Below are 72,089 nucleotides of genomic sequence, written 5' to 3' on the forward strand. Positions count from 1 at the left end.
GGGAATACGAGTACAAAAATTGAATTGGGTGACAAAGACCAACCCAGGTGTGCACCTGCATTCTCTCGAAGACAGCTGATAGACACTCCTACTGATGGAGGAAAAAAACACCTTGCGAGATGTACCAGAGACTCTCTGGTCAACAAGGAAATCAGATGCAGGACTTATCCGTACGGCAGGGCCAGTTAATATCACACCGAAATCAGCATTTAGACCACAGAAAAGACAATACCCCTTAAAGAAAGATGCAAAGGCAGGGATAAAACCTATCATAGCAGCATTACTTAAGGGAGGGGTACTAGTGGAATCTCCTGATTCTCCGTGTACACCTTTATTTCCGGTTAAAAAGCCAGTGGAAAATTGCGTATGGTCCAGGATTTGCAAGCTGTGAATGACGCAGTAATACCAAGGGCACCCATAGTGCCAGATCCACACACTCTGTTAAATAACTTAAAACCTCAACAAAAGTATTTCTCTGTGGTAGATATTAGTAACACATTCTTTTCAATACTTATACACCCAGATAGCCAGTATTGGTTTGCATTCACATTTCAGGGAAAAAGATACACATATACGTGACTACCACAGGGATATTGTAAGAGCCTTACGATATTCTCACAGGAAATGCCAAGTAACTTGACAAGGTTTAATCCACCAAAGGGTAGTCAGATTTTACTTTATGTTGATGGCATTTTGTTAGCGGCGCCCACCCTGCAGGATTGTAGGGAAGATATAGTAGCACTTCTATGATTTTTAGCCGCTGAGGGACATAAAGTAAACAAAGACAAACTGCAGCTCTGGAAAAAACAGGTAAAGTACTTAGGATATGTGATATCCAAGAAAGGTAAAACATTAAATGAGGACAAAAAAGTGGCAATCTTGCAGGCACCAAAGCCTACTACCAAGAAGGAAATGATGTCCTTCTTGGGAACGACTAATTTTTGTCGAAGCTGGATTCCAAACTATGCCTTGGAATCTGCACCCTTAACTGACCTTATATATAAGATACCCATGGCAGCACAAGATTTGTTACAATGGACATCAGAAGCAGAATCGGCTTTTTGTAAACTAAAACAATTAATAGCATCCTCTCTAGTTCTGGAATTACCAAATTATCATAAACGTTTTTTCCAGACTGTAGATTGCAAGCAGGGTTATATGACATCAGTACTAACACAACAACATGGGGATAAGCAAAGTCCCATTGCTTACTATTCATCACAGCTGGGCCCAGTGGCACGGTCACTGCCCCACTGTGTCCAGGCAGTTGTTGCAGCTGCAATGGCGGTACAGGCATCAGCTTCAGTAGTTTTGTTCCACCCCCTCACTTTGAGAGTACCCCATGCAGTTGCAATTATCTTGTTGCAAAAAAAGTTGGCATTTCTTTCACCTGCTAGGCATCTCTCCTGCATGACTATATTATTGAGCCAACCTCATATGACAATTGAATGATGCACGACTTTGAACCCTTCTACTCTGCTACCAACCCCTGCAGATGGCACACCGCATTGCTGCCTGCAGGTTATTGAGCAAAAGACACTACCTAAAAAAGATCTCACAGATGTCCCCTTGGATAATGCTGAGGTGACATACTACGTGGATGGCTCATACAAAAGGGGCCCTGCAGGACAGAACCTAGTAAGATATGCAGTAGTCTCTGATACTGAAGTTATAAAAGCAAAATCTTTACCGCACCATTTATCTGCACAGGCAGCAGAATTAATTGCCCTAACACAGGCATGTACTTTAGCAAAGGGTAAATGTGTAAACATTTTTACTGATAGCCAGTACGCTTTCTCCACTGTACATGTGTTTGCACAACAGTGGAAAAACTGGGAAATGATAACATCTACTGGCAAACCTATAAATCATGCACAGTTTATTTTAGATCTTTTAGAATCTATTCAGTTACTTCAGAAGGTGGCCATTTGCAAATGTGCAGCTCACACTAAGCAACAAGATAGGATTTCAAAAGGTAATGCAAGAGCTGATACAGCTGCAAATAAGCAGCTACAAAGGTATTTCTTTTAAATGAAAAATTACAACCCTCTCTAAAATGTTGAATCTGGATATGTTAAAAACAATGCAGACACTTACTACGCAAGCTGAAAAACAGCGATTGATAAAACGAGTAGCAGTCCTCGAAAATGGGCTATACATCTCTAAGGAAGGGAAACCAATACTACCCTCTAATTTGTTTCATTATGCGGCATTGTTGAGCCATGGGCAGTGCCATGTCTCAACAGGGGGGATGATACAGCTGGTGAACCAAGTGTTCACAACGTATGGATTTACAAACTATTCTAAAAAATTTTGTTTAATGTGTCAGATTTGTAACAAACACCATGCACAGGGGGCAATAAAGCCCAAGCAAGGGAGTTTTCCCACACCACCATATCTGTTTCACACTATCTGTATGGATTTCATAGAATTGAGAATAAGAAGTATTGCCTTGTCATTACAGATATGTTTTCCAGATGGGTGGAAGCCTTTCCAACCAAAAATCCAGATGCAGCTACAGTGGCAAAAGTACTTGTTAAGGAAATTATTCCTAGGTTTGGCATTCCAGAGACAATCTATAGTGACAATGGTACGCACTTTGTAAATCAAACCATACAACAGCTGAGTACGTTTTTTGGTATTTCTTTAAAAAATCATTGTGCATATCATCCGCAGTCTGCAGGGCTGGTTGAAAGACATAATGATATACTGAAAAGCAAACTGAGGAAATTGATAGCTGAGACAGGGAAAACCTGGCTGTGCTGTTTACCCCTGGCACTGTTGAACATGAGAACCATCCCTACAGCAAAAGGACTGACTCCTTTCGAAAAGCTGTATGGGAGGGCTTATTATACACCCCAGTGGAAACCTCTCATGTCATCAGACCAGGAAGCTGATTTTACATTAGCTGAAAATATGAAAAAGTTGTTGAGTTCTAAACATCTGTTGCAGTTTAATTTTGTTTCAGGTCAAAAACAAACCAAAACATCAGAAGTGGCAGTGACGCCAGGAGACTGGGTGTGGATTAAAATCGTGAAGTGAAAGAACTGGGCATCACCAAAGTGGAAAGGTCCTTACCAGGTGCTTCTTTCAACACCTACTGCAGTCAAAATAGCAGAGTGAGCTTCGTAGATACTTCTGAAGCATTGCAAGTTGGTGAAGAACTTCAAGCTGGACAAAGACCTTACCTCTCCATCGGGACCCTAAGCACAAAAGTCTGGCTACAAAGGGGGGTCAGATCAATAGGAACTGATCTGTCTCAAACCCAGTGGAGCAATCATAGGTGCTAAGGTCCTATAGGGCAGAGAGTAAGATCACGTGTCCTGGGCGAAGATGACGGAAGCAAGAAAGATCCATATGCATCTGTTTGGAAGAGCCAGAGAAAACAGGAATGTAGAACAACCATTTCCGCAGAAATATTGCATGACTATCCTGTTGACTGTATTGGTAACAATAATCTTTTTATTGTGGCCATTTCTCTTCTCAGCCACACAAGTAGAACAAAGTAAATGTGCAAAGTGGCACCCAAATTTCAATACTTATCAGGCTATTAAGCACGCTTATGCAGACACCCTCAATATCTCCAATTGCTGGGTCTGTGCAGCTATTCCTACTGCACATAGAGAAATACCCTTAATACAGATTCCCTTAAATATGAATCAAACCTGGCATGCACTACTGAAGGATGCAGTGAATGTGACATTGATTAAAAGAGTGACCCTATTTTTACCCAAGGCAAAAAGAGGAACAGTATGCTTTCAAAACTACAGAAAAACAGAAGTTAGAAATAGCACCTGTAATATGACAGTGAAACATCACTGTACCAAGAATTCCTACACCACGCCAAATGAAGGCCAGCAATTACAGGTTGGCAATAGCAATGACTTTACTAAAAGGAAGAAAACGGTTGATGAAAATCAAATTGTGTATAGTAAAATGTTCTGGGCTATGACCCAACAAAAGCCTGGTAACTATAAAATCGGCAACATCTCAGTTGCAATTCCTGACTGCTACTTCGTGTGTGGTGATATATATATATATATATATATATATATATATATATATATATATATATATATATATATATATATAAATGGCTACCAGGCAACTGTTTTCTGGCATATCTGATTCCAGCAATACGACATGTATCGACACTATCCCAGGGGAAAATTCAAAATGTTCGAGAAATCAAGAAACCCGCTAATCCAGTGGGACAAGTTGATGCATCCTGAATATATCACCATGATCTAGCCCATGTGAGTGACAAAGGACTGTCGCACATGGATCTGGGCGATGACGTCATATCTTGGGCGGGCATAATACCAGCATACGGAGCAGTAAAATCGATCTGGGAGATGAAAAAACTATCCAAACTTCTTGAGACACAGCCACGAGGACAGTGGTGTTTCAAAATCGTATGGCTCTCGACTTCACCCTAGCAGCGAAAGGAGGGTTGTGCGCTTTAATCCAAGGAGGAGTGCTGTTCATTTATTCCTGACAACAAACATGAAATAGACAGCCATCTCGAAATAATTCAGCAAGTGTCGGCCATGACCAAACCAGGACCGAATCCATTGACAGACTTTTTCCAAAAATGGTTCGGGGGTTGGGGCAGCATCTTGATGAACATTCTGATTGCCATCTGTGTAGGGGCAGCCTTACTGATGGTGTGTGGATGCTGCTGCATCCCCTGTATAAAAGGACTAATTGAAAATTTCATAAATGCTTCAATTTCAAAGACTTTATATCAGAATGTTGAGTTAGAGGTATTGATTAAAAGCTAAAGAAATACTTTCACAAGCGTGAACTCAATGACTCTCTAACTGCAAATTCTGAGTGGGAAATGGTTAAGGGAAAAAAACTGTTTATGCTTGTTTTAAAAGTCGAATAAGGTATTAAAAGGGGGGAAATGTTAGGAAAATGTATAACTGCAATGCAATATGTAGGCTTAGTGTATTAAAATGTATAACTGCAATATGCAGGTTTAGTGTATTAAGGGTTAAAAGGAGTTAATACATTTATTCTGCTTATTCTGTGTCAAAATATGCAGCTGCTAGAAGCTCTGAAAAGAGAACGATGGATGTCTGTAAATCCACCATGGTCAGCAGAAAGTGTATTGAGGCTAGGACTGCACCTTGAATGTATTATATCAGAACTAGAGAAAGAATTGTGAAAAACTAAGAGAAGCTGAAACAAACTCAAGGCCAGGTTGTTTTTCTCAAAAAACATGTTTTTGCAAGACAGCAATTATTTGACCATGTCAGCAGCAAATCTAATAATAGCATCTTTCTGTGAACTTGTAGAAAACTGTATAAAAACTGTAGGCTGAACTATGGAAAATTAGACAAACCTTGTACCTACAAGCTTTGTCTCCTTGCTGCAAGTAATAAAGGGTGCCTTGGTTGAACCTAACGTGCATTGATCTTTGTGTTTTCCTTTACAGACACACTAAAAATGTTTTAAACAGTAGAAAAACAGCAATGAGACACTAAATAATGTTTTAAATAGCTAAAAACAGCAAGGAGATATTAAAGAATGGTTTAAACAACAAAAATGTTTATTTAAGACACTGCTTGGCAGGAAAACAGAACCAACAGAATATATGCTTTGCAAACAGTAAAAAATGATTTAAGCAACTGATATAAGTATTTTCTAATGGGATATTTGATACATACAGTCAGGACTTTCAGATTTTTTAATTGCATCTAGTTACGGCAGTACTATTAATATACTAGTACCCAAGAAACTATGCTGACTATAACCCATGTAACATCTATGTGGGATCTCTGAACACATTATGCCCTTATGGTCAAATGGATGCATGCAACTTATTTTGATGTGTTGTTATACCTTTATGTAACGTATTGTGCTTTGTTATTATGGCTTTATATGACTTACTGTGCTTTATTGTAATGACATTTAATTCTTGCCCATAAGGTCTCTGCATGTTTTGTACTCCTGTTTGAAAGCCTGTTAGTATTTTTCTCTTTCATCATTTTATCCAGTAAACTTGTACATGAGCTACTAAGACTATAGTATAGTTTATAAAGTTTTCTCTTTATATTGCACCACCATGTGTGCTGGGTCATGGCTCCAAAGGGTCTCAGGACCACCCCACCTTCCCAATTAACAAATCAAATAAAAAGATTAAACAAATGATTGCTTACTTAAATCATCGTTATGTTGCATTGTTGACTATCGGTCCTCCAAAAGGTAAGCTGACAAAAGGACTCTCTATATATAACATTGAGAAGGGCTGACAAAATGAAATATATCATATACAATGATGTTCAGTTCCATAGAATTCAAATACTTGGCATCCTTGCTTGTCTTCTTAATTGTGTTTGACTTCCATCTGATGCTGTCCAGAATAAGATAACTACTTTAAATTTAAATATTGCAGTTGTCTAAGTTATTTCCGAAGACTGCTGCTGTATAATCAAATTTATTGAATTCTTTTCTGCATTTCATCACGTAAAGTACATTTGCTTTTTTATTGTATAGCTGCTACTAGTGTGCATTGAAACTGCATTAAAGTGTGCTCCTCGTTGCTGGGTTATCATTCTTAGAATTACCTTGTTTTTACTTTTTATAACTAGTTATTTAATTTGTTTCTGGTACCTATTCACATTTGGATTACAACAGTTTGATTGCACATTAAGAAGACTGGGACTGCAATTCTAGTAGCAGTAGAAAGGTAACCTGGCCTGTCCAAGTTGGGAAACACACAGGGATGCTTAAAGTGAGATTGTTTCATTGGCCAGAATTCTTTTTAGTTGGATTCTTGGCTCACTTCTACTGAGCTCACAAATACTGGGCTTCCTTGCCTCTGTTCTCAGAGTGTTTAGATTATGTGTGGTGCCATCCAAGCTAAGATAAATACTTTTAATTTAAATATTGTACTTTTGTAAGCTATTTACAAAGACTGCTGCTACTTTTCAATTTATTTAATGCATTTTTTGCATTTCATCACTATAAAGTATATTTGCTTTTCCTTGGTCTAGCAGCTGCTATATAGTCAGATTTATTGCATTCTTTTCTGCATTTCATCACCGTAAAGTGCATTTGCTTTTCTATTGTATAGCTATTACTAGTGTGCTTTGAAACTGCCTTAAAGTGTCTTCCTTATTGCTGGCTTGCCTACCTTAGAATCACCTTGCAAATACTTGGCTGTATGTTGCTTTTTATTTGTTTCTGGTACCTTTTCTCTGTTGACTAACTATAGTGTGCTTTTACGTTAAGAAGACTAATACTGCAGTAGAAAGGTAGCCTAGTCTGAGTGAATTGTGAAATATACAGGGAGGCTTAAAGTGAGATTGTTTAATTGATCAGTGGGTTTTTCAGGGGTGGCTCGTGCTATTGGTCTGCAGGACTGCAGCCTCCCCCAGCTGTAAAAAATGTAAAAAAATGTAAATAAACAAAAAATAAAAGAAAAGCAAACACGAGTCCAGGAACATCGCGCATGCACGGCATTTCCCTGATGAACCAGTCTGGAGCATGTGCGCACATAATCCAGACTGTCTCACCAGCAGTCCAGATTAAGAAGACAGCAGTCAACTCCAGCAGTCTGGATTAAGACGACAACAGTCAATTCCAAATATCCCAGACATCTATGCAGTTGACTCGAAGGGGAAGTGTGTGTAACTGCATAGACTGGAAGTGTGTGTGTGTGTGTGTGTGTGTGTGTGTGTGTGTGTGTGTGTGTGTGTGTGTGTGTGTGTGTGTGTGTGTGTAAAAATGCCCCAGTTGCTACATGCTGGTGGGTAGAGAATACCGGCCCAAGTGGCAAGAGTCTGAATTCTATACCCAGCACCATTTGTAAAAAATGTGAAGATTATTGCCTCATTTCTGTTCCTCATAAAATCTGTGGTTTCTGTATTTTCACTTCTTTGCACAGTCATTAGTGCAGTGGTGCAGTGGTAGCATTGTTGCCTGACAACGGCAGGTTCTCTGATTTGGTTCTTGGCTAGGGTGCCTTCTGTGTAGAGTCTGCATGTCCTCCCTGTGTTTGTGTAGGTTTGCTCTGGTGTCTTCCCATCTTACAAAGACATGTATCTGGAGTGTTTCCCCCTGGGCCTCTGCTGAAAATTGGCTTTTGTTCCAAGTCAGACTTTCCTGCTTAACAAATGTTAAATAAATAAAAATGACAAGCATTTGAATTTCAGACTTCATATTCTTCAGAAAGAACACGGTAACACAAAACCTTTTATTCTAGCAATTTTCTATGTTTATAAGACGGATATTTGAAATTTGTCCCTATTTTTGGGACTGCATTCCCCCATTACTAGCTTTGTCCAGGTGCTTTTTTGCTAAGAGGTTGAGAGCTATGGTGACAACTGAATTCACTGAATATGTTTGAGGGCTTTATTCCCCCATTATTGGCTTTGTTCAGGTGTTTTGTGTTAAGAGGTTGACAGCTATGGTGAGAACAGAATTCACTAAATGGTAGCCATTTAAGTTTCAGTCTTCCTCTCTTTCGCAAAGCAGCTGAATTTTTCATAGTGGTATGTTGCCCTGACTGTTTTTCACAGGGTTCTGGGTTCAAGTCTTGGCAGTGAAATGTATGGTAATAACACTGCATTTTATTCTAGCAACTTTCCAACATTATACAAGCAATGTTTAAAATGTGTCCCTGTTTCTGGGCTTTTGTCCCTCCCAATACATTTTGGCTTTTTCCAGATTTCTTGTGCTGCAAAGTTCAGAGATACAGCTGTGTGTTCAGTAGATTTTACAAGAAGCTGAGAGCTGCCGGGGAGCAAAAGTTTAGTGCTGCTTATGCTGAGGCTATTTGCATTGTTAATAGTGTTCCTTCTTTGACAGGTTCCCAGCGGTATTGTGTGGCAATTTTATATTTTTGCATCACATATTTGGTCTGTTTTTCATAAAATTGTGGTTTTCTGGCAAATTAGTGGCAAATCATTAAAAATTGAAGTTATAAAATAATGGCAGACATTTGAGTTTAAGATTTCATACCCTTCAAAAATTCATACTAATGCAAGACCTACTACAATTATATTATCTTTCTAAGTTTATAACAGCAATATTTAAAAAGTGTCCATATTTTTGGGCCTTTGTCCCACTTTTATGTATGGCTTTATCCAGAATGCAATTCTAACATGATGAGAGAAATCAAAGATGAAATTGTGGCTATTAAAGACAGTTTTGTATCAAAGCTCCATATTAAGTTCAGTGAAAGAAATGAACGTTACACTTTTAAAAGAGATAGAAGAGCATGAAAGGTTGTTGACTGAGCGAAAGAACAAAAAACTGGAGTGCGACATCAATGCATATAGTACTGGCACTGCTTTTTCCATTTTTCTTAAAACTGAAAGAAAACAACTGTTTGGCAGACCTAACAACAAGTGGTCCACTTTTTCTTCAGTCCACCTTAAATTCAATGCACAAGGAACTTTATTTAAGCAAGCGGAGCATATGGGTAATTTTGACAATGTTTGTGGATTCAGCAGTGTCTCAGAAACTGAAGATTCTATGGTTAATGTTGAAGAAACGGCTGCTCCATCTATACCTAAAACTTTTGATAAAGAAAACAGTGACACTGCTATCAAACAGTGTGTTTTTTAAGTTCAGAGAAAGAGCAAAAAACTTGCAAGCAGCAGAAGATGACAAGAAAGAAGGCAAGATTAATGTCCGAATCATCCACAGACAACGAGTAGGTGAGGGTAAGTTTGAAAAGGACATTTTAAATTTATCTGACTGTATTTTAAACAAATTTCATGTTCAACTGTTAAAGTTAGGTTTAAATTTCATTCCCACTAGGCGAGCTGATGTAGTTGAAACCATCATTGATTTAAAGAAATTTACTAGGAAGTTAAATTTAAGATATATTTTGAAAGATGTGAGAAAAAACAACAGCATGTTTTTTAAACCTTCTAACTTTAATCCATCTTTAATTCATACTATTCAGGTGTTTGAAACAACATGTGAGAATGAGATTAGAGCTTTGCTCAATAACAAGAGTCAATATTATTTCACTAACTTGAATGTCAACATGAGAAAAGCTATGAAAGAGTTAGTGATTTCTAGAGACATCAGAATAATGAAAAGTGATAACGGAGGGCTCACTGTCTTGATGAATCAAAAGGATTATATTAATAAAATGGAATCTATGCTCAGTAACGTGAATGAATATAATATTGTTTCGACAAAGGACATACAGAAAAGTTTCAGATATGTTAACAGCTTTTTGTATGAAAATTTGATGTGCAGTAATATGGATTCTGCAATGTGCAATTTTTGTGAAGTAGAACATCCTAGAATAGGAGTGATGTTTGGCTTTCCTAAAAGTTCCTTCAGACCTATTATTTCTGCCCCGAATTATGTCACAGTGGGTATGTCAAAATGATTGATGCAATGTTTAGTCTTATTTTTTGTAAAATGAAGTCATATTTGAGGGATCTTGGGATTTTTTTAGATAGTATTCGTTTTGTGAATGAAGCTCATTTATTCAGTCCAACACAGCACATTATGTTTACTCTAGATGTAGTGTCTTTGTACACAACGACAAGGGGATAGAAGCAAATGAGAGCATTTTTACAGCAATGTAGTAATATATCTAATGGAGAAGTCCGTTTTTATTGTGATTCTATGGAAGGTATTTTAGAAAATTATTTTTTTGTTTTTAATCATAGATTTTACAAGCAAGTTCAAGGAGTTGCGATGGGGTCCCCAGCACCCCCAGTTTTTGCCAACTTAGTTATGGGGTGGTGGGAACACACCATCTTGGACTCCTTGAAAACTGAATTCAAGGTAATTTATTACAAAAGATTTATAGATGATTTAATTTTTATTTTATATGGAGGGGGTTGAGAAATGCAGTTATTTTGTAATAAGTTGAATGAAGTTTCTGACTTCTTGAAGTTTGTTGTGGGATGTTATGGAAATTCCATTAACTTTTTGGATGTAACTTTGACATGGAATGCATTGGGAGAAAACTTTACTAGCAGTATTTTTCGTAAAGAAACTTTCAAGAATAATTATTTACATGCAACTAGTCAACATCCGAAATTCATGCTGAATAATATACCTAAAAACCAATTCATACGAGCTAGCAGGATGACGAGTGTTGATGAGACATTTATTAATGAGCTTGAATTCATCATACAATTGTTTTTGGAGAGGGGGTACAGTGAGAGTTTGTTAAGGGAAGCAGCTGATGACATCTCTAAGCAATGTGCAACCTTGTATCCACCCATTTTGAAAAATAGGCCAACACTCCAAGTTAAGGAAACTGGAAAGTATACTGAAATTTTATGTTTCAGTATGAATATAAGTGTTGACAATATAGGTATACGTAATATTATAAACAATAATTGGAAGATCCTCAAAGGAAATGCTGATTTAATGGCAGCCATTAAGGGGAAACTGAAGTTTGTTTATAGGAATGAACATAGTTTGACAGGAGCATTTGAAAAGGGGAGAGATAGAAGCACATGTAGCATTAAGAAGGGACATATCAACAGGGGTATGCACAAGTGTCATGACTGTTCCATCTGTAGGTTTATTTTAGAAGATCCCTACATTCAGCTTCCTCACATACTTTATACCATAGGGGTCCCTGGTAGTTTTTGTTGCAAAACAAAAGGAGTTGTTTATATTGCAGTGTGTGACAAATGCTCATCATTTTATATTGGTATGACTACTAGAAAATTAAATGTTAGAATGAAGGAGCATATGTATAATATTAGAAAAAAGGACAAAAAACAAATATTTTATAAACATAGTGTTGAATGTATTGGTTTTAAAAAAAATTGTTTTCTATCCTGGAACACTGTGAACTTGACATCGGGGGGGGGGTGATTACAGGAATTTTTTGGCTCAAAGAGAGGCTAGATGGCAAATTAAACTACAGGCGGATCATTTTCCTGGGTTAAATGAAGCCATCAATATTAAATGTTTCTTAAAAGATTGTGAAGCATATGTTTTATAATGTTTGTTATTGTAATGTACTCAATTATGCCTATTCTATAGTGCATAATGATGAATGAAGAGTTTGCTTTTTGTAAAGGGCTCTTTAATTATGTTTTTACACTATGTAATTGATTAATTCACTTTCATTGTGTGCAGTATTTAAATGAATACTTGTTGTAACATTCCTTTTGGTTCTGAAGAAGTTTTTTTACAAAAGCGTTGAATAAAGTGGAAGTTACGCTAGCCCGTAGTTTCGTATTTTCCAAACCTTGAGCAGTTTTGTCCAGATTTCTTGCTCTGAGGTTGAAAGGTATGAGTGTCAGAGCCACCATCGTCAACCAGAGATATATCAAACTGTGACATACTTGTTGCACCTCACTCACCCATGTAGTGACTCTGGATGTGTCCAAGCAAGGCAATGAGCAGTTATGCAGTGTAAGTGTGCAGAGTATTCCTCCATCCAAGGTAGACACAAGTACAACAGTGGCTTTTCATGTATCGTTGATTTTGCAGAATGTTCTGGTTTTCTGTCACATTTTTGTACTTTTGATTTATGCTTCTTATTATTCAGAAAATGCATGCTGTTGCAGTGCCCTGTTGCTCTGTGTTTAAGTAGCAATGCTTTAATGACCATCAGGTAAGCTTGTTGGAGATTGTAAGATGCAAGTAAGCTTTAATAAGCATACTGTTAAAGAATTACCAACATTGAAAGCCTTTTTGTTGTTGCCATGCAGAGAATATTTACATAACTAGATAACGTATAAACCTTAAGTATTGAAATTCATATGATAGTATTTGTAATAAAGGACAGGATTACAGTATTTTCAGAAGCTCATTACATGTGTTGGAGACTTGCAGTCATCTTTGCAGGCTTTACCCATAAACTAAACAGAATGCCAATCTATCATGTGTTGTCCATAACCTGTGCAGTAATCCTTTAAGCAATTTATCTTGAGTTTGTTTCTTGTTTGCTGTTCATTTTTTACTTTGATCATGTCTTCCCCATGAAACAAGTAAATAGTTGTTGTCAGGCAGCAGGTCTTTTTGGATAAGAAACATTTTTACAAGTGGGGGTATCAGCTACTTTCAGCTTGTTACTTGGTACTTTTATAAAGCTGAATATAAACTAGAATTAGAATTGCAGTGCAAGGAGAAGTGGTTTGAGTTCAGTGCTGCTTGTTTTTTTTATACTTGATTTTGACTGGCATTCCAGTAATGTATTTAAAAAGTAATTTATTTTTTCATGCCTCACAACCTTTTTGTTTCCATCTAGATATTAAGTAAGCTGTCTTGTAGCCAATGCATTGAAATATATTTTTCTTCTACACTTCATTTTGTCTTGATTGGACTCTCACAATGATGGATTGGCACCCAGGGCAACATATTTAATTAAAGTTCCAGTTGTTTTGGTTTTGAGCATAGCTCCACCCCTTTCCAGTTGGTCATACCACTTCCCATAGGCCCCACCCATTCAGCTGTCTCCTGCAGCCCCCCTTTAATTTGAAGTCACCAGCCGCCACTGGGCTTTTTAGTTGGTTTAGTCACTTTTCTTTGAGTCTATAAAATTTGCTGCTCATCACGCAGTGGCATTTAGCAGTGCCTTGTATATTTGTTAGCAAATTGAAACGTTCCCTTTAAACTTCCCCTGTAACTTAACCCAGCACACAGTTCATAGGTTCATAGGTATATACTAGGCTAAAGACCGCCATGGCCTTTATAAGCCTAGCCATTTATTTCAACCCAATTATGTCCCTATGTATCATGGCCATTTATTAGGAGGATTGTATGCTGCTTAGGAAGTTTCTACAGCTTAAATGAGGAGTTTGTTAGCTCAGGTATTATTATCTACCTCTGTCTGTCAGAGACATGAAGGCCACACTGGAGATGAAGTTCTGATTTCTCATCAATTGGTCAAGGGTACATTTAAATAGGGTTAAGGATGAACCCTACTTCACACTGTTGGAGAGCCTTTTGCAGAGCCTGGAGATCCCCTGAGACACATATCTGTCTCACCAACATGTCTAATTTATGCCACAAGCAAAATTTAAGTCATTGGATATAGCAGCAGTGATGCTGTTTGTTTTGTGGATGTGCAAAAGGTCCACCAGAACAGGAACCGAGGATGCCTTGTATGACAGGTGTAGAATACCTCTCAATAACCTGCAGTATAGAGGTAGGGCTTTAAGGTGATCTGCATAGAACAAGGTGCTTTTATCCTGGATTCTCCTGCTAAGGAATATTTACGGACATTCCAACTGTTGCATATGTCTGGTCAGGTACATGCTGAAGGGGGCATTATATATAATGATGGATCTGATAATTGTCAAGTAAAGTGGCACCGTGACTTCCTTGGACCTGGTTGCTGTGCTCTTACTTATAAGCTGAGCAACACAGAATGATTTTCTTACTACCTTGGCCACATATTGATCAAGGGTGAGATTACTTTCTATACATGTTTCCAGATCCCTGACTACTGGTTCAACTCTTAGGTGTGTCATATCAATGGAGTAATAAGCCTGGGTGGCAGTTTTCCCAAAAGACACTATAATGCATTTCTTGGCATTGGATTTTAATACGTGACTTTGGCATAAGTCATATGCCTGTGTTAGACCCTCTTGGAAGATGTTTACGCCATGCAGGCATGGGGGAATCTATGATAGCTCAAAATTTGCAGTCATGCATGAATGTGGTGAGCCAAAGGACCTTGACATTAGCCTTTACATCTGAGAAGTAGATACTAAACTGTAATGGTCCCAGCATGCAGCTCTGAGGTACCCCAGCTCGTGACCAATCCTTTAGTGGAGATGGTATCACCAGTCCTAACTTCCTGGGTCCTGTCTATGAGCAAGCTAGCAATCCAGCAAGTAGGGATTTATGCCTAATTTGGTGAGTTTGCCATCTATAACATTATTGTATTGAATGCCTTAGCTAGGTCCAGGTAGGCAATATGCAGCATTTTGCCCTCATCCATTGCCTTAGTGACCTTCTCAAAGAAGTCCACAAGGTTAGGTAGGCTTGATCTTCCCTTGACAAAGCCAAACTGGGTCATGTCCAGAGTCTGAAGATTTCCTATATCTTTGTTGGTCATTTCCATGATAATTTGTTCCGTCTTTGCATACTAGACTAGTCAGACTAATAGGTCTGTAGTTTCTGGGGTCAGTTGAGGGGTCATTCTTGTAAAGTGAGATAACTGTTGCAGTCATCCATTCTTAGGGTACAAAGTCTGTTTTGATGCTATACTTGAAAAGTAACTCAAGTGTTTCAAGCTATTTAGAAGGCATCCTAGGATACTGTCTGGGTCTATTGAGACTGTGTTTTTGGCCTTAGCGAGCACCACAAAAACCTACTCCCTGTCAATAGTTTGGGGTTATGCTAGCAGGTATTTCATGGGGGGAGAAAGGGGAATGGGGGCTGAAGTTTGAGCTAAATTTGTCAGCCAACAAATTTGCTATGCTGGTCTGCTTAGTGAAGGTAGCATCATTGACCCCAAGTTTGGCACTGTGATGTATGCTGTCTTTGAAGTTTCTGACATAAATGTAGAAGGACTTCTTGCTGTCTTTAACCTGTGAGGCTATCTTGACCTCATAATTGGCCTTTTTGAACTTAATTAGTCCTCTTAATTTCCTGTTTAGTTTAATTAGAGAGCTTGTGTCATTATGGAACGTGCTTTTCCTGATTTTAGCCATGGCTTTTTTCTTTTGTTATATACACTATTAAGGTTAGAATTCAAATAGTATGGTTTGTTTTTAGAGTTTATTTTCAACTTACTTCTAGTAGGTACTTTAGTCTCTATGCAGCCAATTCCATATAGGTGCTGTGAACTCGGGATTGGAAGAGGCATTGAATTTTGACAAACTACCGCTTAACAAGATGTAGTTTTCAAAGTACAACTTGCTTACATACTGAGGAGCATTGCTGCATGAATTCAGTCATACATAGCCTAGCTGTAGCTTCTACCCTCATATCACCCAAGTTAGCATACTGTAAACCCCTGCTGTACCACCCCACTGTATTTACCTAAAAAGACCTGATACCATGGATGGGCACTTGCCAGTTTCTTTGTCAGCAGCTTGGTAGATATGGGAATCCTTAGACAATGTCGGAAGTGTTTCATGTTCACTGACAACCAACTAGTCCTTAGAGAAACAAATATAGCATGTTGTTTAAAGTCCCATAGAGCAATGTGGCAGTGCAGGGCTACAATGCCTTCCACACATTTAGGCCAGCTACTGTACACGAAGGATCAAAAGGTGGAGGTGTCTCTATTAACATTAAAAAAAAAAACATTAAGGCTAGTCCACCAGTATGCCCAGTGGTGGCTGGTGACTTCAAATCAATGGGGGGCTACAGGAGACAATGGAATGGGTGGAGTCAATGGGAAGGGGTGTGGCCAACTAGAAAGGGGTGGGGCTATGCTCAAAACCACAAAAACTGTAACTTTAATTAAATCCGCTGCCCTGGGTGCCAAACTGTCATTATAAGGGTCCAATCACGATAAAATGAAATGTAGAAGAAAAAAAATATTTCAATGCATTGGTTGCATGACAACTTACTTAATATCTAGATGGAAACAAAAAGGTTGTGATTCATGAAAAAATAAATTACTTTTTAAATGCATTACTGGAATCCCAGTCAAAATCAAGTATAAGAAAAACAAACAGCACTCAATTCAAGCCACTTCTCATTGCACTGCAGTTCTAATTATAATTTATATTCAGCTTTATTAAAGTACCAAGTAACATGCTGAAAGTAGCAATCTCTGTGATACCCCCACTTGTAAAAATGTTTCTTATCCAGAAAAGATTTGCTGCCTTACAACAACTGTCTACTTGTTTCATGGGGAAAACATGATCATAGTAAAAAATGAAAAGCAAACAAGAAACAAGCTCAAGATACATTGCTTAAAGGATTACTGCACAGGTTATGAACCACACATGATAGAGTGGCATTCTGTTTAGTTTACAGGTAAAGCCTGCAAAGATGACTGCAAGTCTCCAACAAATGTAATGAGCTTCTTAAAATAATGTAATCCTGTCTTTTATTACACATACTGTCGTATGCATTTCAATACCCATGGCTTATATGTTATCTAGTTATGTAAGTATTCCCTGCATGGCAACAACAGAAAGGTTTTCAATGTTGGCAGTTCTTTAACAGTATGCCTATTAAAGCTTTCTTGCATCTTACAATCTCAGACAAACTTACCTGATGGTTATTAAAGCATCGCTACTTAAACACAGAGCAACAGGCACTTTCTGAATAATAATAAGCATAAATCAACAGTATAAAAATATGCAGAGGGATTATAAGGGGAAGAGCAACATTTTGAGCCAAAATTGGGGACAGTTGAGAGGTTTGGATATGCCTAATTTTATAAAGCAATTTATTTGCACATACCTCTCAACCTGTTAATGCAGGAAATCTGGACAAGGCCAAATATATTGGGAGAACATATAAACAGTACTAAAAATTGCTCTTGTATAAACTGAGACAGTTGATAGAATATAACAGTTCTTGCTTTAGCATGCATTTTTCTGATGGCTATGAAGTCTGAAACTCAGTGTCTTGTCATTATTTAGTGACCTAATACCTAAATGATTTGCCAGAAAACCACAAATTTTATGAGGAATAAACCAAAAATAAGAAGCAAAAATCTATTAATTCTGTGAAAATCTGGACAGTTGAGAGGTATAGTTCAGCTGGGCTGTCTTTGAGTTTGCCTCCCTTCCCCTTCACAAAATCATGGTTGAATGGAGCCTCCCCCTGCAGCCATTCCAATGAACCACTATTTCACCCCATTTACCAAAAATACCAATGTGCATACTGCTTTACTTCTAAGATGATTTGGACTTCATTTGAAAGTCTTATTTTGCATTTTACAGCACAAACACTAAGACATCTGCTAAACAAAGCAATGCAGTCTCACAATGAAAATAAACTTAGCATTAAAACTTCTCTGCCCTTGAAACTCACATTCATTGAAACAGCATTGAAACCCACATTCAAAGAAAAGACATTTTGCCAGTGGCAGATAAAGATTAACTTTGGGCTGTTTTCAAACCATAGGCCCCTTGCACACAAAATATACACGTGATCTTTGACACGCCTTCCTAATTGTATTAAATTATATTCCTTGTACAGTACAGTACAGTTGTTAGAGGGCATTTTAAATTTATTGTTTTGAATATTTTTCCAGTAAACAATGAAACAAAATACATGCACCAATAATGACAAAATGCTCAATTCAGAACATTTTCCAGTAAACAATGAAACAAAATGCATGCACCAATAATGACAAAACTGTCCAATTCAGAACATTTCCATCATAAAAGTCTACTCAAACATCTGCAGTCCATCAGTATCAGTAAATATGCACAATCTCTGAAGAAGTAAAAGTCATCTAAATAATTTCACATTAAAGAAATCTGTAACTAATGAAGAGGTTGCTGCTAGCAAAAAAACTTTATATTTCATTGTTTCATCTACAAATAAAGTGCCTGTTGCCCTTGAGGAATAAATTGCCTATGTTGCATTAAAAAAATGATAAGCTAGTAATATTGCAAAAGGGAATAGATGGGAAACTGATAACAGCTTCATAGTTGCTAGGTATCTTCGCCAAGGACTGCAGCATCCACCCCCTTTACAACACAGTTTAGTATCAGCAATGCATCTACCTATTGTGGGAGTAGAACCCACAGCTTTCTGCATCAAAATCAAGTACACTACTTGTTGTGCTATTAGCAACACAAGCAAGCTTAGCATAAGCAGCACTAAACTTTTGTTCCCCTGCAGCTCTCAGCTTCTTGTAAAATCTACTCGACACTCAGCTGTATCTGTGAACGTTGCAGCAGAAGAAATTTGAAAAAGCCAAAATTTATTGGGGGGGGACAAAAGCTCAAAAACCAGGGACACATTTTAAACTGCTTGTATAATGTTGGAAAGTTACTAGAATAAAATGCTGTGTTATTACCATGCATTTCACTGGCAAGTATTGAACCCAGGACAAAACAGTCAGAGCAATATACCACTATGCCAAATCATCTGTTTTATGAAAGAGAGGAAGACTGAAACTTAAATGGCTACCATTTAATTAATTTGGTTCTCACCATAGCTGTCAATCTCTTAGCACAAAACACCTGAACAAAACCAATAATGGGGGAATACAACCCCAAACATATTCAGTGAATTCAGTTCTCACCATAAATCTCAACCTCTTAGCAAAAAACATGTAGACAAAGCCAGTAATGGGGGAGTACAGCCCCCAAACATATTCAGTGAATTTAGTTCTCACCATAGCTCTCAACCTTAGCACAAAAAACCTGGACAAAGTCAATAATGAGGGAATACAGTCCCAAAAATAGGGACAAATTTCAAATACACATTATAAACTTAGAAAATTGCTAGAATAAAAGGTTTTGTGTTACCATGTACTTTAAGAATATGAAGTCTGAAATTCAAATGCCTGTTATTTTTATTTATTTAACATTTGTTGACCATGAAAGTCTGACTTGGAACTAAAGCCAATGCACCCCAGCCAAGAATCAAACCACAGAACCTGTAAGGCAACAATGCTACCAGTGCACCACTGCACTACTGACTGTGTAAGGTAACAAAAATACAGAAACCACAGATTTTATGAAGAACAGAACAGAACAAATATGAGGCAAAAATCTACAGTGCTTTTACAAATGGTGGTGGGTAGGGAATTCAGGCCCTTGCCACCTGCAACCAAGGTACAGGGTTCAAACCTGAGGTATTCTGTACCCGCCACCATGTGCTTTCTCTAGCCAGCAGTATACAGCAACAGGGGCATTACACACACACACACACTTAAATGGGTCCAGGGCCTTCTGTTTTGCTGTATAGCTCCATATTTCCACTTGCAAAACTCTAGGGCCTTCCGGTAGCTCACCAATCCTGTGGTGATCTCCTTCCTTCCTGCAAGACCAGGCCAGCCTGTGGACATTGCAGTCTGATCCCTTTCCAGTCTATGCAGTTGTAACTGCATAAACTTCTGGCATGCTCTTGATTGCTGTGTTTGTAATCCAGACTGCTGCTGAATCAGTCCAGAGCTCTGCGCATGCTCCAGACTGGTTCAGCAGCAGTCTAGATGTCAGAAATGTGGCAAGTGTGGATGCGTGAAGGTTTGCAATTTTTGTCCTCCTTTTTTAATGTTTTTTCTTCTTTCTTCTACAGCTGGGAGTCTTTCTTCTTTGTTTTACAGCTGGGGGGGGCTACAGTCTTGCAGTCCAATAGCACGGGCCACCCCTGAGTATATCCCACTTGAACCTCTCCACATCCAAGTTACTTTAGACAAAGTTGTATACCATATCCTTGCAAGCTATAGGTCCCCCTCTATGACCCAGGAAAAAAGGAAATACTTAAATGTACTGGAAATACTCAATAACAAACTCACCTTAAGACTAGTCAAACAGGATGACATGCCTGAACTTCTCCATGTCCAGAATTTCATAGGCAAAGTCCCATATCATATCCTTACATGCTATAGGCCACCCTAAGATCCACAAAACTGTTGGTTTTCATAGGGAAGGGAGTTAGTTGGCCATCATTAGACATTTGCCCTTTTCCCCACTATAGTGCGATCTCAGAGTTGCTATATATAAGTAGGGGGCGTGGGGGTGCAGTTCCCCACACTGGGGAGTGTGGTGCATAGCCCCCACCTTGGTGGATTTGAAATAATATAGTGTGTGATGATAGCTGTGGTGGACAAGTAATTGCCTTCCCTATGAAAACCATTCACTGATGTGAACATTTGATGAATGGATGTTTGATGTAAAGGAGTCGATGATTAGGTATTTGCAGAAATAAAACTTTAATGAAGTAATATTGACCCATTTAATCCCAGTGAAATATGTGCATTAAAAGTGATTTGCTACTTTAACTCTTTGTACTCTAACTCCCTTTCTTTATCACCATTATAACCAGTGGGGACAAAATCAATAACCATGAACAAAAAACTTTTAAAATGTTTACACTGTACAGAACTTTTAGTTAAAGCATTAGCCATATTTTTATTTTAATTACATAATAATGCTCATACACACATTTTTTAGTTCTCTACTGGCTTTCTCTTTATAGAATGACTTTCAAGTACAGCACAAAGCCAAATAAATCACATATTTAGATGCACAGGTAAAAATTGGAACACAGTGTATCTGTCCTACTATTTAAAATATGGACTCTCTGACAAATTGTTGCACATAGAACAAATGTAGCACTTAAACATATCTTTTTTTTATTATTATCATAATGTCCCACCCTCTGTCTTTCAAAAATGTCCTTGAAGTTACTCCCTGTTTTGTTGATGAAAGGACGTTTAACTCCCACTATTTTACTAATTTCTTTGCTAACACCTAGTATATGCCAATAATTTTGAATAACTGATTTTGTAGCCTTGCTATATGAAGAAAAGACCAAAGGTATGGATACTAACCAATCCCTACTGATGTCGAACTTCACTTTTTCTTTATCATTGTTATAATCTACTACTTCCTTCACTTGATTAACCACATACTCTGGACATCCCCCTATATAAAAACCTCTTCTGTAATGCTACTGAAAAACTTTCTAAAAGTTCCACATCAGTAGTTTAACTTAACAAATTTTCCTTTTACAACATTAAATTTTAAATATGTAGGATGTATACTAGTGTAATGAAGAATAGATAGCATTACCAGAAACATTCTTATAATTAATACTAGTGTACAATTTGGTGTTTCCTTCTTTCTTATATATATCCACATCTAAAAAACTGATTCTATGTTCATTATAATGGCTCACAAATTCTAGAAAATGTGCACTTTTATTTAATGTTTGTAAAAAACTAATGTTACCCCCCCAAATAAAAAATTACTCAATCCATAAATATAAAATAACTTGAAATATGGTAATGACCATCTAACTGAGGTAGCACATACTTTTCCCAATATGCCATTACCAAATTGACATAAATAGGTGGCATTCTAGCCACCATTGCCACCCCACTAGATCGATGAAAATAACTCCTGTCAAATAAAAATAATTATTAGTTAGCACTACTTCAATGCATTCTATTGAAAATTTAATTTCACCTAATTGATAGTCATTGCTCTGATTTAACATATATGCTATCCATTCCAAACCAATGTCATGAGGAAGGACTGAGTACAGAGTGCAAACATCAACCGTTACTAGCAAATCTTTGGATTCCACCAAGATATTCTTGATCTTATCTAAAATATAAGGAATCACTTAGAAAGGACGGAATTTGCTTAACCAGCACTAGTAACGCCCTAACTTCACATTTAGACACTCCTTTCAACTTCGAAGCAGGTGCAGCAACTATAGATCACTTCAGTTGTGATACCTTGTATTTGTATATCTTGGGTACCCAAAACAGTCTCACTGTCTTAGGTTTAAGTGGTACACTCACACTTTGTGATGAATTTGTAGCATGGCACACATATTAAGAAAGGATGTATGAGCCCTCAACTCTTATAAAGCCCTAGAGGGTGAACAAAAGAATTACATTTATAGGTACATGTTTGTATGAAGTCATGCACTACAGATCATTATTACTGGGAAATTAAATAATGCCTGTGAGCATTCATTGACATACTCAGCATTTACATCTTGTCAGACTTGAACACATGTTAAGGTCAGATCTCAAAGAGATGTGTATCAACTACTGGTGCCACAGAAATAGCATATCTGATGTGTCATGAAGAACATACTCAAAGGGATTAAATCACTATCCTATTGCAATGGGTGTAGCTCTCCTAACATGGAGAGTGACAACTAAAAAGGTGACCATCATACTATGCCTTATCTACATTCTTTGCCTAAGCCACTGCTATCAGCCACAGCTGTCTCATAGCCAGATCTTACCAGATTCAACCCCTTGCTGATCATGCTGCACACTCTGCAGAGCTGTGAGCTAACTGCATTAGCCACAGGAGATGCTAATGGAGGTTGCCACAAATAATACACTTCAAGGTATGAAGTATGAAAAGGCTTTTGATTTTTAATATATCCAATACAAATTTGTCTGAGGAATGAAATGGATGCAGCTATGTTACTGTTCACACAACTGTGAACAGTCCAGTATCACTGTTTGTTGGTTAAGCTACCTTTGTCTGTTCACATCGTTTTGTACACATAGAGTCCTAGATTCAAACTACTGTCTATCTGCATAGATATGCATTGTCATGACTGAGCCACAGGAGCACTTGCATCACAAGAATCACAGAAATCCTATTTGACTGGTATGAAATCCTCGGTGTGTTGTGAGGTGTTTTTTCAACATAAAACTTGATAGAAGTAACTTGATGAAATGTTGTATATGTCAAGTCGGTACACTCACATAATGTTGATCTTCATCTGTGTATTGACCACATGCACCACAGGTGAAATCTTACCACAGTTGGGACACGGAATATATTTGAAGTCATGACACTATCTTTGCATTGCAAAGCAGTTGTTAGAGGTAAAAGTAATGAAGAAGCCTTCTTCCCCTGCAATTGTATACATTAAAACTATGGCCCTTTCCCCTCTGTTATGCAATTTCAGACTTGGGGGCTGGATGAAGGGGGATTGCCCCCTGCAAAAACAATGTTTGCCTAGTTTATGGGGTTTTGACAATTTAAAATGTCAGCAATATAGCCTTGATGATGTATGTTTTGACATTTTAAATTGGACATCGTATAGCTAGATCCACTGACACATACAATGACAACATTCAGTTGCCATAAGTTTTGAAACCTACCTATGTGATTACATAAGCTACATGATACTGTGTAGACAGCTCACACCACATGAGAAGTCTTACTACAATTATGAGATTGTGTGCATTTGAATACATTACATCATCTTACTGCTGCAAGTCATAGGTGCCTGTAAATAGTTTAAAGAGTGCTGTGATCTGTCTTCTTGTTACAAAATATTGTATGATGGGATGTACACCTAAACAAAAGTGTTGCATAATGCAGTCATGGTAGAAGCACAATAATGTGCAATGAGTAAATAATCCAGGATTCAGACTGATGGCTTACTAAGGTAACAAGCTACAGAACATTGTATCCTTTCCCCAAACCACAGGAGAAAGCTTACTTTTTGGTTTAGCTAAAGCATATTTCAGCAAACTGTTTAACAAATGAGTTGTCTTTGCGAAAATGGACAGAAAGTAATGAAAGACACCTCTCCAGCTGTATATATGTACAAATCAGATGTTTGGGTAACAATATTCTTACGTACATGTACATTCTCATGTACACTGACCCAACAGAGTCTATGGAGTGATATCTGGTTTTGCACTGACCACCTAACTAATTTCACAAAATAGAGCACATTGCATGAATTGCAAGTACTGCACAAGATGTTTGTTTACAACTGTGACAGTGCACATTTAAATGAATGACATCACCATTGTTTTAATAGGCTGATATGCATGCTAAAAAAGGATAGAAAATGTTGGGAGAGCCCACTACCATAATAAAGCTACACAACATAGCATGAGAGAACCAAACAGAATCACAGTGGTCACTCACTGCTAGTTTCAAACCACTTACCTGTCTACTTGCACAATCTAGAGAACACAATATTAATAGGAAGTGCCACAGGAGGATTCTGATGACAGTAATGAGATAGTGCACTTTTGAAAGCATTATCTTATCCATGTGTTGCACAAAATGGGTTTTGCATAAGAATGGAAAAAAATTATGGTGAGCCTTTCCCACTGTAAAAATGTCTCAGAAGTGTAAATGTACACAATGGATATTTTGATGGAGCCAGTGGAGACACATACACATATGCATAGTCATATTACTTAAGCAATGCTGGATTCAACCATGTACCAATCTAGTTACACAGCCTAAACGATACAGTATCAACTGCAAGCATCAAAAGAGATGTCTTATAATGTCAGTGTGAGATACAGCACATTTGAAACAATGACATAATCAGTGTGTAACAGTGTTAAAAGTGTAATTAATTGATGTGGGATCACTCTTTAAGTGTAGATGTTTCTCTTGAGTGGAAGTATACACATCAGATCTGTTGCTGAAGCCGTACTTGACACTCGTTCAATGCTGTTGGATTCAACACAACCTAGGGAACACAGTTTCAACAGCAAGTGCCACAGTGGATGTCTCATTATAGTGGACATTTGAAAGGATGACATCAGTGTGTTGCACAGAATGTGTTTTGGATGAAATTTCAACAGATTAAAGGTGGAACCTTCTACTGGTGTAAATATGTCCTGTAAGCAGAAGTCTACACAATGGACATTTTGCTAAAGCCAATTCGACCTGACAGGACAGACACATACACACAGTCATGATATTTAAGCAATGCTGAAGTCAAAACCTACCTATTCACACAATTTAGAGAACACAGTATTAATCGTAAGTGCCACAGGAGAAGTCTTACTTCTGTAGAGAAAGTGTGCACTTTTGAAAGGATGACCTCATCAGTGTGTTGCAGAGACGATGTTTGAGATAAAAGTGAGAGAACGTGAAGGGAATTCCATTTCCTTGTTTACATTTTTCTGCTGAGTGGAAGTGTATGTATCACATTTGTTGCTGAAACCATATTTGGCTAACACTAGCACCTTAAATACATACACACACACACACACACACACACACACACACACACACACACACACACACACACACACACACACACATGCACACACTCACAAGCTCAACACTGTAGAATTTGAATGACCAGCCTATCTAGTTACACAATTTAGAGAACACAATATTAACCACAAGCTGCACAGTAGAAGCCTGACTTCTACAGTGAGAGAGTGCACTTTTGAAAAGATGACCTAATCAGTGTGTTATAGATAAGATGTTTGTGATAAAAGTTGGAGAAAGTGATGAGCCCTCCTCCAATTTAAATGTTTCTCCTGATTGGAAGTGTACACAACAGATGTGTGGGTGAATCCAGTCCTACCTAGCACTACAGACAAATGTGCACACACAGACACACACACACACACACACACACACACACACACACACACACACACACACACACACACACACACACACTAATAATAGTTAGCCAGTGTTGTATTTAAACACCTACCTATCTAATTTCACAATCTAGACTCTATTATATCAACTGCTAACACCACAGTAGAAGTCTGACTTTAAACGTGTGTTAAATTTACATTCATAAGGATTACCATATCAGTATGTTGCATCACCGGTTTGGATGAGAAGGAACATGTTTTGACAAGCTGAAGTAACAACAATGTGTTCATCACAAGTAATTACATACTGCTCCAGTAGTTTGTCTATCCTCCATCAGTTCATGTATATTGCAGTAGTATGAGTGGCATGTATCCAGTTCATGTGCATTGCAGTAGTATGAGTGACATGTATCCAGTTCATGTATATTGCAGTAGTATGAGTGACATGTATCCAGTTCATGTACATTGCAGTAGTATAAGTGACAAGTATCCAGTTCATGTACATTGCAGTAGTATGTGACATGTATCCAGTTCATATCATTGCAGTAATATGAGCAACATGTATCCAGTTCATGTACATTGCAGTAGTATGAGCTACATGTATCCAGTACATGTACATTGCAGTAGTATGAGTTACATGTATCCAGTTCATGTACATTGTAGTAGTATGAGTGACATGTATCCAGTTCATGTACATTGCAGTAGTATGAGTGACATGTATCCAGTTCATATACATTGCAGTAGTATGATTGACATTTATCTGTTTCACAGTATAGTGTTTTGATGATAATCATACTTGTGCAACAGTGGACTGACAACCAAGCATTTCTGAGTGTTCAGCTCAGGACGGTTTGTATGCAAAGAGAAATCATTTGTTGTGTCATTTTCAAATGCATTTCTTCATTCTTGGACAAAGTGCAGTGTAAATACAGACAGATCAAAACATGATAGTGCATTATATAATACCGCTTATGAAGTATGGGTGATAAGATCACACACAATTGTACATGGAGGTAACCATACTAGTATGGGTGATGGCAAAAACTCACTAGTTTTTGCCATAGGAAGTGAAATGCCATTACTGTCATTCAGCATCGGTACACTAAGCCAAACTCTATACAAATGCTGTGGGGAATTAGTGAAGGCTTTTTTATTGGTTATTTCTGGTTATGTGTTTTGTGTTTGTTTCTATTTTCTGACCAAAATAAGTGTGTGAAAAAGGGGCTAATAGGACAATGGTAAATATGGGGGGGCAAGCAGAACGTAGGACACAGGGGAAAAATACATGCAGGATGGTGGTGAGAGAATAACATAACTATCCACTTCTTCCCAACATAAATGTAGACAGAATTTAATGAATTTGGAGAGTTATCACATCAAGGCTGGGTGACAATAACAGAATAATGTTGTATAGTCAATTGGACCAACTCAAGTGTGTTAGGTAGACACATAGACAAAGTGAAGAGGTATGTATAGAGCATATATATATATATATATATATATATATATATATATTGTAGGACAAATCCCTGTGCTTTTATTTATTCATTTATTTAGTCATTGATTGATTTTGTAGAGAGACTACTGTTGGGGAAGCTGCTTAGCAATAACAGGGTCAGGTAGGTTTGGTAGGTTAGGTAGCACATGCAGACATACAGGGCATACAAGATAGACATGGATAGCGATGGACCCAAATGTTGGGGGACACCATGACTGGGGATAGGTCGGGGACATCAGAGGTTCATCCACATTCAGCTTGAGCACAGTGAGAATTCAATCCTCACCCTCATAACTGTCATCACTGTCTCCTGTCTCAATGTCCTGGTCAGTGCTGGACATGGCATTGATTTGGCAATTTGATGCAGGACCTTTTCTACACTGCCAATTTGGGCACCAAGGCCCCTCTCCATGATGTCCTCCACCAGCCCTGTCAACTCCTGATGGGTAACAAATCACTTTCTTTATTATTATTTCTGATAGGTACCTTTACAGCAGCAACCATGGTTGAGCTATCTAATGCAGTTGGAGCATGTAGTGCAGGAGTTTTAGAGGCAGTTCTAACAAGTTGTAACCCAGATGAGTTGGGTGTCTGTGCTATCTGTGCTCATAATGCAGCAGCCACCTCTTGAAGTATGGTTGGCCAAACCCCAGTAGCTGGTCTAGCTCTCTGTGCTAATGGTCATTTGTATTGCAGTAGCAATGTTTCCACACAAGCAGGAGAGAGAGAGAGAGAGAGAGAGAGAGTTTGAGGAAACAAAACATAGATAACATCAATGCCATGCCACATTATTATTTCAATACATAAATGAATATGGCACATACATGTATGCTCCTCTTTGTCAGATCCAGACATGATGTGAAGGAATTATTATGTCATAAAGTACATCAGTCTTGGTGCTATCATAAATAATATGGAAACAATTATTTACGTATGCCATATCAGATATATTAATTCCAATTAAATAAATCTACTTACAAAAATGGAATGTTTAATGTAATTTCATATTGCAGTAATTAATTTATACATTATATCCTGTAATAATAGATAATGTCTGCTTTTTGGAGGTGGACCCCCCACCCCACACACACAGAGTTAAGTTGAAGTACTCATTGTCAAAAGCAATCATCAAGAGCTATTGGAGCAAGCATGTATCTTTGATATAAACATTAGGTATGTCTACTCAAGTTGATATGTACTGATGCCCTAAAAAGTATGAACTGGCTTACATTTATGCCTGATGCATACTTACCACATGCTTCTTTAAAGTGAGCCATTCTATTCTAGTACACCTTTCTGGTCAAGAAAATAGTTTCAGCAGCTGTACAGAACAGAAAAAAGCAAGAAATTGAAGCATAATGAGGAAATGTATTGGCTATGAAAGCCATGGTATATCACTGACTGGTGATGATTCACTATACTTACACATCTCAGGGGTGTCTGCAGTCCTAAATTAATCCTACCATCAGCTCTCAGTTGAGCCTTTTCATGTCACTGTAATGGTGATAACATTGTTCACCAGTGCATGGAATGCCAGTTGCACTGGAGACAGTCTTGGCCAAGCCATTCCAAGCCTAGGCTTTGTTCTAAGACCTGTTATAGTCCCTCTGCAAAAGTCTACAGCTACGAAGCTTGATAAAGAGTGTCAGGAATTTCCTGGACTCCTCTTCACACTACCTTTGGTCTCTAAATGGAGTAGCACCCTCACCTTTGCCTGCCATATCTGGAACTATGTGCCTGAATGGGCCCTCAATTTTAATCCCACATGTACCAGCCTGTGTGCAGATACACAGCCTTGCCAGCCACATTTGCACATTTTAAAGTAGAAAAATGGCTTGGCTGAGACATTTGGAATGACTCCACCAAAACACAATGAAGGTGTAAAATATAGCAGTGAGACTTTGCCATATGTGATGATCACCCTATTTGCACATGTTCCACTGTTAAATAGTGAAATGCTTTATGTTGTTTGTTATAATAATTGTGGTTTAGCAGTAAAATGTGATGAACTGGGGCATAATTGATTGCTGGAACATACATAATACAAAGATTGTCTGATACCATCTGGGAAATGAACCCATGATTAAAAATGAAGAAACATAGCATTATAACTTTTGCTTATTAACTGTCAATCCACTGAAGAACTTACTTTTTTAAGTTGTAAGTTAATGTATGCAAATTTCAAACTGAATGGAGATGCAATTAAAAGATGCCTCTGTGTGTGTCACTAATGTTAATGGAGTTCTATGTAAAAGACAGTCTTTGTGGTTGTAAATACGTTGCATATGTGATGAGTCATACAAATTTTATATACATATTGTGCACTTTAAACCTATGCAAATGCATTTTGCATTATTATCATTGCAATGCTTAACATGATTTACTTATATAATATTTGACTTATGTAGCAAACATTAATGATTGTTCTGTTGGCAAGCTGATGATTGCAATTGCCATTTGTATTTAATGTTACATTAATAAAGAAAATTGCGTGACCCGCTCAGTAAAATTATCTGTAAACTGGATTTGAATCCAGCATTACTTGTGCACTTTCTCCAAATTCTCAGCAGTTGAACCTTCTGCCACAGAAACAGATAGCTGACATGTGCATTTTATTCACTTAGTACTGTTCAGAGTGCTGACATCAGCACACTGGTGCCAGTCTCATATGTGCTACTGATGGTAGCCAAAATTAAAATTTTTACTTTTAGCCTTTAGACATGAACTTTCATTGCAATCTGCAAGGCTACATAGAAATGCAGAAGATAAAAAATTAACTAAAAATAAACAAATTAGATGGTGTAGCAATCAATGAACAAAGCACTTATGTCATTAGCCTGACACATTCATCCTTTTAGGATTTGTTTTTCACGTCATAACTTACATTTCCGTTACACATCAGCAGGCCTTCAGGTAACACCAATTATTGAAAAACAAGACACACAGCAGATGCCATTAGATCATTTTTGACACAGCATATGCCACTAATAATGACACACCTTTAATAGCAATGTATTGCTGTCTTTATTACTACTTGGGAGATATAGATAAGTAATCCAGACTATATTCTATGCATTTTATTAAACAATATTTTCACATTCCTCATCTTACTGATTTTCTGTTATCATACTTTACAGATTGTCATATTGTGCATCATGCATCTCTAATATTGTTATTAATAAGAAGAATAGTTAAGTTTTCAGCAACAAAGCATTTGTAACATTAGTTCATAAGGACTATAGGTAACATATTAAGTACTTATCACACAGGCTTAGGCTGTTCAGTTGATATACAAAAGTGTGTGCCAATATTTAATCTGACCCAATATGCAAATGTATCAGTAATCTAGATTTGAATCCACCATTACCTCTGATGCTGCTCACAACCCATTGTTTTTGCAGCTTGTGCCACAAAGATGGGTAGCTGATAGGTGCATTTTCTTCAGTCAGTACTGTCCTAATTATTGATGTCAGTCCACCTGTGCCAGTCTTATTTCTCCTACTGATGGCATTCCAAATTAAAATTTGAGTTTTTGCCATAGGAAGTGAACCATTGTTCACTGCTAATGACCGTTAACATTCAACAGTGTGCAATGCCAAGTGGCACGCAAAGGATGAAGCAAAAAAAGGACTGAAAATGTATCTTTGTGACATTTTCTCAAATTTATTCAGATAACATGAAAATGTGAAAATTAAACATGATTACTTTCACACACATCACTTTTTCTAGATTTAAAACTTGAAATCATGGCTTTAACAGGACATGTTTGAGATTATTTTCAGTATTTGCTACACACACAGAAATTTTGGAAAGAAGAGAAAACACATACTCAAGCTATGACATTCCATCACTTTAAATTAAAGGTCCAAGGTAAAGCATTTCTTTGAAATTTCTCACTAGATGCATAGATGAATGGGTTATTTTCAACAGTTAAGCTAATAATTCCTGTCACAATATTAACACGTGTTTGCAATGCTGTTTTCTTCTCTTTCTTTTGTGAGTAGTATTCTCTTTTTCAGGCTTTTCTAACATGAATGCAATGTCACTTTATTTATTTTGAGAGTATGTTTTTATATCTGTAACTGCTATGTACAACTTTTTACTCAGAGACACAGTTAGCATTTAGCAATATACTCATTAGAAAGGTTTTCTCCTGTCATTCATTCTAATACGTTGTCCTTCTGTTAACTTTATTCTTCTTGGCACACCCTCAGTAAGTGTATATCAAAGTGGCAGCAATGTGTAACAATTAATTATTCATGCAGTAATACTAATCATTCACACCTGCAAGCTCTTAGCAAATAACAGTTCTCAATACTCATTCTTGTACTGCTACAGCATGTGCACAGCATCATGTAGGTCCTCACACCATGTCTACCTGCCCAGCACATTGTGCTGCTTGAGTGATTCATGAATGGTAATGATTTGACACATGCTTTGCATATTCACAGTGCTCACAGGTGTTAATCTGTACTTTATAACCTCATCTTGGTGAGGCACTTGTATCATAATAGGGGAGACTGCTTTGATCCACAGACTTCAATACTGTTGTTTCACTGCTGTAATTGCAAAGGTTTAGGTACTTTCATAGAAAATCTGTAAAGCTATGCAATGTTTCTTTACAAAAAAATGTAAACATTACTGATAGCTTACATTTCACATAGCATTCTGTGATGTCTGCAGTTTTTCCATTTTGTTATACCATGTATATAGCAGTTGTTTATTTTAAGTAAACTCAGGTAGTACTGCATGCCTTATAGCAACATTTCTCTGAGAATGTGAATACGTTGTGAAAAAATGCTATATGAGTAGTAACAATGGAAAGGTTACATTGTTTTCCAGCAACTGTTTATTTTTGCCTGAACTCAACAGAAGGTTATCCCAAATGTTAACATGTTTAACGTGTGACATTTTGATTAACTTATTTTGCTAATTCTGGTATGTATGAGAGACTTACATATTTGGGTCATCTTTACCAAAAGTCATTGTTTTGAGTTTATTTTTTTTTTTTGGTCAGGGGGTTTAAACATACATTAATTTTTGTTAATGGTGCTCGCATCATATGTGTTTTACCATTCACTTTGCTTAATTTTATGACATATATATTTATTTATATTTTTTTTCATCCCATATAGGAATAAAGCTCCCAAGAAATCTGGGCCATGTAAATTGGCATTCTCAGAAGCTGAGAATGAGCTGATAGTGTTGACACTCTGTCAGTACAGATCATACACATTAGAGAAACTTAAAGATAACAAGTCCTTCCTTCACCATATCTGGTGACAAGTGGTGGAATATGTCAATGCTGTGGGTGTCCATAGTAATGATTATGGCTAAATCAGACACTGGGCCAATGACATGATCACCAAAGCCAAAAAAAGCAGACACTGCTATATATTTCAGGAAAATAGAGCTACTGGTGGTGGTCCAGCTACTGAAACATCACTGACTGAGACATATGAGTTCCTGTCAACCTTAAGGGATCCAGACAGTTCATCCAAGGTTTTAAAAACCAACAAAACGGAAACCATAAAAGCCGACAGCAGTCGAAGTTACTTAACAGAACAAACTGTTTATTGTAAGCGCTTTTGGCTAGGAAATACCCAGCCTTCATCAGACAAAACAGTTTTCAAAAAACAAACAGGTTCTTTTGTACTGGGTTAAACAATTCTAATTAATTAACAAGTTAAACCCTTAAAGCAACAGGTTCACTTATCTACTAGACAACATAAAAAGACCTTAGAACGCTGGCAAAAGATCTATATTGTGCCTCGTCCAAATAAAAGCATTAATAAGCTTAAAACTATAATAAATGAATACCGTTATTATAATACCATCTAGTAATAAATAGGCAAAATAATTTGACACAAATATTAAACTCAGTAAATCCCTACTGTTAAGACAAACATGACTACTAACCTAAACAAGAATGGCTATTAATGTTTATAAGGTGTAAAATATAGGATATGCTAACATATTAATCATCTTCTAAGTGACAATAATTTCAACATACATTTAATAGATACATTGTCATTCAGGCCCGGAAAGGTTTGTGCGTTTGTTCTTATTTGTCACTTTAACTCGTCCAACTCCAGTTGTATTTGCCATGGACCCCCTCTAATCCCTGGTATCCTACATTGCTAAATAGCAAATTTAAAATTATGACTAGGGTAGTCCATGGCATGTTTGGCCAGTGCATTATTGGGATCTTTTTTATAATGGCATAACAATGCTCATAGATCTGCTGCTTTAGTTCCCTTTCCGTCTTGCCTATATAGAATGCGTTGCATCCATTACACAGTGCAAAATATGTAACTACTTTAGTTTCACAATTAAACTTAGAATTTATTTTATATCTTTTGCCATTAATGTCACATTGGTTACCTATTTTAATATATTTGCATTGGGGACAAAACCCACACTTAAACATGCCTTTAATATTACTATAATTATGGCAAATATTATTTTTCTTTTCGAAAATAGTTTTGAGGTTTAATCCTCTCCTATAAGTTATTTTTGGTTTATTCCCCAATGCTTTAACCAACATCTCATTTCCTTTTATAACACCCCAATTCTTGCATAACACTTCCCTAATAAAACAATGATCAAGTGAATATGTATTAAGGAAGCTAACTTGGTAAAGAACTTTTTGCTCAAAAGATGCCACTTGAGTAAGACTAACAGTATTAGGGCTGGCGCTTAAATTATCCAGTGAGGTATCCATGTGCGTTGCATCTTGACAACTCAATAACGAAATAAAAAAAACATCAACTCTCTTCTGTTTGACCTCATTTTTAACAGCCACTATTAAATGAAGGGGATAACCCCTACTAAGAAACATAGTTTCTAATAATTCACATTCGGACATAAATTCACTCTCTTCCGAAATCATACGGGCAGCCCTGACCATTTGGCCTTTCACCACTGCTCGTTTCTGATGGTACGGATGACTACTCGAGAAGTGGAGGTGTTCGAGTATGTTGGCTTCCTATATATATTACTTTTATAACAAAGGTTGCCAAGATCTTTAACCAATAGAATATCAAGGAAGATAATGGACTCCTCTCCCAGAGCATAGGTAAATTCCAAAAAAGTGGTGGTTTTAGATATATTGCTAATAAACATTGGTATTTGGAAAGTATTACCTACCCAAATACAAAACATGTCATCCTGGTACCTAGTGTACCAGTAGACATTGTTCTGAAATAATGGATCTTGATATAGTAAGCTATGCTCCCAATAAGCCATTACGGCATTAGCAAAGCTTCCACCACAAGGGGAGCCCATAGCTACCCCCGATTTCTGCAGGTAAAACTCACCCTCAAAAGTCATATAATTATTGGTCAAAACCAGCTCCAATAATGTTACCACTAAATAAATAATATTACTATCAACTTTTTTCATTAACAAAAATTCACGAGTCCACTCAATTCCAGTGACATGGGGGATGACCGTATATAGATCCTTAACATCTATTGTAAGGAAATGACTGTTATACTGAAATTCAAGCTTACTGATGTCTTGTAGAAAACTCCACGAATCCTTACATATTTGTGATTCGCTTTCTAAGTATGGTTTAAGTAAGCTATCTATATATTTGGCACACCCTTAGGTGATTGACCCCCGACCATCAACTATTGGTCTAAAAGGTGGGTCAATCAAAGATTTATGAATCTTAGAGGTCCCAAACAAGGCTGGAGTAATAGGAGCCAACATTGATAAATAATGATACAAATCGATGTCTATGGAGCTCTCTAAGAATAAATCTTCCAAACTTTCCCTAATCTTATTATATGCTCCATTGACTTCGTTCAATGAAACTTTAATGTATGAATCAGTGTCAAGTTGGCGACCCATTTTTTCTACATAAACTGCATGGTCCATAAAAACCAGACCACCCCCTTTGTCCGGTTTCATGACCCTAATATTACAGTCTTTTAGCAAGTTAATACAGTCATTCTCCAAAGCACTAAGGTTAGGTCTAATAACCCTCTTGTGGAAACCTTCCTTAATAGCTCTAAAGTCAAATTCACACATTCTTTCGAACACATTTAACTCAGGGTGAATTGGGGGGTTAAATAAACTAGAAACCCTGGTGGAACAAGACATATTTAAACTATTGCCCATAAATAGATTAAGATTAAGTTTACGAACAAATAACTTGAGGTCAATTAAAGTATCTGCAATGTCCATCCTTCTAGAAGGAACAAAAGTCAATCCTTTCGTAAGAAAGTCAACCATCTCCTGGTGGACATCCAAGATGGTATAATTAAAGATTTTAAAATCTCCTTTCGAACTAGTATGGACATTTAAGTTGAAATTATCACGATTGTCAAATACTATCGCTTCCGCTGCCTCTTTCTGTTCCTCCCTTGTGTCCGATTGTGATTGAATTGACGATTGTTGGTTCGGACATTGGTGTTGGATTGAAAATCCCGCCGACTGAAATCGTCAGTCCTATTGGCAACATTCCCAGTGTTGTTACTAGAGGCATTATTGTCCCCTCCATTGTTACTACGGTTGTTAAGCCTTTCACTCCGCCTCAATGGCTCATTAGCTCTTGGGTCAGCCACAGGACTATTACTAGGAGTAGTAACCAAACCATTACCTTCATTAAAGTCCATATTAGCATTAGAGTCAACACTTTGCCTATAAGGCACATTGGAAGGGGGCTTGGGATAAGCCTGTTTTTTGGTGTAATCACTAATGTCTCTAGCAATCTTTCTCCTTTTAGTAATTAATAGTTTGTCCAATGCCAATTCTATACTGGTATATGTCCTGCAATACTCAAATTTATACCTAAAAAAATCGGCACGATTTTTGATGTATTGATCCAGTGTTTCAAGATCCGTTTTAAGAACCCCAATATCAGTATTATAAAAGTTAATAAGGGCTTTTAAGAACTCACATCCTTGGCGGTCAAACAGTTCTAACAGTTCATGGTGAAATCCTGATCCGTTCACTAAACCTGCTGGATAACGCCACTGCCTGAGCCCTTTAGGAATAATCTTCCTATTAATACATTCTTGCAAGTAGGAAACTTCAAGCTGAAGTTTCCGACATTTAAACATTTTCGTATCAAACTCATTGATCTTGCTCAAAAGGTTATTGGCAGCCTGTTCATCAGTGTCTTCAAAAGAAAAATTATTATCTTGCACAACACTAAAAAAATTGTTGTTATTAACAAATGCAGCCATAGAAGGGATATTATTACTTAAAACTGTACCACTTTCTTCACGTGGAGTCACAATTGCATTACCCTGAACCGGCACAGAGTCCCCATTACGAGGACTAACAGTAGTGGATGCTAGCCCATGGTCGTTAGCCACGCTTGTTGTTGTTACTGTACCAGTTCCCTTGGCGATGTTATTGCCTGGTTTTATTGTTACACCTTTGGTTTTATTGCCACTATTGCTGTTTGATGTTCGCGGTTGACCACTAGAACACGCAGAGGCGTCCACCTTCTGCGTTAGCGACTCAACTCGTCCTAGAAGAACCTGGACCAAGGCGGTCAAATTGCCAATAGCATCCTCTTGGGTGTTATCGGAACGATTATTTTCAATAATTTCCTCTTGTGAAAACAGAGACTGCATTGCCGCTCTGTTCCCGCTTGCCATGAGACCAAAAACAAACTTCAAACGCATAAAACTTTTAAAAACCAACAAAACGGAAACCATAAAAGCCGGCAGCAGTTGAAGTTGCTTAACAGAACAAACTGTTTACTGTAAGCGCTTTCGGCTAGGAAATACCCAGCCTTCATCAGACAAAACAGTTTTCAAAAAACAAACAGGTTCTTTTGTACTGGGTTAAACAATCCTAATTAATTAACAAGTTAAACCCTTAAAGCAACAGGTTCACTTATCTACTAGACAACGTAAAAAGACCTTAGAACGCTGGCAAAAGATCTATATTGTGCCTCGTCCAAATAAAAGCATTAATAAGCTTAAAACTATAATAAATTAATACCATTATTATAATACCATCTAGTAATAAATAGGCAAAATAATTCGACACAAATATTAAACTCAGTAAATCCCTACTGTTAAGACAAACATGACTACTAACCTAAACAAGAATGGCTATTAATGTTTATAAGGTGTAAAATATAGGATATGCTAACATATTAATCATCTTCTAAGTGACAATAGTTTCAACATACATTTAATAGATACATTGTCATTCAGGCCCAGAAAGGTTTGTGCGTTTGTTCTTATTTGCCACTTTAACTCGTCCAACTCCAGTTGTATTTGCCATGGACCCCCTCTAATCCCTGGTATCCTACATTGCAAAATAGCAAATTTAAAATTATGACTAGGGTAGTCCATGGCATGTTTGGCCAGTGCATTATTGGGATCTTTTTTACTAATGGCATAACAATGCTCATAGATCCGCTGCTTTAATTTCCTTACAATAAACAGTTTGTTCTGTTAAGTAACTTCGACTGCTGCCGGCTTTTATGGCTTCCATTTTGTTGGTTTTTAAAAGTTTAGTTCATCCAAGGTTCCCTGTGCAGTGCTTGACATGGGAGCTAAAGTGGAGAATGACTAAAGGGTGTCTACTGGTAAAGCTCCAGGTATGCCATAGTAATACTCTTTATGTATGTTGAGCAAGAGAGAGGAGTAGGGGAAAAGAAAGCATGAGATAGAGATAAAAGGGTAGAGAAGGAAAGTAGAGAGAGAATGGATACATCTATAAGTGTACAAGATCTTTCTTAATATGCAGATGTAAGTGGTGTTGATATTTATTGTGTCATTTGCATTGTAATGCTTATCAACCTTCTTTCATTTCCATTTTGTCTGTCAAGACACATCTGGTACTGATTTTCCATGACTGCTTGCAAATGATATGGGCATAACTTTTTCATTATTATTACTGTATATAAAAATTCTTTAAGTCTATCTTAATTCCTTTTTTTAATTGCACTTGCATGCATTATTGTTTCCAGTTTACATCTCATACTTTTGATAAGTTTTTCTTCTGTTTCTCTATTTGTTGTGTCTTATTACTTATCACTGGTGATCTTGCCTCTTGTCATTTTGGAACTCCTACTGCCTGATGTTGGAGTATTGGTAGCCTCTGATGGTGATGAAAAGGCACAGTCTGTGGATGCAGAGGGTCAATCTCACACTGAGGCTGTGGCTTCCACATCCCCTGGGCAGAATCTGTTCACAGTCAGTATTCTTATTTATACCCATGGCACGGAGCCATCAGAGACATGGCAGGTTGAGGGTGACATAGCTGATCAGGGTAGTGTGGTCACTCTATCAGAGCTGGTTGAGTCTCCACATAGCCATTGTGAGGGTGAAGTACCAAACATGGGTGCTGGTAGTGGTTCTTAGAGGAGGCCTGCTGTCTGCCCTCCAACTGCTGTTGGTGTGTCACTAGATGCCATGCGATGTATGTGTAGGGCTGTCACAGAGGCACAGGCATGTTGCACTAGGACCTTGAAAGTGATAGTCCGCGAACTGCATGTTGTGCATTCTGATATGTGAGACTGCCTAAACCATATAGTAGACTCCTTGAACAGGATGATGACAGACTTGATTGTATAGTGTCTGTAATAGAATGTCTGCTGGGGATGGTCAGTATCCACATGGTCAGTGGGCCACTACATTATCAGGTGTTAGCCCATGTACCTGTGTCAGATTCCACTCCCATAGTGGCACTACTTCCACTGCTCTGTCAGTGACTGAGATGTCCACACTCAGATGTGGTAGGCTATGTTTTTCTGGTCCTGGATGTAGTCATGATGAGAGTTCATACAGCAGACATCATTCACATTGCATTCAGGTAACACCCCAACTTCTAGCCAGGACCATGGAACTAGCAGTGCAACTCCTGGCAAACGTAGTTATCATGGTCAATTGTGATACTGTTGAATTGAATACTCTACCATGCATTCCAAATCCAAGTGGAACTCTACCATGCATGACTCACACCTGTCTGAGATGCCAGGATGTAATGCTAGCACAAGTAATTTGATTGTGTTCGCGCAGACCCTCACAAATTAAAACTCATTTTGATCATACCACCTTGCATACTCATAAGTTATAGAAACCTTACTATTAAATGATATAAATCTGTTGCTACAGGCCTTGACAATGGATACTTGCTGAAAAACTGGTTTCTCACTCACACATGCTCACGTCTTTGGTGTAAGACTTGCCTGCTTGTAACCTCCCTTACTCTAGGTAAGTGATGATTACCATGCCCTGCCCTTTGCACATGTCTTTGGACTTACGGTTACTTACCCCTTATGCACAGAGTGGACAGCTAATGCTTGCTAACTCAGATGCTTGCTTTAATTGAATGTATTCCAAAAATGTCTTGTAATAGTTCTTTTTCCCGCTCAGTTATAAATGATTGATTACCATACTTCTTGATCCTTATTGTATTTATTCTATCATTTTATTAATACAGTCCTACTAAACAGTAATTAGTGCTTGTTCAGCAACTTGTGCAAATTATGGTAACACTGACCTGGTCAATGTCGACGTAGCTACACTGGGCAACTGTAATGCATGATGCACAATTTGGGCATAATCATATACCTATATTGCACGTGTTACTCACAAGCTAATGCTGACATTCCTCTACAGTTAAGCTATAATTCATCTTAGTGATGTACAATACTTGCATGTGAAGCTAATCACTTCTATATCTCTTTTTACAGGTTCATCCTTACCTTATTTAATTATATGCAACAGGATTTGTCTCCCTGGGCTGACTTTGCCTTATACTCACAGAACACAACCATTATATGGGCAAGTAAAGTTGAGGAATTTTGCAGGTCTCATTTTTACTGTTTGTATATGCTTAGAATCTAGGATTTCATTGTATGTGTACTATCCTCTGTCTCTTACCCATAGCAATGGCAGATTCTGCATGCCTATGTCAACCTGGATCATTTGCAGCTACTGGTTCTTCCCCAGAGTCTTCTTCTGTCTCTGGTGGCCCTGCTGACCCTGTCTATTGTGCTAGAAGCTGTGGTTCTTGGTCTTGTTGTCTGTGTTGCAGCTATGTCCTGACATTTACATTGTGCAACATGACAGAGACTTCAAATATTTTTCCTGAGGTGCTTGGGTCTTACTGAAGGGCACTACTAGATACTCATAAGTTATAGAAGCCAAATTCTTCCCTAACCCAATTCAAGTACAACCTGGACAACCTAACACCCTAATAATGGGCGATTTCAACTACCCCACCATTAACTGGGAAAACTACTCATGTACCAACTCTTGTGCTCAACGTTTTCTGGAATTCATAAATTCTAATGCCTTGGATCAACTTATCCACACCCCCACCAGGGGCAGCAATATCCTAGACCTGGTTATTACCAACAAGGGCAACCGGTGTTCCATATCAGAGGACAATTCCTCATTGGCCAGATCCGACCACAAGCAAATCACCCTAGACATCCACATCCCAGCCCCACCCCCCCACCCCCATTAGGGAAACCACCATAAAATATTTCTCCAAAGCCAACTTCACGCTTCATAAGACAGAAGTGGCAAACTTCCCGACACTCATGCTGACAGACAGTAGAGATATGACTGCTGAATCCTATACAATTGCACTTTATAAGCACTTACATGAGTGCATGGATCGTACAATCCCTAACAGAACCAAGATGCTCTCCTCTGAAAAAAGGAAGTCAATCTGGTGGTTCCCTGCTATAAACAAACTCTACAACAGAAGAAAGAAACTGTTGCAAAAAAGAGTAAAATCCCATGATTGGAGGAACTCCATGGTCAGCCTCAATAAGAAGCTGAGATCCCTCATAAAATTCTCCAAAGCTAGTTACGAAAACAAAATCGCCACTGATTCTAAAGACAACCACAAAGCATTCTATAGCTATGTCAAGAATCTCAATGGCATCACTCAGATCTGCTCTGAGTTACAGCACAATGGCACTAAATATACAGAACCAACTGATATTGCCAACATCCTGGCAGATAGGTTCAGTGCTAACTTTACCCCTCTCTCATCCCCTAAAGGGCCCATCTCTATATTGGAAGAATGCAAAGTACCTGTAATCATGGCTGCACAGGTAAAAAACACACTCTCCAAAGCCAAGAACATAGCATCCATGGGACCTGACAACATCCCAGGCTGCGTTCTACATGAACTACAGAACGAACTGGCACCCCACCTAAGTACCATGTTCAATCATAGCCTCACCTCAGACTTTGTGCCCACTGAATGGCGCACAGCAACGGTTATCCCACTCCACAAAGGGGGACCCACCACGGACCCCAGGAACTACCGCCCGGTCTGTAAGGCTATGGAGCGTATCATCATGGAACTTATAAACAACGACATTGGTAATCTCCAAACTCTGGACCCTACCCAGTTCAGGTTTGTAAAAGGCAGATCATGTCTCCTAAACCTGATAGTCTTCTTTGAAACAGTCACCAAAGCTGTAGATGAGGGTAAGGTGGTACACACAGCCTATCTAGATCGCGCCAAGGCTTTCGACACCATCCCCCACTCTGGAATTGTAGACAAACTCACTAAACTAGGTATAAATCCCTATGTCATAAGATGGGTTGCCAACTGGCTCACTGACCGAACCCATACTGTGAAAGTAGCAGACTCTAAATCCAACTTCAGACCAGTGAAAAGTTGAGTACCACAGGGTTCAGTCCTAGGTCCTCCCCTGTTTGATATCTACTTCTCCAAAGTACAGGCTAACACAGAAGGTCTTTGGCTAACAAAGTTTGCAGATGGCTGCAAACTAGAAGCCATAATCAAATCTCCTAACGATGTGGACATCCTACAAAAGGGCCTCACTGAGACAGATGCCTGGTGTCAAAGCCATGGCCTCAACTCAATGCCAAAAAGTGCATTGTCATCCCTTTTGGTAAAAACTCTATACCCATGAACTATCACATAGGCGGTAGTCTTCTTAACACTGAAAGTGTGATAAGAGACCTTGGGACACAGGTGGACAGTAGTCTCTCCTTTGATAATCTCATCGCCACAGTAGTCAAGAAATCCTTCTACGTGCACACCTCATCACAAAATGTTTCTCATCCAGGAAAAAAGAGGTCATTGTTCCTCTCTACTCATCACTCATTAGACCCATTATACAGTGCAACACCCCTTTTGGTATGTACCTCACAAGGCATCTACAACAACTGGAAAGGCCACAGAAATACCTCACAAAGAAGATTACAGGCCTCAAACAGATGCCCTACGCAGACCGTCTCAAAAAACTCCAGCTTTACTCTGTCGCATATCACCTACGCACAGGCGATCTCTGCCTAACATACAAAGCTATGTCAAACCCAGGGCTGTTGGATATGCTCCACGTAAAGAAATCCCAATCCATCCGAGCTACATGCTCTAGGGACCTAAACTTTGTCACCACAATAAACAGAACATGCTGGAGGGATAGATTCCTGTCTCAGAGATTTCCCATACTCTGGAACAAACTACCTATCTATATCAAACAAAGCTCCTCATTAGCACTCTTCAAAAAAAATCTTGATGATTGGATGGGAGATAGGAAATTCACCCTGGGGATCACTTCTGTGGCTCTGTTTGACAGGGGCACAGGTAAATAATTTTCTTGGGTGGCAAAAGCCAGGGTACTGTTTGGCTAGGCTTATATAGGCCCTAGGGCCAATAGCTTAGTACCTCCCTATGAACCTATGAACTGGATGGAGAATAGGAAATTCATTCCTGCTGTGACACTTATGTCTATAATGTTATATAATAGTCTAAAATATTTGATTCAAGCAAGCTGAAAAATATGTGCTCTATAACATTCCCGGTTTGAGTTTGTGCATTGTTGTATTCTTGCTCAGTGGGATTGTGTGACTTTCTCATGGATGTCATGAGCTTAGGTTCCAATGCACAATACACAATCCCCAGTAGATGCTGTTGTGGAAACTCACCCCATCAAGCCTTAAGTAGAGGTCACAGGTGTGCCATATGTCTGAGTTGTCAGAACTGCCAGGGTTACCTGTACAGACATTGTAGATGATCCCTTGGACATTATAGACCACCTGACAGTTATCTCTTTTTCTGTCAATGTACTTCCATCTATGTTCACCAGGTGAGGCTTGTATTTCTATGTGTATGCAGACTATGGCCCCCCAGACCATCAGAGAAGTCTCCTATGGCATAGAATTGATGCATGGCAGTTAGTCTCTCCTCTGAGGTATAGAGAAACCAGATGTGATCCCTAACATGTTGTAGAACTGCATTTAGAAACTGATACAATATTCTAGAGCCTGGGGCCTGTGACATGCCTAATATATCCCCTGTGTGTGCCTCTCAAAAGTGTCTGTAATGAATATGCATAACAAGCTCATAGGATCATAAGTCTTTACTAGTCTAATATCCACTGGCATATTTATAAGCCTAACAATAGAGCCCACATCTTTGACAAGCTCTTGTTCCCTTGGTAAGTTTAACCAGGGGCTTAGGAGAGGAAATGTTTACAGGCAAAGCCCTGGGAGATGAACCATTTACAGGCTGCTTTATACTATATTATAGACATATGTGCCACACCAGGGATGAATTTTCTATTCCTCATCCAGTTGTCTAAGTTATACTTGAATTGGGTTAGGGAGGAATTCGGCTTCACATGAATGGGTAGCCTGTTCCAGAGAAGGGGCAGTCTCTGTAGGACACAGAATATGGGGATAGGGGTTTGAGTCAGTCTGCATAGGACATGTTAATTATGCCCTGTATTCTTTTACCGAGGAAATTCTGTGGGTGTCCCAGTTGTTGGATGTGCCTAGTTAGGTGCATACCAAAGGAGACACTGTACTCAATGATAGATCTGATGAATGCTGAGTACAGTGGAACAATGACCTCCTTGGACCTAGATACAATACCTTTATTTATAAGTTGCACACCATAGAATGATTTCCTCTGTACCATAGAAACATGATCATACACATGGTGAAAGTCTAGATTATTGTCTACTTGTATCTTCAAGTCTCCGACTACAGGGTCAACTCTTAGGGTTGTGTTATGAACAAGATAGTTACTAGGGGTGGCAGACCATCTAAAGGATATTATTATGCATTTCTTAGCATTTAGTTTTAGTCCATGGCTCTGACACCAGTTTTTTATCTGTGTCTGCCCTTCTTAGAGAGCATTAGTGTTTGTGGGGGATTCTATGACAGCTCCTAATTTGAAATTCCCAGCAAATTTGGTCAGCCAGAGACCCTTGATATTGACCTTGACTTCAGAGAAGTGGATGGCAAAAAGGAGCCATCCCAAGACCCATCCCTAAGGGAATCCAATAATTACTGGCCTCTTTGTAGAGGTGGACTCCCCAGTTCTAACTTCCTGGGCCCTGTCTGTGTACCAGGTGGCTATCTACCAGGTGACATAAGGGTTTATACCTAACCTCTTGAGTTTATCAACAATAACTGAGTGGGATATTAAGTCATATGGCTTGGCCAGGTCAAAGTAGGCAGTGCAAACCATTTTGCTGTCACTCATTGCTTTGTTGAACTTCACAAAGAAGTCAACTAGGTTGAAAAGGCATGATCTGCCTTTAACAAAACCAAACTGGATTGTGTCCATTGTCTTGAGGTTTCCTATGTCATTACTGATCATTTCCATGATAATTCTTTCCATGGATTGGCATATGAGACTAGTGAGAATTATGGGTCTGTATTATCTAGGGTCTGTAAATGGCCCACCTTTGTGCAGAGGGATGATGGTTGATGTTCTCCATTCATGAAGTATGAAGCCTGTATTGAAGCTACAGTTAAATTGTGATTCCAGATGGCCAAGTGGGCCACATCTCATGCTATTTACAAGGCATCCTGTGATATTTTTGGGGCTCATTGGTGCAGTGTTCTTGGCCTTACAGTGAGCATCGAGGACCTGTTCCCTAGTGATAGTAGAGGGGGTTCTTTTTATGTCCTTTCTTGAGGGGATGCTGGGGGGAAAGAGGGGTAGAGTTAGCTCTAAATTTGTCTGCTGGTTGGTTTGATATATCTTCTGCTTCTGGCACAATGCAGGTGGCTCCATTAACAATGAGCTCTGCAGACAATTGTGTATTGTCTTTGAGGTTGCTGACATAGCTAAAGAATGTTGTGTGGATGTTCTTGGCCTAGGAGATCAAACTTACCTGAAATTTGGCTTTTGAAGACTTTATCTGTCCTTGGCTTTGTTTATTTAGTTTGATAAGTGTGTTTTTATTATGCTAAGTGCTATATCTCCAAATTTTTGCTATGATTTTCTTCTTTCTGTTATACAGTATATCAATGTTGTGATTCCACTATGGTGGTTTATTTTTTGCATTAGCTCTGTATTTATTCCTAGTGGGTACAGCTGCCACTATACAGCTATTAACATGCTTCTATAGGGTTTCTGTGAGGGTTTGAGGGGCTTATTTGCCAGGTTATCACTTAGTAGTAAAAAGTTAGCTTTAGAGTAGTTCGCGAACGTTTGAGTGTTAGCTGAGGTTCTGGATTTTATTTTTACTTCAAAGGAGACTGTTTTGTTGTCTGACCTCACCAGAGCAGATATTATAAGAGGGTGTATGCAGTGCTGTCCTATTTTAGTGAGGAACAGATTCAGTACATTTGTGCCCCTGGTTGGTATACTGACAATTTGGTCTAGGGAGTTTGTGTTAACAAAATCCAAGAATCTCTTTTTCTGAGTGTTTGGTGTCATGTACAATTTCCATTTAATAGTAAGGTAATTAATTCCAACCATGAATATGGTATTGGGTTGGAAGATGAGGGTTTCCAGTAAGCTTAAATAAATGTTCCGGGTTTCCTGAGCCATAGAGGGGGATCTATAGCTTGCAAAGAAGTGGTATGGGATTTTGCCTATGGTGAGTTCAACATGGAGAGGCTCAAGTGCATCATCCTGTTTGACCAGCCTTGAGATGTATTTATTTTTGATTTAAACTGAGACTGCTCCACACTCAGTCTGTCTCTGACTGCATAGTAGCTGGTCTAAATGTGAGGAAGGCAATATAGCCTTGCACTGCTTAGGTGCTCTCCACCACTTTAAACCATGCCTCAGTGACTGCACAGATGTCAGCATTCTCTAGGGTGAGAAGAGCTTGTAGGGGATGAGGTTTCTTCTTTAATCTCCTAACATTGAACAGTAACACCTTTAGATTTTCTTGGTTTTGATTTACTATGTCAGAAGTATTGTCTGTTTGACTTTGCCTAAAAAAGGCACTATAAGACAGGACAGTGCTAAAGCTAATATTCAAAAGCCTACAGGAATGCTGCTGACCATCCCTGGGAAAGTAGAGTAGTCGTTTGACCATCTCCTCCCATGATGACAAATATTGTACCCCCTTAGAATGACACCAGAATCTAAGCCAATTATTAAACTTAGTCATTTTTCTGTTTATATTGTGACATCATCCTTGGAGAAGGTAGAATGCTGGGGCACATAGTCCAAGAACTCCATGATGTCTCTTGTCAGTAGTCTAGAAAGGCATGTCTCAGGTCATTTACACCAACATGGACTATGACTGAGACATAATGATACTAGTAGTCCAATGACCTGACTGCATGCCTAATATAGTGGATCCTTGCCTCTCATAAGCAACTGACTGTGACTCTCTCCTTACTCAGTGTGGTGAGAGACATCAGTGTGTCTCAGAATGGGGTCACCAATAACCAGAATGTTGGATTTTGTGGAGGCTTGCCATATATGCTTAGAAGTAGAGGCTCCATGAGATGTGGCTGTATTGATGTGGGTGTTATGTTTTAAGAGTGCATTTGAGGCTGCTGATGCTGTTTGTTATATATGCTTTGTCTAGGAGGTCTTTGGGGTTTAGGAAGGTTATATTTAAGTGCCTCGGCATGCGTGGGTTCTGCATCATGCTGTGTTTGATGGGTGCAGCATGTGTACTACTTACAATCTGATTGACGTTAGGAATGCTTTTCTAGTGTGGGCTTTGCCTCCAGTGATATTTTGTAAATACATCTCTCACATATTTGTTTGAGAATTATCTGGTTGTCAGTAAACATGTGGCAATCTCTAGATTGCCTCATGATGCCCATATCCACTAATCTGGTAACAGAGATTGTGAGAAAGTTCATATCCATGGAAAAAGACCCTTTTTATTGATCAGTAATTATGCTATATATATATATATATATATATATATATATATATATATATATATATATATATATATATATATATATATATATATATATATATATACCTTGGATTCCACTGGGATGCATTCTCCATGATTTCTTTGAGGCCTCAGGTGAGGTTGGCAGAGGTTCATATTTCCTCTAGGTTATCTCTGTACACTATGTATCACTGTGGTTTCTGTATCATGCAGTCCATGATAGGTCAAGCATGGTCTGAAAACTCTTCTTCTAGGCTGAAGTCTGGCAGGAGCAGCACCTAGTACTAAAGACTGTTGCACATGCAGGTTAATGATAGCAGCAGCAACCCTTAACATTTTTTTAGTGTGTCTGTGGCTGTATTTCAAAGAGTATTGAAATGAAGCCATAAGGGAAAACCATGTGCACACACAAGCTTTATACACCCCTGAATTGCTACACCATTTTGGACTGTTTAATTAGAATGTATTTCACCTATGTACTCCTTCATTAGCACATTCTGCCATTTACCCTTGTTTTGAAGGTAGGCGTGACATGCAAGGCTAGTTGTTTAATGAACACCAAACAGCAAGCTCACGTGCGCTATGTGCCCCCGCACTTGGTGCAAAGTGTAGGCATTCATGAATCCAGGCCCATGTCTTTTCTATCTAGTTGAGGAAAAGATAATTTATAACCATGCTCAGCAAAACTGCAGAATGAAAAGATTAGTTGAAGGCACTGGTTGGTAAGTATGAATAAAGTAATAAATGCAGTATTCGGTCATTGGCTGATTTTAACTGATTTCAATGGTAAATGAAGGCCTTAAGTGCATTCAATACACTATTGCAACCAAATCTGAAGGTAACCATTTGCACTGTCAGAACCAGCTAGAGCAAGTCCGTAAATACAGAAACTAAATGGCCAAAAGATCAGACTTATATGTACTAAGTCCGAGATGCCATTTCTTGGAATATTTCCTTTTCTCTCAGGTATGGAAATATCATAGTCAGTATATATACGTTCTGGAGGCATGCAGGGCTTGCCTCCATGTGGGTGTGCAGAGAAGCCCCCCCCCCCTGCAAAAAAAAAAGAAATTTAAATGAGAAAAGAAATTTTTGAAATTCTCCTGTGTTTTCTGTCTTTTTTTGGGGGGGGGCTTGTTGGCACTCAGCATTTTGAGTGCCAACATTTCAATAGAGGGCCAATCTGAAATATATGTCAAGCTGTAAATGCATTATTCTTTCTTTAACTCATTTCATTACTATATATATATATATATATATATATATATATATATATATATATATATACATATATATATATATATATAACTACAAGTATTTATAAAGGATGGTAAATGAAGACCTAAAGTACTTACAGTACAGTATTGCAACTAAATCTGAAAGATATCTCAAGTTATAAACTCATCTTCTTAAGGACAAAAGAGCACATTACCAAAGACAAGAAGGCCAAGATGAGAACTCCGAAACTTCATTTTCATGACCACATGGCCGAAACGTTTCCAATGGTAACTAACCAGTTGGCCAACAAGTGATGGAAAACACACCGTGCCATCTCCAACCCACCCAGAAGGGGGGGCTACATCCCTCACATCCGCCAATGTGGGGGGGCTGAGCCCCCCTCACCCCTTAACTAAATATACCAACTTTGGGATCACACTATAGTGGGGAAAAGGGCAAAGATCCCTTTTTATTTTAATTAGGCAGTCTTTTGTCCTTCATTATTTTATTTCTCTCTCACTTCTATAAATTTTTTTACAGATCCAAACTCCCTCAGGAGCACAAGCCTCCCAGATTAAGGAACATTCACAGTCTGCTTGCCCAAGAAATGTCCTTACAGGATCAAAGTGGTGGCACCAGTCCTGTAGGCACCCTGGCAGGTGGCAGCCTGACAAAACTCACTGAACAGGGGACTTCTAGACTTGGTTGAGCACATGGTGGAGCAGGTCGTCAGCCGATGTCTTAAGCCAAGTAAGGCTTCTCTGTAGTGGATGGAAAACTCGCTTCCTCAGTCAGCACCAATCACAACTCCACCACAGGCCTCTGCCCCCTCAGTATCAGGGCTTTCCACTGCAACACCATCTGGCAGTGGAAGTGTTTGAGGCCTTGTGGACCGGGAACTTTTGATGGGCTGCAGTCTTTTTCACCCCTTAACTTCCCTTATCCTCGCTCGTATACCTTCTTACCTAATTTTCACCCACATTTCCCTGTTATATAAAACAATTTGAAAAAATAGGTGTCTTCCCCCAGATAAAAACATAGCACCCATTTTCTCTCACCTCCTTCAACACAACCCTCTTGATGTGTGCCTTCTGTGATTTCTTCTTTGTTGTGTCCACCCTTTCCTATCTATAAGTATTTGAAGTGTGACTGTGAATAGCCTTGTTTTTCCCCAATATCTACGTATAAAGCCATATGAAGTGTAGGCTTTCACATAGTCCTTTGCATATATGTATTGCTTGTCTTCAGGTACTTTACACTTTTGCCATAGGCATGTTTATCAAAATAGCTTTGCATTTCCTTAGTCAACTTGAGTAACCTAAGCTTAGTGTATTTGCTTATAGGTGTAGCAACAATCTTTGTGAATAACCGTTAGGCGGGTGTGAAACCCAGGAGTACAAAAACAACTCTTTGTATTTATTTGATGTATTGAACTAATATTCTATACTCAATGTGTGGTTCTAAAGTACATTATAAATAAAAATAATTTGAAAAAAATAGGGAGTGTCTTACACATATACACACACACACACACACACACACACACACACACACACACACACACACACACACACACACACACACACACACACACACACACAAACATACAAACACAAGAGTTTGAGAGTTTGTTGTTTTGTTAAATGCAGTTTCCACTATTGTAATTGTATTTGCAAGCAGAAAAACCATGTAGTCATTCTCTGTTCATACAGCCCTTGCAAGGAAGGATCATTATCATATCACCTGTGGTATTTCAACGGGCTGAAGAATCTCCCAAACTCAAATTCATATTGCACGGCAGTGAAACTCAGATGTTAGAATGACAGTCAGACACTCCATCTCGTATTTCATGTGAATCCAGTTCCAATAAAGTTCAACCTTAACCTACAAGCTGCTAGCCAATCTATTCAACACTTTCCATTCACAGACGTATCATATTTACCACAGATGATGAACTCTTCAGTACCATTCAGAAATTGCTTGTTTCTATTTGCATTAACTGTTTCAATGACTTCCAACTGATAAATAACAAGAACTGTGACAGTAAGTAGTCTGTGCTCAACTATTTAATAAATATTTTTATATAACATGTACAGACTAAAATTTTCAGAGACAGTGCCTGAAAAACTTACCTCCAGACTCTCGTTCTCTCTTCTGTACAAAGGTGAAAAGAGTATGGAATATATAATGTTAATCTGACTGTTTTAATATATTTAGAACTGCAACAGTGAGAAACTATTTAAAACAAAATATGTTCAGTTTTATTTACCGAGAAATTAAAATGTGAAAGTTCCTTCAATAAAAAACTGCAGAAAGCACATCATTAGATATTGTATAAGCCTAAACAGATTATATGATGGGAGACTAGAAAGCTGTTGCACTAGATGCTAGGTAACAAACATGCATGAATTTTTAGCCCTCCTCACTGAGTTTGAATTATGGTAGCGTGACTATTTCTTAAGGCAGTTTGCCAGTACCCATTTCAGCACTGGTGACAATATTAAAAGTACTACCCTTCCCCCATGTTAGAGATAGTGCTTTTAACCAAGGTTCCTTTTTTTTCAGACATTTCACTTTCCGTAACTTGCAATTTTACTGGCATTAGAAAAGTTAAATCCAGGAATGCTGGACAGGAGCTCCTACGTGAGGATGGCTGGCTTGTCTGCCACTAGAAAATAGTATTTTTGTATTCATTGTTGACTTTGTTGACACATAGCTGTCAATTCTATGGGTGTTTGTAAATGTGTTTTTGGTACTTTTTGTTCATACTAGTTGCATATTCCGCTGCCTACTGCTCTAATGAACATCTAATAAAATATTATGGCTTCATCCTCCTACCAGGAGATGTTACAACCCAATAAGTCCATGTTTGATTACTACAGTCATTTACATGTCACTTGGTGCATTATCCAGCTTAGCCAGAAATGCTCTGTATTCACTTTCTCCATCACATTTATGTGCTTAGTTTCTCAGTGATCACTGTCTTGTAAGTAGTATGTAGTATAAGACCATGCCAACATGACTGAAACCTTACTTAAAAATTACAGTCAGCAAGGGTATAATACAGATTTCTGCAGCACTAGCTTCAAATTGCATTACTGTTTTCATGAGAAGAACTGGCTCTCATAAAACAGCACTAAAGACAAACTGCAGAATACATAAACATGCTGTGCCTTAATCCTCATGCAGCGGGTGTAGTTTCCAGGAACAGACAACAGTACACATGTACATTCTGTGGAGTTTCATATGAAACCAAAACCTGTAGGGGGATATTCTTGTAAATCTTGTGGTTTACTTTTCTGGACAAGGCAAAGTCACTGTTTACAAACTTTAGTTCTCATGATAAGACAGACACAGACATTTCCTGGAAATGTGTTTCTTTTTATTGGTACTCTACAGTTAAAGTGCACTATGCTTTGCAAATGAAAACCTCAGGACTGGCAGTGACTTTTTGAGACTTCTTAAACATTTTGGATGAAAAAGTTTGCAGTAATGACAAATCAGTTTACCAGAGACAGATGATGACTAGCCATAGCACAAAATGTCAATGCATTTACACCTCATAAATGTATGTATATATGTGTATACAGATATAGATTAGATAGATAGGTAGACAGATAGATTTTTCACTGATTTACTGATATGTTTCACATGATTGTGCAGATACCTTATATCCTATGGGAAACCTTAACCATCAGTTGTACGAGGAGACCATAGGGGTAACCAGATGCAGCTTCATAATATAAACATGTTTGTTCACATTCTGATGTGAGCACATAATGGTATTTTTAAAATTTGAAGATATGATTTCACGGGGAGATCACTACATTAACTTCCTCAATTGCTTACCTAATTACCAGGGGTTAAAACAAAAAGTAACTAAATACATTTAATTAACATTCTTTTTTTAGGTTCCCACAACATTAGTATTACTGAAACTTGAAAAGTTTTAAAGCTACTTTCATTGCAAATGACTAGACTTGGCCTTCTGCAGGCCATGATTGAATTCAAATGATCAGGGAGACCAGAATTCCTTATCCCCCACAACAGTTCCTAGCTATTTTACTGACGTCTGTAGCTGCTCACAGGACAGCTAATAAATATAATCTCTCCAGCATGTCCTGGGTCTGCCCTGCTGCCTCACTGTGCTCTGCCTGGCACGCTAACTAAAGGAGGTGCGCAGATCACATCACTACTCTCCACCCAAGAAGCAGCAGCTAAACTCTGAGATCCTTTCAAATCACTGAGCTTTTCACCTTATCAGCCATGGGGTCTGAGGCTAACTCCCCTGTGAAGAGGTCTCACTTTCATCACTTGTATCCACTGCCTAACCTTTTCAGTCACTATACCATGTTCATGCCAATAAGAGAGAACAGTACCCTGACTGACTGGTAATCTGACATTTCATTCACTGACACATTTCTTGCTTCTTTAATACAATCCTGTACAATGTCTGCATAACTGATGACATTGTGTGCATCTGCTGGTGAGTTTTCCAGTTCCACCTATTGATGAGTACAATATGCCCTTCAGCATGCACCTAACAAGGGACACTTGCAATACTTGGAAAGCCCACAAAGGTTTCAGGGCATGAGTACCCCGTACTACACTGATAACCTAAAGGCTCTGCCTCTGTATTCAGTATCCTACAGGCTGCTGACAGTGGATCTTTGCCTGCTTACAGGGCTTCCTCAGACTGAGCCCTGATGGATCTGTTGCACATGCTCAAAACAAACAGCATCAGAAACACTAGATCCAGGGATCTGAACTTCATTTTTGACATAAGGAGAATATGCTGGAGAGACATTTATGTGTCTTAAAGGATCCCCATGTTATGGAAATGGCCCCACATCCAGTAAAACAAAGTTCATCCCAGACCTAATTCAAATAAAACCTGGACAACTGGATGGGAAATCGTAAATTAACCCCTAGACTGCCCCTATCATCCTTACAGACATAGGCCATCAGTAAAAGTATTATCTTAACTAACACCCCTAACATATCCTCCCAGAAATCACTTAGTTACTTCCCTACTGACATTTCTCCCCTTCATATAGATGCCCATGATACTCAGGACCCAAATATTTTGGGGTGCATGGCTAAACTTGTAATGACCTTAGTGACAGTCAGCCTAGTAACAACCTCTGAATCTAATTCTTGAACAAGACTCCAAGCCCCTATAAACCCAGAGAACACTTCTGCCTATGCAGAACTGTTCACAGAAACCCTGTACAAGCATGTTAATAGCTGCATAGATGCAGCTTTACCCACCAGGAAGAAGTACAGAACTAACTCAAAAACAAGCCACCCTGGTGGAATCACAAAATCAATCGTATGTATGACAGGAGGAAGAAAATCATGGCAAAAATTAGGAGGTGCAGCACCCAGCAAGATAAAAGCATTCTCATCAAACTAAACAAGCAACTCAGACAAATAAAGTCTACCAAAGCCAAATATGAGGTATGCTTGGCCTCCCAGGCCAAGGACAACCACAAAGCATTCTTCAGCTATGTCTGCAACCACGAAGGTAATGCACAATTGTGTGCAGAGCGCATTGCAAATGTAGCCACCTATACTGATCCAGAAGATATACCAAACCTCATGGCTGATAAATTCAGCTCCAACTTTACTCCTCTCTCAACCTTCCCTCAGGAAATATCATCAAATATAATTCTCCCTACTATCACTAGGGAACAGGTCCTTAATGCTCTCTCTAAGACCAAGAATGCTGCATCAGTGGGCTCAGACAATATCCCAGGATGCCATCTAAATAGCATGAAACATGACCTATTGGGGCCTCTGGAAGTATTATTTAACTGCAGCCTCCAAAAAGGCTTCATGCCTCATGAATGGAGAAAGGCAACAGTCATCCCTCTGAACAAAGGTGGGCAATCTACAGACCCTGGAAATTACAGACCTATAAGTCTCACTAGTATTATATGTAAAGCCATGGAAAGAATTATCATGGAGATGATCAGTAGAGATATAGTAAACCACCAGACACTGGACCTAGCCCAGTTTGGTTTTGTCAAGGGTAGATCATGCCTACTCAACCTGGTGGACTTCTTTGAGAAGGTCACCAAAGCAATGGATGAGGGCAAAGTCATTCACACTGCCTACCTTGACCTGGCCAAGGCATTTGACACAATACCCCACTCAAGCATTGTTGACAAACTCAAGAGGTTAGGTTCAAACCCCTATGTCACCCGGTGGATAGCCAACTGGCTCACAGACAGGACCCAGGAAGTTAGAATTGGAGAGTCTACCTCTACAAAGAGGCCAGTCACAAGTGGTGTCCCTCAGGGATCAGTCCTTGGACTGCTTCTTTTTGGCATTTACTTCTCAGAAGTCAAGGCCAATGTCAGTGGTCTCTGGCTGACTAAATTTGCAGATGATTGCAAATAAAGAGCTGTCATTGAATCTCACACTGACACAAATGCTTTCCAGGAAGGGCTGACAAAGACAAACAAATGGTATCAGAGCCATGGACTAAAACTAAATGCAAAGAAATGCATAATAGTATCCTTTGGGAAGTCATCCATCCATGGTAATTATCATATTGACAACACATCCCTTAGAGTGCACCCAGTAGTCAGAGACTTAGGGACACACATAGATAGTAATCTAGCCTTTGATTATCATGTGTCTACAGTGGTGAGGGAATCATTCTATGTTGGCAACTTATAAACAAAGGCATGGCATCTAAGTCTAAGGAAGTCATTGTTCCGCTGTACTGAGCATTCATCAGACCTATCATTGAGTACAATGCCCTCTTTGGTATGTACCTAACCAGGAAAACAACTGGAACATCCACAGAGGTTCCTCACTAAAAGAATACAGGGTGTAAGTAATATGTCCTGTGCAGAGGGCCTCAAGGCCCTATCCCTATATTCTGTCTCCTACAGGCTTTTGAGGGGAGATCTGTGCCTGGCATACAGGGCATTGTCAGACCCCACTCTGATGGACCTCCTGCATATCCACAAAACAAACAGTGCCAGAATTACCCACTCTAAAGACTTAAACCTTGCCTGTGATATAAACAGGACCTGCTGGAGAGATGGGTTTGTATCCCAGAGACTACCCAGACTATGGAAAAGGCTTCCTATCCATGTTAAGCAGACTTCCTCCCTAACCCAATTCAAGTGCAACTTGGACAAGTGGATGGGAAACCAGAAATTCACCCCTAGTTTGGCTTCTATGTCTCTAATGTAAACAGGTAACCTGTAAATGGTTCATCTCCCAGGCCCATGCCTACACTTATCAAAGGTATCAGAACTTGTCAGAGATTTGGGGTGCATGGCTAGGCTTAAAAAGACCCTTGTGGTCATTAGCATAGCAAACACCTATGAATCTATGAACCCAAGAAACTTAAAAACCATCCACTTGGGGGTATCTGGCCCACTTTTGTCTCAAAAGAACAGTCTGCAAACCTCAGAAGTGAATCACTTCAATGCGCATCAATGATCACAGTCAGTTAAGGTAAAGAAGCAAAGGTCTTCTGCAAACAAAAATGTAACAGCAGTCACATCTCTAAAGTGGCCACTGTACAAACCTCATTCATGCCTTAAAATCTTATACAATATAGAAAAAGTAACAAAAACTGCACTCCTGGAGGAATGCTATCCACATCTTGTGTCCTTTCAGCTTAATGATTAGGCAGAAATAAGGAGACCAAATTGGAAGCAACAGTGACCCTGAGATCCGATATCACTTTAGGACTTTCCAAGACAACTTCCAATGTGCAAGGTGGTATGCTTTTTCTAAGTCAACTAAAGGTACATAGACTCAGCTGGTGAGCTCCAGGACAGCTGCAATTCTGCATTTCTCCTCCTGAATAACAGGCTCACTTATCAAGCAAACCCTTCTTTCCAGTACCATAATATAGGGTTCTCCAGCAGGATGGGGAACATGATCCCTCTTTTAAAGAAATGCACCTATCCTTTTCCCTTTCTGAAAATGGGGACAACTAACTTGGTGTACCAGTCTTCCTTCCACAGCTATACTGATAACCATTGCATAAATATGTAGAAAGTGTGTGTGTGGTGGGGGTGGGGCAGTTTTTCCTTTCTCTAACTTGCAATCATACTGAGGTAACTTTCTCAACAACTAACAAAATATCCAGTCGTACATTATCCAACCAGATGTTTGGCTATTACCACACTGCCAGAGGGCATTACCAGATGGGCAGAACGGCACCATTAGAGAATTCACAGAAAATCCAGAAGTCTGATTCTAGAATAAATGCTGCATGTAGAAATAAGGCCAACTATACCTAGAACATACATTTTAAGATAACCAAAAAGCTCTACCTCTATCCCCAACAGTGAGGTCACTTTTCATGTTCCATGAGCCAGTTACAATTATTAAAGCTGACCTTGTCTTAATCAGTTCTGCTCCTCCTAGTTGTTTTTTGACTGGTGTCATACTTGACTCTCACTCTTCACCGACTGGCTATTAAAAGAACATATAAAGGAAAGAAGATTAAATTATTCATCTTGGAAAATCAATCTTTGCTACCATGACAAAATTTTAAATTATCACAAAAAAATACAAAACAAAACCTAAAAACAGATTTTGTGACAAGTAAGTTACACAAGAATAGTGAAGAACCCTCATTATGACCTCTTATGCTTTGCCAGTTCTCCCTATGATTTTCCCGAGCTAGTAATATTACTTAAAGCTTAATAGATCTCACGTGAAACTGCTGGTTCAGCCTTTAATGCTTGATTAGTATGCAGTTCTACATGATGACATGAATATATAATATATGTGTGTGTGCGAGTGAATGTGTGTGTGTGTGTGTGTGTGTGTGTGTGTGTGTGTGTGTGTGTGTGTGTGTGTGTGTGTGTGTGTGTGTGTGTGTGTGTGTATATATATATATATATATATATATATATATCTATATATATATCTATATATATATATATATATATATATATATATATATATATATATATATTAATGGGTCCCCTTCAGCATTTCGAATCTTAAAACTTTGAAACCCATATGATCAAAGACCATATGTTCGAAGTTTTAAAACTTCAAAATTCTAAATGTGGATCAGCATACAGCATGAACCAGGAGATTTCCCTTGTCCTTGCTGTAGTGCGATCTTGGAGTTGGTATATTTAATATGCGGGGGGATTGTGGGGCACAGCCCCCCACGTGGGGGGTGCAGGGGGGCTTGCCCCCCTATTATACAGTTTATTTTCTGCTGTTTGTGTTTTGCAGTTCCACTGCACATTTTTGAACATTCAAATGTTCTATCATAGGGTCTCGGCCATATGGAATTCGAACATTTGAATGTTCAATCATGTGAAGTAGACCCATGTGTATATATATATATATATATATATATATATATATATATATATATATATATATATATATATATATATATATATATATATATATATATATATATATATATATATATATATATATATATCTAGGTTCATAGGTTCATAGGTTCATACTAGGCTATCTGCCCTAGGGCATTTATAAGCCTAGTCAGAGTGTGTTTGGCTTTCGCCACCCATTTTAAATTAATTTTGCTATGCCCTTTTTCGAGGTTAGTATATTGTGCCTCTGTCTAACAGTGACACAGAAGTGATACCCGGGGTAAACCTACGATCTCCCATCCACTCATCAAGATTCCTCTTGAAGAGAGTCAATGAGGGACTCTGCCTAACCTGGACTGGGATTTTATTCCAGAGTGAAGGGAGCCTCTGGGTTATGAATCTGTCCCTCCAGCATGTCCTATTTATTTCAGTGCTGAGGTTCAAGTCTCTCGAGCGTAGCCCGATGGGATTTGGATTTTCTGAGGTGCAGCATGTCCATTAATTCCGGCTTGGACATGGCTTTATACGTCAGGCACAGATCGCCTCTGAGCAGGCGGTATGCCACTGAGTAGAGCTGGAGTTTCTTTAACCAGGCAGCATATGGCATCTGTTTGAGCCCTTTGATCCTCTTGGTGAGGTACTTTTGGAGTCTTTCCAGTTGCTGCAGGTGTCTGGTAAGGTACATCCCAAAAGGGGCATTGTACTCAATTATAGGCCTGATGAGGGATAAGTAAAGAGGCACGATGATCTCCCCTGATCTAGATGTGAATCCCTTCATGATTAGGTGGGCTATATAAAATGTTTTTCTAACCACTTTGGCCACGTGGTTATCAAATGAGAGATTGCTATCAATTTGGGTCCCCAGGTCCCTACTTACTTCTTCTGTACTTAATGGATTACCACCTATGTGGTAATTTGTGGGCACTTTGTTTTTGCCAAAGGGGATGACTATACACTTTTTGGCATTAAGCTTGAGGCCATGGCTCTGGCACCAGTTGTCTGTTTCTATGAGGCCCTTTTGGAGGATGCTTGTGTCGGCTGAAGAGTCGATTATGGCGCCCAGTTTGCAGTCATCTGCGAACTTGGTCAGCCACAGTCCTTCCGTGTTGGCCTGTACCGCCAAGAAATATATACCGAACAAGAGAGGTCCCAGGACTGAGCCTTGTGGGATGCCACTTGTAACTGGTTTGGAGTCTGGCATGGCTCCAGCAATTCTAACCATGTGGGTTCTGTCCTTGAGCCAGTTTGCAACCCATCTAGTGACATAGGGGTTTATATTTAAGCTTATGAGCTTATCTATAATGCCAGAGTGGGGTATTGTATCAAAGGCTTTTGCGAGGTCCAGGTAGGCTGTGTGGACCACCTTCCCCTCATCAATGGCCTTGATGACTGTTTCAAAGAAATCAGCCAGGTTTAAGAGGCAGGATCTGCCCTTAACAAAGCTGAACTGGGTAGGATCCAGTGTCTGTAGGTCCCCAATATCTTTATTTATGAGGTCCATGATGATCCTTTCCATAGCTTTGCAGACCAAGCTAGTCAGGCTTATGGGTCGATAGTTTCCAGGATCCATTGAGGCACCACCTTTGTGGAGAGGGACCACTGTTGCTGTACGCCACTCTTTGGGTACATATCCTGTAGTAAGGCTGAGATTGAACAGTAGTTTTATGTTTGGGTTTAGCTCTTCTTGGAGTTCATGTAGGATGCAGCCTGGGACACTGTCTGGTCCCATTGATGCTGTATTTTTTGCTTTGGAGAGGGCAGCTCATACCTGAGCATCTGAGATGTCAGGGGGGGCAGCACTCTGCTGGGATAGATATTTGCCGTTTTGTTGGGGGGGGGGGGATTTGCGCTGAACCTGTCAGCTAGGATGTTGGCAATGTCTGTGGGTTTGGTGTATTTTTTGTCATTTTGGACTAATTCTGAGCATATCTGGGAATTCCCACCCAGGTTCCTAACATAACTAAAGAAAGCCTTGTGATTATCCTTAGTGTCCTGTGCAATTTTTCTCTCGAAGCTGGCCTTAGACGATTTTATGAGTGCCCGTAGTTTTTTGCTAATACTGATCAGAGATGCCTTCCCTTTTTGGGATTCTGCTCTATCATGTAGTAGCTTCCTCCTTCTATTGTATAGTTTGTTTATGGCTGGGGTCCACCAGACAGGATGTCTGCCTTTGGAGGATTGGGTCTTGGTTTTATTTGGGATTGCATGATCCATGCATTCCTCAAGGTGTTCATAGAAGGTGTTTATAAAGGATTATGCGGTCTGGGCCATATTTTCCACAGGCCCGGGGGCTTTGAAGGATTCCCCCTCGGTTTTGAGGAGTGTGAAATTTGCTTTAGAGAAGTTTTTCACTGTGGTTTTCAGGGCAGGGGGTGGAGTCGGGATGTGAATATCCAGTGAGATTAGTTTATGGTCTGATCTTACCAATGAGGGATACACTTCTGGTCTGGAGCATAGAGTCCCCATGTTGGTGATGATCAGGTCCAGTATGTTTTCCCCTCTTGTGGGAGTGGTAACAAGTTGTTCCATAGCATTTGAGTTTATAAATTCTAGGAACCTTTGGGCTAGGGTGTTGGAGCTAGAGTAATGCTCCCAGTCTATGTTTGGGTAGTTGAAGTCGCCCAATATAATGGTGTTTGGAGAGACCTTCATATTTTCCAGTGTTCTCAGGAAGGCTGAGTGGGGTTCCTGGGTTTGGGAGGGTGGTCTGTAGCAGACTATAAACTGGAAGGCAGTTTTACCCACTGTTAGTTGCACATGGATAGTCTCTGATGCTTCGTGCTGTGCCACCAACCTGGAGGTGTGGGTATCTTTGACGAATATTGATACTCCCCCTCCTTTTGTGGTTCGGTCCATGTTTTGGGGCCGAAAAGCATGGTATGAGATATAACCTGGTAGTGCTGGGGTGCTCTCGGGAGCCTTGAACCAGGTTTCTGTTACTGCACAGATATCGATGTTCTCCATGCTAAGGAGAGTTTTGAGTGCGTGCATCTTGAGGTTTAGACTTCTGGCGTTGAGTAGCATTACTCTTAGTTTCTTATCCCTTGTGATACCTATGGAGGCGGGTTTGTCTTTTGAGCCTTGCCTAAAAAGGCACTATGGGGTAGCAAGAGCCTTTGCCAATATCCGAAAGCCCAGGGGTGACAGGTGCAAGCCATCCCTAGCGAAGCATCGTGGCTTGTCAAGCATGTCATCCCAGGCTGACAGGCATTGGATCCCCTTTGAATGACACCAATACTTAAGCCAATTGTTGAAATTGATCATCTTGTCTTCATACTGTGGCATCATTCTTGGTGAGGGCAAGATGCTACTCAAGGTCAGGGTCATACCGGCCTGGGCTACATGCTCAGAGAGCTCCTCTATGTCTCTTTTCATGTAGTCCAGGGAGGTACATCTCAGGTCATTCACACCAGCATGGACAATGACTGAGTCATATTTGTACTTGCCTTGGAGTGACCTGAGTGCTTGTGTTATGTGGCGGATCCTAGCACCCGACAGGCAGCTCACCTTGACCTTCTTGTTCAGCCTGGTGAGCAGGACGTCAGTGTGCCTGATGATAGAGTCACCTATTGCAAGTGTATCAGGTGTGTTGTTTAGCCTTAAGGGCTGTGACTGTTCGGCACACTGGTTTTGTGAGCTATGTGTTGCATGTGTTTTGTTTTGGGGTAGCGGTTGCTTGGGTGTCTGCTTTGGAAGTCTCTGCTGCTTAGGCATATTTTTATTTAGAGCCTCCAAGTATGTTTTTGTGTGTTTATGTGTTTGGTTTGCTGTTGTGGTAGGTCTATGTGAGACTGGAATTGTAGTGAGTGTGGTTTCCTTCTCCTCCTGACTGGTTTCGCCAGTACTGAGTTGAGAGAGCTTAGCCTCCAGTATGGCTATATGGTTGCATCTCTCACATGTGTTGGAATTTGTTGGGAGGAGGAGAGGGTTGTCTGTGTACATGAGGCAGTTGTAACATTGCCTCAAGATTCCCAGATTCACCAGCTGGACCGGAAAGGAGATTGACAAATGACCTTTGGACATGCTAGAATAGTATTGGGAATTCCTTTATAATTGAAAAAAGGGCTAATGGGGAACAAGGTACTCAAGGGGAGTTTGTGAGGGTGTAGTGCTTTTAATTTTTTAGTGCTGACTTATATAATTGCTTTAGTGAGCAAGTGCCAGGTAACTTAAATGCAATGTGTTACAGGTAACTTAAATGCAAAAACGACAAACAGTAACTTTCTTTCAAGTGAAACAAGGAAATAAGTACAGTAAGCAATGCAGATATCACTAGGGATCCACAAAAGTGCTGAAAAGCCACGTTTTAGGTGGAATTAGCATTTCTGGGAAATAACAAGCAAACAAACAACAAGCATACAAACAAAGCTAGATTCAGCAGGCCTGGATCTAGTCTATGCTACAGCAAACAAGGTGTACCAATTTCAGAAAGAAACAGTTCAGATATGCAGGCACTATAAGCCTTTAACCTGAAATTCCCAGCTCAGAAGGGCAGAGTCCAGCCTCTCCTCCCACAAGAGTGCAGACCACGAACCTTCTTAATGTAAAATAACTGGCCTGAAGCCCAAGTGCTTAAACCAGAACTAATACACTTTTAGAATAACAGACACTGAGCCCTCAATCAGCAGTTCCCAATTTAGAAGGATGTAAGCTACCTGTCCTGCCACCACAGTGTAGGCCACAAACCTTCCTAATGTAAACCAACTGGTCTGAAGCCCAAGTGCTTAATCCAAAAGACTTAGAATGATAGCTACACTTTAATCAAGTTACTACCAAGCAGTAATAAATACAATTGAATACTTTAAAGAATGCCTGGATTAGTGCTCAAGTTATACAAACAAAGCTAGATTCAGCAGGCCTGGATCTAGTCTATGCTACAGCAAACAAGGTGTACCAATTTCAGTAAGAAGCAGTTCAAATATGCAGGCACTATAAGTCTTTAACCAGAAATTTCCAGCTCAGAAGGGCAGAGTCCAGCCTGTCCTCCCACAAGAGTGCAGACCACAAACCCTTTTAATGTAAAATAACTGGCCTGAAGCCCAAGTGCTTAAACCAAAATTAATACACTTTTAGAATAACAGACACTGAGCCCTCAATCAGCAGTTCCCAACTTAGAAGGATGTAAGCTACCTGTTCTGCCACCACAGTGCAGACCACAAACCTTCTTAATGTAAAACAACTGGTCTAAAGCCCAAGTGCTTAAACTAAAAGGCTTAGAATGAGATACACCAAGCAGTAATACATACAATTGAGTACTTTTAAGATGACGCAAAAGCAAAATAAAGTAGGAAGAAACACAAATACAGTAAAAGCAGATAGATTTTTTTTTTCAGAAAAGTAGCAAAAACAGTAGTAAAAACAATTCACATGCAGTGCAAGCTGGCACACTTGAGTATGTAGCAATATTAGTCCACACACAGTTTGAAAATATGTAATTAAATTAAAAAGGACTAAAAACAAGTGCAGAAAGGGTTTATTAGGTAGAATGCGGTAAAGAGATGGGACTGGGGAAGTGTCCTAGATCAAATCTACAGTGGGGCGGGCACTGCAAAAGCCAGCAAATTTAAACTACAACCAAGAACAGGGAGAAAGGGTGGGGAAAACCGTTTCAACAGAGATGTGAGGAATCAGAGTGCAAATTATAAAACCAAAAAAATATATACTGATCTCTGTATATTTACAGAACAGTAAGACAACAGATATCTAAGCAACAATTTAGCTCTATAATACAGACTAATACAGAAAAATATACTCAGCTCTATATATTTGCCGATAGTCTTGTAAGGCTGTCTCTCAACACACAGGTTCCACTTTAAAATGTTAAAAGTGGCACAAGCAAAATAAGGTAATAAAGTAGGAAGAAACACAAATACAGTAAGGCAGATGAAGTGCAAAATTTTTTTTTTTTTTTTGAGATGGAGGAAACAGAGCAGATTAAGATACTATAGGGGAATGCCCTTCCCAAGTGCTCTCTCTGTACACTGCAGAGGAGATGGGACTGGTAAGAGTATCCAAAATCAAAATATGATCTCACTGTACTCAGTTGAGTGAGCAAATGAGATGGGTCCAGGAGGAGTGTGCAAAAAGAGATTTACAGCAGGGGCGGGCAATTCCAAAGCCACCCAAGATTAACACCACAACAAGAAACAGGGAGAGGGGGCAGGGAACTACTGCAGAGATTCAGAGACACACACAATATTTACTGAATCCAAGACACACAATATTTACTCACTCAAATCTTAAATAAGTGCAGAAAATATACTTAAATCAGCTTATATCCAGTTGATATATGCAGACAAGTCTCAGTAGCCAGCAACTCGATATATATATATATATATATATATATATATATATATATATATATATATATATATATATATATATATGGGTCTAGGACATTTCACTGAAAGCACAATTAACTGAAAACTCAATTCACTGAAACACATTTCACTGAAAGTTATATATGGCCTTTTCCCCACTGTAGTGCGACCCTGGAGTTAGTATATATAGTAAGGGGGGTGTGGGAGGCATAGCCCCCTCACATATTTTAAGTACATATTATGTTCGGAAAAGAGTAATATATTGGAATTGCAAGTATCCATGTATATAGTTCAAAATATTTAAAATATGTGGGGTGTTACACCCCCCACACCCCTAATGTGGGAGGCAGTGCCCCCCCACACCCCCTTACTATATATACCTAACTCCATGGCCGCACTACAGTGGGGAAAAGGCCATATATAACTTTCAGTGAAATGTGTTTCAGTGAATTGAGTTTTCAGTGAATTGAGCTTTCAGTGAAAAGTGCACACTAATTTGACTTTCAGTGAAATGTGCTTTCAGTGAAATATCCTAGAACCACACACACTCACACATATATATATATATATATATATATATATATATATATATATATGTACACACACATACATACATACACACAGCAATATGGATACTTGATCAACCCTGTGCAGCTTTGTCACTAATAACAGTGTAAATGAAACTACTACTACTGCATTTACTTATAGTAGTAGGGAATTGTGGTGTGGTGAGTGCTCTGCCAGAGACTACAGACAGTGAGCTAAGGGAATTTTCCTTTCAATCCACTGTTCTGCAATTTGTTTGTAGGTTTATTTTCCTTTCGATGTGGTACATGCACCCTATCACCCCATGCAAATTGCATATTCCAACTCCAACACTGCAGAACAATGGGCAAAGGGCAAATTCCTACTGCCCAGTGTACAGTGATATCACACACACAGAAGCCGGCAAAGCCAGCAAAAATGAAGAAATATTAATATATAATTAAGGAATTTCCTTTCCAATTGGCATGCAGTTAACTGAAATAAAAAAAAAAGCTAAACCTTGGGAAGCTATGCATTGCCAATGCCACACAACACACACACACACACACACACACACACACACACACACACACACACACACACACACACACACACACACACACACACACACACACACACACACACACACACACACACACACACATATGAGAGGTTAAGCCTCCACACACTGCTTATATATATCTTCCCCAACATCACGCAAATATGGAGGGAAAAGTGAAATATAAAACTAGAACTCACCTCCTTCCTGTTCTTAGACCCTAGCAAACCAAAAGCACAGTAGTCAGTGTGTGATTGAGCAGTTCCGATTCACTATAATGTTGACTTTAGGTAACATTTTTATGTGACATTCCTTTCTCAGCATTTCTGAAGCAGTGTACAATAAAGTGTTTATTTCATATTTCTGTTTTCTGTCAATTATCCCACACATCTTGCATAGCATATTATGTGTCAAATATCTATACAAGGAAAAAAAAGAATTTTCATAAAGGTGGGGATTCCTTCATGAAATAACATTCTCACTGTCAAGCATGGACTGAAGTATTTCAGTTATAACAGATGTTAAAAATTACTATTACAGTGGTAAGTATAGTCATTTCATGTTTTTTCCCAAATTATTTAAAATAAAAATTCAGTGGCTTGTTGCAGGATGCCTATATCCAACTTTTGCCAAAGGAAACCCTGAACCTTAATCAAGGAAAAAGTAAATACATTTTCTAGGAGTTCAGCAAAAGTGTAATTGCACGTTTGTGAATATAAAGGTCAGAGGGTATTTTTCTTCTTTACCATATGTTCAGACCCATATTAATGTTTCATTTTCCCTGACACAAGATCCATAGTGCTGACAAATCAAAAACAGTACTTATCTGATGCAAATTCAATATTGTTTCCAGGAGTTCTGTCAGCAAAAACATTATGATGTGGTCATATTTCTGAACTTGGCAGCAAATAGATAATATGGGTACTCTTAAGGACTTTTTAAAGAATGTTTTTCTTTAAATATAGATTTGTCAGTCTTCTACAACTGATGTCAGTGCAAGGTAACAACACCAGGAGATCCTTTAACTGAAAGTATAGCTTAAAAAGCCCTTAAAATCATATGTGGTGTTTTCCAGTATGATTGTTACACAGGCTATGGCTTAGTCACACTTATGTCATTGCTGATTATAGGTCAACAACAGCTCCAACAAATACAAGAACAGAGTATACAGAAAAGCTTACACAAACTTCTGGTTCTTAAAATATTTATTGCTCATCACAGTTGATATCTGTATGGTATTCTGGGTGCTGCTGTTATAGTTAGGGTAGCATTCGTAGTCCGAGGCTTACCAAGTGTGCAGCAGTTATCTGCAGACAGCAGGACTACATGGATATGTAAAAATGGTCAGTAAAATGCAGTTGCTTTGAGTATGGAAAAGTGAAGCAATTTCTGTAATCATGTCCACTTTTCATAAATGTGCAAGTTGTACAAAGTTACATAGAATCGTAAATGGTCTGTGCCATGGCATATAGTGGGCAAGCTCGGCTGAGTGCAGTCACACTGAAAGCATTATAGAAAAACTGTGGAATGCACATCAACTAAAACTGTTTAAAAAAATAAAGGGGTTATAACTTTTTCATATAGGGGTATCGTTTTGTGTATACCCTGATGGTTTCATTAAAGAATAGAAAGGGGTGATAAGTCAGACTGAAAAAAAGGGAGACAAAATAAAAAAAGTGAGCACACAAGTAAGGCATCAAGAGGTTTTGAACTGGAGGAGGTGGGAGAGGATGGGCACTATTTTTTGTTGTGGGATAGACCCTCCCCACACATTTGTCAAAAGTTTTTTTGTAAGAGGTTAGTGTGGGTGGGAAATAGTAAAGAGAGTGAAGAAGAATGGTAAGGGAAGAAGGGCTGAGGAAGGTCCAACTGTATACCCAGTCCACAGAGCCTCAAACACATCCACTGGCAGAGTGTGTTACAGTGGAGGACTTTGATGTTGAGGAGGTAGAGGCCTGTGTCGGTGCAGTGGTTGGCATCTACTGGGTAAGTGTATAACAAAATTGCCTGCAGGAGTACTATTGAAATCAGTTTTAAAAGCATTGCTTTACTACTGTTTATCCTGCCCTGAATTCTGTATTATAACTTGGATCATGCACAGTTAATTATTAAATACCTTTTGTACACCTGTTATACTTAACCAAAGACTCAGCCAGACATTGAGTTTGTCTCTTCTGCTGTTGGAAATTATATTGTATCTGTTCCTCTGCTATATGTAAAAGAGAGAAAGATAATCTTCTTTACCTGTATTTGAATGCTTTCCACATATACCTGTCTTTTATTTTCTGTAAGAATTTCTTATTTGTCTTTTTCTTTCTGATTTTAACTGTTATATGCATAAATGTGTATAGTATTAAAATACAGTACTTAAATATTATATTGAAATGTGTAGGATAGTAAAGAAATATGAAATCAGTCTTGTTTTTATTTTAAAAATGCATGTAACACTCTGTGGAATACCTGAACTGCTAAGGCTGAAATGTATCAATTAAAGGAAGTCTGAATTTCCTTTTCTGTAGGCATTTATCTAATGTATAGTAAGCAACAGTGAAGTAAAACAACATGCTCTCTAAAAAGTTATGTGTTGCTCATTCTTTCAACAAAGTTACCCCCACTTTCCACCCCAACAGGCATTCTAACTAGGGTGTGGTGAGCGTCATTTCAGCCATGTTGCATGTGCAGCTACAAATAGTTCTGAACAAACAATTATTAAGTAATTGTTTTTACTTATATCAAGTTATCTCTCACAAAAACTGTCTTCATGTAATATTTATCTTACAACTGTTTCACTACAGTGCTACACAATTCTTTTCATCTGTAACTACAACTTTTATTTCATAACTGTGTACCAGGCAGTCAGCATTACTGATATTTGAACATTACTAATAGAGTTATAGGCTAACAGTGCTTTTTTTGTAAGCAAAAAGGTGGTGGTATGCATACATTGCATTTGAGTCAACCCCCCCAAAAAATACTTATTTTTTTCTCCAAATCCTCTTTCATGAAAAAATAAATAAAATCTTCCCTCTTAATAATACAACAATTAAAGTCACTTTTCCCAGCAAATTATTAAGGAGGATAGTAAATAATAATCTACTATTACTTTGAAAAAGGCTACTTTGCTATGTGGATTATTACTAGGAAATGACGAATCATTGTAACAATATTCATTTACAGTCATTAAATTGCAGTTTCAAAAAATCAGGAACCAGGAAAACATATGTTAAGTAGCCCATGGGTTTCATATAAATATATATATATATGTGTGTGTGTGTGTGTGTGTGTGTGTGTGTGTGTGTGTGTGTGTGTGTGTATATATATATATATATATATATATATATATACGTACAATATTTACGTGGCCCCCTGTAGGATTTTTTTACAAGGGGGTACAAACTCAGAGGCCATTCCATTCACCCCCCCCCCACCACCATATAGCCATTCCAGTGTCCCATTACTAGGCTATTTCTCCCCAGTTGCAATAAACACTGTTCAAAACTTTCAGTGTGCATACTGTTTTCTGCTTTACTTCTACAACGGTTACAGATATTTGGATTTTATTAAAAACTTTTATTTCAAATTTTATAGCACAAACACTGATAGACATTTGTTAAACAAAGCAATACAGTCTCACAATGAAAACAGACTTAACATTAAAACTTCTCTGCCTTTGAAATTCACATTCACTAAAATAGCACTGAAACCAACATTCAAAGAAAATGTATATGGCCAGTGGTGGATTAAGTTTACCTTTGGCCTGTTTTCAAATCATAGGCCCCTTGCACACATTTTTAGGACCATGCAAAAGTTCTTTGATTCACCTTCCTGACTGTATTAAATTATAATATATAATAATTAAAATATATTCCTTGTATGATAGAGCACCACTTTTTAGAGCATGTTTTACATTTATAGTTTTGAACATTTTTCCAGTAAGCAATGAAACAAAACATATGAAGCAATAATGATAAAACTCCCCAATTCAGAATTCATTGTATAATACAGCACCACTTTTTAGAGCATGTTTTACATTTATAGTTTTGAACATTTTTCCAGTAAGCAATGAAACAAAACATATGAAGCAATAATGACAAAATTGCCCAATTCAGAATATTTCAACTATAAAAGGCCACTCAAACAGGTCTATATCAGAACATCAAAGTTTTAAAACTTTGAATGTTCTAATATCGACCCCATTCAGCAAATGCTAAAAATAGTGAAGCTGTAGAACACTGCATTTTTTCCCAGGGAAAGAATTCGGTTGGCAGTTTCTGTGGCTTTGCTAGTTTCAGCGCTGTGATGGAATGTTAAGGGTCGGGTTCAGGTAATTGTGCGATTGTGTGGTCATTAGGGTTAGGGCACGGGTTAGGTGAGTTAGGGTTAGGGCGTGGGTTAGGTGAGTTAGGGTTAGGGGCGGGTTAAGTGAGTTAGGGTTAGGGCATGGGTCAGGTGAGTGTGCGATAGTGACAGACTTTAGGGGTAGGGTTTGGGTTAAGGAATGTGGATAGACAGTAGTGTATGTACAGTTTAGTGTAGGGTTAGATGTAGGATTTTAAGTGTATGTATGTGGATTGCTGTTTTTTTGGTGTGTTTGTGTTGTGTGTATGTGTTTTTGGAATAGTAAATTTTTTCCATGGGAAAAAATTCGCTGTTCTGAATGTTCGATATTTTGTGGTTTAGATATTTTAGGTTTGATGAAATAGCGTTCGCTATTTTCATCTTTCGATAGTGTGATATAAATGCACTCAAACTTCTGTCATTACAATCCACCAATACCAGTCAATATGCACAATCTCTGCAGAAGTAAAAGTCATCTGAATAATTCCACATTAAAGAGATCTGTAACTAATGAAAAGGTTGCTGCTAGCAAACAACTTTATATTTCAGTGTTTCATCTACAAATTCAGTGCCTGCTGCCCTTGAAGAATAAAGTACCTAAGTTACATTAAAAAATGGTAAGCTGGTAATTTTGCTTTAGGGAATGGGTGGCAAACTAAAAACAGGCTCATAGTTACTAGGTATCTTATCTAAAGGAGGACATAGTCAGGACTCTAGCACCCCACCCCCTTAAATACAACACAGTATGAGCAATCTATCTATATGCTGTGGGAGCAGAACACACAGCCTTCTGCTTCAAGACACAAGCATGTTACCTATTGTGCTACTAAAACTACTTTAAAAATTGTATACAAAAATAGTGATACCATTTGCTAAACAAAACAGTTGCACATTGTAAACAGACAGCATGAACAATGGTAAACTTCCCTTGAAGCTCACAATTCCTTGAAAATGCACTTGAAGCTAAATTCTTTGAAAAATGCACCTGAAACTACATTCGTTGAAAATACAGCTTGGTAGTTGGGGCAGAGGATTCAAGCTCTTGTTTCCTGTAGCTAAAGTGCAAATCATTAACCACCTGCCATAGCTAGGGCATTTCAGTCGCACACACCTCAACCTCTTAGTGTAAGAAATCTGGATAAAGCCTTAAATAAACATGGACAGATTATAAAAATTGGTCTCATGAACTTATCAAATTACAAATTTCTAGAATAACAGCATTTGTGTTGTCATGCATTTTTCTAAAGGATATGAAGTCTAAACTCACATTTATTTAGCAATTTCAATTATTTTTATAAGGAAGGATTAGTTGTGTAAAATCTTATCATAATCTTGTCCTTTTCTTCCATGTTGCAGTATTCATAACATAAGGGATTCTCTGCCTAGGTGACCCAAATCTCCGGCCAGTATACAGAAGACTTTTACTACTGGAAGGTATGTGCGATGCCGCACAAAAGCAGAGGTAGCATAAGCCATAATAGTGACATCCACACTTACTATGCTCAGAACTGAATGCCCCAGTCAGAATACCAGTCTAAGGATAAAAAAGAGAGGCAAACTATCATCCAGAGAAATACAAGGACCAAGTTGGAAATAGGGTGGGATAGAACACTGCAACATGGCTATGGGAAGATTTTATACAACTATTCTATGTCCTTCTATTCCTATGTTGCAGTATTCATAACATGAGGGAGAGTACCAAAGCTCATGTAAGGGAAAGGGAAGTGGAACAGAGGAACTCTCCACAAAACCCATGCAGGATTGCCCTGACAAACCTTGCTCTGGATATGGAGATGTTATCCAGCTTGTAATGTTTGGTAAACATGTGGACAGAAGACCATGTAACTTCCTTCAAGATGGAAGAAGTGTCCATCCCCTTGAAAAAGGCCCCATATGAAACAACAGCCCTAGTATTGTTTAACAGTATTTTAAGAGGAGGAGAAGTACCAACATCCTGGAAGAAAGCAGTGATAGCTGTAATACCTAAAGAGGGTATAGTTCCATCAGACCCATCTTCATTCAGGCCCATTTCAATACTAAACCATGATTATAAAGTGTTCATGTCTATAATGACTAGAAGAATGGCAAAAGTAATGTCAAAATTGTTAGATATGGTTCATTGTGGTTTTGTGGAGGGGAGGCAAACATTTGACAACATTAGCAGAACATTGATGATCCAGAGGAAAGCAGAATATAAGAAAATGCCGTTGTCGGTTGGTCTTGATAAAGAGAAAGCATTTGACAGCGTACATTGAGACTTTATGAGCAAGGCAATTGAAGCAATTGTATTTACAAAAA

Source organism: Protopterus annectens, chromosome 10.part0 (genome assembly GCF_019279795.1).
Source record: "Protopterus annectens isolate FY-2018-M chromosome 10.part0, PAN1.0, whole genome shotgun sequence".
Taxonomy (NCBI): Eukaryota; Metazoa; Chordata; order Ceratodontiformes; family Protopteridae; genus Protopterus; species Protopterus annectens.